We start from the raw sequence: 72,089 nt of genomic DNA, 5'->3' as shown, positions 1-72,089 counted from the left end.
CAGTAGGGCTCAACAGGCGGAATGCGTCCCAAAGGGCACACTATACCCTATAACTGTTCCCTGTATAATGCACTACTTTTGACCAGAGTCCGATGGGCCCTGGTCAGCATTAGTGCACTAAATATACAGAATTGGGTGCCATTTGGGACACATTACATCTGTTGGTGAAGCCACCTGAAATCAATGGCTGAATACCAATTGTCCCTCTCCTCATGGATATGCAAGCAATGGATAGGTGGAAGCAATGGCTTGAGCTACTTTACACCATTGTTAAATCCCTGAGATGAGAAGAATTGTGTAGGTCCACACTTTGGGAGAAAGACAATGGTTATGCAGCCAATGTTAACGGCCACACATCTTTGAGTCATTAGTAAAAAAGGGTATGTAGTAGTACTGTAGGCAAGACAATTGATCCAGAGCTGTATAGGTTAATTATAGACTAAAGTAACAGGCAGGTAGATGGGGGCCAGGTGGGATTGGGCCAGGCATGTACAGGGGTCAGGCCAGGGTGTCACGGTCCAAGAGCCTCAGGCCCTCTGGGAAAAGGGAGACAGAGAGAAGATGAGGGCTAGTGAGAGCATGGCTAAGACCATAGTACACCACATGCACTGGGGGTAGAGAGTTATCAAGTGTTGCTGTGGACGATGGATAATCTGACTAACACACACACACCTGCTTGACCTCACTGTGATACTGTAGGCCTACTTATGTTACTTTTCTGAGTCAATTCAGGTAGCATTCAATGTGTTAACCATGGTGGCCAGCATTGTAAATAAAGAGATGAGCAGCAAGATAATCAGCCTGTCTGTGGAACATTTCCCCTTAATGTATTTAAGTCAGCCAGGTCCATCTTTTCAAAGAAACAACATTTAATTAAATCTGTATTTGAGTAAAATAAGGAGTCTAAACAAGGACTGAAGCAATAGTTTTCACTTCTTTACCTGGGAAATAACCAACAACCATGGATAACCACAATGAGAATAAGGTGAGGAAAAAGTCCGTCAGCCAGGCCCATCTTTTTAAATCTCTAGTGGAGTTCTGGTCACAAGATATTCAAAAAAATTGTTCTATTCTCAGCCAGGTCCATTTTTTTCTAAGAAAGCACAATATAATCTCCATTTGACCAAAATAAGTAGTTTTGGTGTGATCACAAAAAAAAGCATAAAATTCAAGTAAAGAGATCCACAGTCAGGCAGACAAATCTGAATGTTCTATCATAAAGTGAGAATAATTAGTTTCCCTGGTAGATATGGCTGCTTATTACAAATACTATAAAACAGTAAATTAATAGATTATATTCACTGCTATAAATCTGTCTCCAACATCAATCATATAGTTTAAACTGCGGACCTTTGAAAAATAAAATCTCCATGTGAAAAGGCGTCAAATGTTTAATGCTTTTTGGCCTGTCCCCAAATTAATATAGTTGCTTCAGAGTTCGTTTTAATATTTCAACCTACGTGTCCTGATCCCCTCTGGTGTGGGTGGATGAAATCACGTACGCACCTGGTCTAGTCAACATGTCCTGTCACAAATTTCATGACTTGACTAAACTTGATAGAAAATAAAATAACTTAACACACGACTTGGAGCTTCAAAACTCGGGACTCGACTTTGACTTCAAATTATCTGGCCAGGTTTGAAATGTTTTGTCACTCATTTTGTGGCACAGAGTCTACTAGGATTATCACTTTACAAGCATCCAGAGACAGTAGCTGCAGCATCGCCCTTGCAAAAAAAGAAACCTGCAACAGATTGTTTAGTGAAACGCACACTCGGCACTCTGATTGGACCAACAAACTGTCAGTCAACATAGGTCGGGTGAGCTATCGAACAGATTGCTGATTTTCAGCCATAGGATCGGGTGCAGCACAAACATCAAATTGTAGGCAGAGAGGATTACCATAATAAATAAATATGCAGCTCCAAAAATTGTTTGGTGATCAAGAATTTTAACGGTTTACTTTTCAAGCTCACCAGCAATAGGGCAACAATTACTATCGTAGGCCTACTGGTCTTTTGGTATGTAACAATGGATTGAAATAGATCATTTAACTTATAAAGCTTGCATTTGGAATTTGTTCAAATGAATTATTACTGTGGCGAAGACGGACCTTAAGAGTGGAGTGCTTTTTTTCTCTTATTGAAATGTTTGCGGCTGCTTTCACACGTAAATCTATATTCCATCTAATACTACAATAATTTCTATCATTTCATCCTGTACCGTTTATTGCAACATGTAGACATTTCGGTTTCATGTTTGATAGGCCTAAGATACAGTTTCATGTTATAGTGTAAAACTATTGGTCGCTAAATCCGGAGAAATGGTAGACCATGTAAAAAAAACTATTGGTCACTAAATCCGGCTAGAAGGACCATGTAAAAACGGTTGGCTGTGAATGCCCTCACTCATTATATACTTGTAACTGATTGGTTTGGTTTGGTTCTGCCCACTACAGTGCTGTCCGGTTAGAACATGATGTTGAGGCCCACCACGGTACTCTTGATAGTCACCACACACACACACACACACACACACACACACACACACACACACACACACACACACACACACACACACGATATATTAGGTAGACTGAGCTGCCAAAGTAACAGGATTTAAGGGATACTGAAGGGACTGTGAGGGGAAAATTAGGTAGAGAGGAGAGGTGCAGGTCGGCCTTTATTACATATAGCCTATCATTTCTTACCCTGCTCTGTGTGGGCGTGATGTTTAGTGAAATCAAAATCCTATTTTGTCACATACAACAGGTGTGGACCTTACAGTGAAATGCTTACTTACAAGCCCTTAACCAACAATGCAGTTAAGAAAGTATTTACTGAAATAAACTGAAGTAAAAAAGAAAACCGAAAACAAATTAAAGAGCAACAATAAAATAAGAGTAACAAGGCTATATACAGGGGATATATTGGCCATATACCATAACCCCCCGGGGTGCCTTACTGCTATTATATACTGGTTAACATAATTAGAACATTAAAACATGTTTTTTTTTTGTCATACCGTGGTACAAGGTCTGATATACCACGGCTTTCAGCCAATCAGTATTCAGGGCTCAAACTCGGTTTATAAACTGTAAATACACTGAACAAAAATATAAACACTGAACAAAAATATAAACAACATGTAAAGTGCTGGTCCCATGTTTCATGAGCTGAAATAAAAGATCCCAGAAATTTTCCATATGCACAAAAAAGCTGATTTCTCTCAAATTCTGTGCACGAATTTGTTTACATCCCTGTTAGTGAGCATTTCTTCTTTGCCAAGATAATCCATCCCCCTGACAGGTGTGGTATATCAAGAAGCTGATTTAACAGCATGATCATTACACAGGAGCACCTAAAAGGCCACCCATGAATGTACATTTGTCACACAACACAATGCCACAGATGCATCAAGTTGAGGGAGTGTGCAATTGGCATGCTGACTGCAGAAATGTCCATCAGAGTTGTTGCTAGAGAATTAAATGTTAATTTCTCTACGATATGCAGTCTCCAACGTCATTTTAGAACATTTGGCAGTACTTCCAACCAGCCTCACAACCGCAGACCATGTGTATGGCGTTGTGTGGGTGAGCAGTTTGCTGATGTCAACGTTGTAAACAGAGTGCTCCATGATGGCGGTGGGGTTATGGTATGGGCAGACATAAGCTACGACCAATGAACACAATTGCATTTTATCGATTGGCAATTTGAATGCACAAAAATATTGTGACGAGATCCTGAGGCCCATTTTTAAAAAAAAGTATCTGTGACCAACGGATGCATATCTGTATTCCCAATCATGTGAAATCCATAGATTAGGGCCTAATAATTTATTTAAATTGACCGATTTCCTCATATGAACTGTCACTTAGTAAAATCTTTGAAATTGTGGCATGTTGCGTTTATATTTTGCGTTTATAGATTTCTCTCTTTGCTTATTTGAGCTGTTCTTGCCATAATATGGACTTGGTATTTTACCAAATAGGGCCATCTTCTGGATTCCACCCGTACCTTGTCACAACACAACTGATTGGCTCAAACACATTAAGGTAAGAAATTCCACAAATTGACTTTTAACAAAGCACACCTGTTAATTGAAATGCATTCCATGTGACTACCTCATGAAGCTGGTTGAGAGAATGCCAAGAGTGTGCAAAGCTGTCAAGGCAAAGGGTGGCTAATTTGATGAATCTAAAATATATTTAACACTTTTTTTGGTTACTACATCACTCCATATGTGTTACTTCATAGTTTGTCTTCACTATTATTCTACAATGTAGAAAATAGTAAAAAAAAGAGAAAGACCCTCGAATGAGTAGGTGTCCAAACGTTTGACTAGTACTGTATATAAATCATTTTTTAAGAGAAACGCCATGGCGGCCACAGTGCAACTTAGAAGTATCCCAAAAACGTGACCAATTTTTCACCCGCTACATCATTTTCAAAGTAGCTCAATTTGTACCTCAATCCAGGGATGGAAGATGTGGCTGTACTCCTAATTATTCCATTATCCGAACTGACAAATTGGGATAATTTAAAAAAGAGCAGTATTTCAATTATTTTTATAAAACTGCCTTTCTCGTTATGCTAAGTAGCAGAAGTCACAGCAGCCACTGTGAAATTACATTACATTACATTTAAGTCATTTAGCAGACGCTCTTATCCAGAGCGACTTACAAATTGGTGCATTCACCTTATGATATCCAGTGGAACAACCACTTTACAATAGTGCATCTAAATCTTTTAAGGGGGGGTTAGAAGGATTACTTTATCCTATCCTAGGTATTCCTTAAAGAGGTGGGGTTTCAGGTGTCTCCGGAAGGTGGTGATTGACTCTGCTGTCCTGGCGTCGTGAGGGAGCTTGTTCCACCATTGGGGTGCCAGAGCAGCGAACAGTTTTGACTGGGCTGAGCGGGAACTGTGCTTCCTCAGAGGTAGGGGGGCCAGCAGGCCAGAGGTGGATGAACGCAGTGCCCTTGTTTGGGTGTAGGGCCTGATCAGAGCCTGAAGGTATGGAGGTGCCGTTCCATTCACAGCTCCGTAGGCAATCACCATGGTCTTGTAGCGGATGCGAGCTTCAACTGGAAGCCAGTGGAGAGAGCGGAGGAGCGGGGTGACGTGAGAGAACTTGGGAAGGTTGAACACCAGACGGGCTGCGGCGTTCTGGATGAGTTGTAGGGGTTTAATGGCACAGACAGGGAGCAAAGCCAACAGCGAGTTGCAGTAATCCAGACGGGAGATGACAAGTGCCTGGATTAGGACCTGCGCCGCTTCCTGTGTGAGGCAGGGTCGTACTCTGCGAATGTTGTAGAGCATGAACCTACAGGATCGGGTCACCGCCTTGATGTTAGTGGAGAACGACAGGGTGTTGTCCAGGATCACGCCAAGGTTCTTAGCACTCTGGGAGGAGGACACAAGGGAGTTGTCAACCGTGATGGCGAGATCATGGAACGGGCAGTCCTTCCCCGGGAGGAAGAGCAGCTCCGTCTTGCCGAGGTTCAGCTTGAGCTGGTGATCCGTCATCCACACTGATATGTCTGACAGACATGCAGAGATGCGATTCGCCGCCTGGTTATCAGAAGGGGGAAAGGAGAAGATTAATTGTGTGTCGTCTGCATAGCAATGATAGGAGAGACCATGTGAGGATATGACAGAGCCAAGTGACTTGGTGTATAGCGAGAATAGGAGAGGGCCTAGAACAGAGCCCTGGGGGACACCAGTGGTGAGAGCGCATGGTGCGGAGACAGATTCTCGCCACGCCACCTTGTAGGAGCGACCTGTCAGGTAGGACGCAATCCAAGCGTGGGCCGCGCCGGAGATGCCCAACTCGGAGAGGGTGGAGAGGAGGATCTGATGGTTCACAGTATCAAAGGCAGCAGATAGGTCTAGAAGGATGAGAGCAGAGGAGAGAGAGTTAGCTTTAGCAGTGCGGAGAGCCTCCGTGACACAGAGAAGAGCAGTCTCAGTTGAATGCCCAGTCTTGAAACCTGACTGATTAGGATCAAGAAGGTCATTCTGAGAGAGATAGCAGGAGAGCTGGCCAAGGACCGCACGTTCAAGAGTTTTGGAGAGAAAAGAAAGAAGGGATACTGGTCTGTAGTTGTTGACATCGGAGGGATCGAGTGTAGGTTTTTTCAGAAGGGGTGCAACTCTCGCTCTCTTGAAGACGGAAGGGACGTAGCCAGCGGTCAAGGATGAGTTGATGAGCGAGGTGAGGAAGGGGAGAAGATCTCCAGAAATGGTCTGGAGAAGAGAGGAGGGGATAGGGTCAAGTGGGCAGGTTGTTGGGCGGCCGGCCGTCACAAGACGCGAGATTTCATCTGGAGAAAGAGGGGAGAAAGAAGTCAAAGCACAGGGTAGGGCAGTGTGAGCAGGACCAGCGGTGTCGTTTGACTTAGCAAACGAGGATCGGATATCGTCAACCTTCTTTTCAAAATGGTTGACGAAGTCATCCGCAGAGAGGGAGGAAATTAAATGACATGTAGAATATCACGCTGAACAACAAAAGGATATTTCAGCCTAGCATGAGGATGAAAAAGGCAGCTTAATAAAAACTAGCAGTATTTCAAATCATCTCGATTTGTCATTTCAGATAATGGGATCGTTAGGACCCCTCAATCCCTGGATTGAGGTACGTTTAACTATATCCCGCTCCGGCTCCGCGGTGCAAACATTATGGCTTAGCATCATTTCGATTTGGAATAAGAATGAGCCTCTAGTCGAAACATTTAGGCTAGGGGTATTGAGTGTTGAGATAGCGTGCTTTTGATGAGTGAGAGGATGATCAAAGTTTTGAAGTATGGGATGAATCTTACAGTGACCTCCAGGCAATGTTCCCTCAAATCTTTTGGGGTCACTGAGCAAATTTCAGATCTGCTGAGCACAAACTTGAAAAGTTGTGAAAATTCTGTGCAACTTCTGGCACTCGTTTACTGTGAACACTGAGGCTTTACCCACTTTAAGTTAGTTTTAACAGTGGCTATTTGATCATAATGTAGACCTACCAGAGTGGCCTACCATCAAAACAATGGATAAAATGCATTCCATAACATTTTAACATGGAAAAATATGTTATTGTTCAGCCTACAGTAGCAGCCAATGTGTGGTGTTCAATGTAGGTCTACATTTCAAATCAAATCAAATGTTATTGGTCACATACACATATTTGGCAGATGTTATTGGAGTGTAGGAAAATGCTTATGTTCCTAATTCCAACAGTGCAGTAGTATCTAACAATTCACAACAAATATAAAAGTAAAATAATGGAATTAAGAAATATATAAATAGCATGCACCACCCTCTGGAGAGCCATGCAGTTGCGGCGGTGCAGTTGCTGTACCAGCCCGACAGCCTAACAGGATGCTCTCAATTGTGCATCTGCAAAAGTTTGTGAGGGTCTTAGGGGCCAAGACGAATTTCTTTAGCCTCCTAAGGTTGAAGAGGCGCTGTTGCGCCTTCTTCACCACACTGTCTGTGTGGTTGGACCATTTCAGATTGTCAGTGATGTGTACACCGAGGAACTTGAAGCTTTCTACCTTCTCCACTGCAGTCCAGTTGATGTGGATAGAGATGTGCTCCCTCTGCTGTTATCCTGAAGTCCATGATCAGCTCCTTCGTTGTGTTGATGTTGAGGGAGAGGTTATTTTCCTGGCACCACTCCGCCAGGGCCCTCACCTCCTCCCTATAGGCTGTCTTGCCATTGTTGTTAATCAAGCCTACTACTGTTGTGTCGTCCACAAACTGGAGGCGTGCATGGCCACGCAGTCATGGGTGAACAGGGAGTACAGGAGGGGGCTGAGCACACCCTTGTGGAGCCCCTGTGTTGAGGATCAGTGAAGTGGAGGAGTTGCTTCCTACCTTCACCACCTGGCAGCAGCCCGTCAGGAAGTCCAGGACCCAGTTGCACAGGGTGGGGCTCAATTTGGTATGCAAATTGAAGTGGGTCTAAGGTGTCAGGTTAAGGTAGAGGTGATATGATCCTTAACAAGCCTATCAAAGCACTTCATGATGACAGAAGTGAGTGCTACGGGGCAAAAGTAATTTAGTTGAGTTACCTTTGCTTTCTTGGGTACAGGAACAATGGTGGACATCTTGAAGCAAGTGGAGACAGCAGACTGGGATAGGGAGAGATTGAATATGTCCATAAACACTCCAGCCAGGACGCGGCTAGGGATGTCATCTGGGCCGGCAGCCCTGCGAGGGTTAACACGCTTAAATGTCTTAGTCGGCCACGGAGAACAAGAGCCCACAGTCCTTGTGAGCGCACTGCATTGGTGGCACTGTGTTAACCTCAAAGCGGGCGAAGGTGGTGTTCAGCTTGGCCGGGAGCAAGACGTTGGTGTCCGCGACTTGGCTGGTTTTCCCTTTGTAATCCGTGATTGTCTGTAGACCCTGCCACATACGTCTCATGTCTGAGCCGTTGAATTGCGACTCCACTTTGTCGCTTTACTGACGTTTTTGTCTGTTTGATTGCCTTACGGAGGGAATAACTACGCTGTTTGTATTCAACCATATTCCCAGTCACCTTGCCATGGTTAAATGTGGTGGTTTGCGCTTTCAGTTTTGCGGGAATGCTGCCATCTAGCTACAGTTTCTGGTTTGGGTAGGTTTTAATAGTCACAATGGGAACAACATCCCCTATACACTTCCTGATTAATTCAGTCACAGTGTCCGTGCACATGTCAATGTTATTCTTAGATGCTACCCAGAACATATCCCAGTCCGGGTGATCAAAACAATCTTGAAGCATGGATTCCAATTGATCAGACCAGCGTTGAATAGACCTTAGCATGGGTACTTCCTGTTTGAGTTTCTGCCTATAGAAAGGGAGAGATTAAATGGAGTCGTGATCCGATTTGCCGAAGGGAGGGCGGGGGAGGGCCTTGTAGGCATCCCGGAAGGGGACGTAGCAGTGGTTGAACGTTTTCCAGCGGGGGTACTACAGTCAATGTGTTGATAGAACTTGGTAGTGTTTTCCTCAAATTTGCTTTGTTAAAATCCCCAGCTACAATAAATGCGGCCTCAGGACACAGTTGAAGTTGGAAGTTTAAATGTATTTGGCTAAGGTGTATGTAAACTCAGTTTCACAATTCCTAACATTTAATCCTAGTAAAAATTCCCTGTCTTGTTAACCTGTTGGGGCTAGGGGGCAGTATTTGCACGGCCGGATAAAAAACGTACCCGATTTAAACTGGTTACTACTCTTTCCCAGAAATGAGAATATGCATATAATTAGTAGATTTGGATAGAAAACACTCAAAAGTTTTTAAAACTGTTTGAATGGTGTCTGAGTATAACAGAACTCATATGGCAGGCCAAAACCTGATAAGATTCCATACAGGAAGTGCCCTGTCTGTCAATTTATTGTCCTTCTGTAGCCTCTCTATCGAAAATACAGCATCTGGGCTGTAACGTGACATTTTCTAAGGCTTCCATTGGCTCTCAGTAGGCGCCAGAAAGTGTAATGAGATGTCTGCAGTCTCTGGGCTAAGTACAGCAGCTCTGTTTGTTACTGGCCTGCCTGGGGACAGTGACACTGGAGATGTGCGTTCATATGAATTCTCCATTTTGTTCTTTAAGTCTTTGAATGAATACAACGTCGCCCGGTTGGAATATTATCGCTATTTTACGAGAAAAATCACATAAAAATTGATTTTAAACAGCGTTTGACATGCTTCGAAGTACGGTAATGGAATATTTTGAATTTTTTTGTCACGAAATGCGCTCGCGCATCACCCTTCGGATTGTGACCTGAACGCACGAACAAAACGGAGCCATTTCAATATAACTATGGATTATTTCTAACCAAAACAACATTTGTTGTTGAAGTAGAAGTCCTGGGAGTCCATTCTGACGAGGAACAGCAAAGGTAATCCAATTTTTCTTATAGTAAATCTGAGTTTGGTGAGGGCCGAATTTGGTGGATGTCAAATTAGCTAGCCGTGATATCTACTCAGAATATTGCAAAATGTGCTTTTGCCGAAAAGCTATTTTAAAATCTGACACCGAGATTGCATAAAGGAGTTCTGTATCTATAATTCTTAAAATAATTGTTATGTTTTTTGTGAACGTTTTATGCTGAGTAATTAAGTAAATTCACCGGAAGTTTGCGGTGTGTATGCTAGTTGCTAGTTCTGAACATCACATGCTAATGTAAAAAGCTGGTTTTTGATATAAATATGAACTTTATTGAACAAAACATGCATGTATTGTATAACATAATGTCCTAGGAGTGTCATCTGATGAAGATCAAAGGTTAGTGCTGCATTTAGCTGTGTTTTTGGTTTTTGTGACACATATGCTTGCTTGAAAAATGGCTGTGTGGTTATTTCTGGCTATGTACTCTCCTAACATAATCTAATGTTTTGCTTTCGCTGTAAAGCCTTTTTGAAATCGGACAATGTGGTTAGATTAACGAGAGTCTTGTCTTTCAAATGGTGTAAAATAGTACTATGTTTGAGAACTTTGAATTATGACATTTTGTGGTTTTAAATTTGGCGCTCTGATGTGTCACTGGCTGTTGAATAGTGCGGGATGATTTCGTCCCACCTACGCTAGAGAGGTTAATTAAGGATCACCACTTAATTTTAAGAATGTGAAATGTTGCATTTATCAAAGAGCAGATCAATATTTTTACTTTGACAAACAAACCCTCCGCTCCTGACAGTTTCATTCTTTGGGACACATTGAAAGCCTATCTGAGGGGACAGATCATTTCCTATACTAAAGGGTTGAAGAGAAAATACGGTGTGGAACTGAATGTCCTTGAATCTGAAATCTCTGAGCTGAAGAAAACCTACCAAAGAGGCCCGACTAAAGATCTATATAGGCTTTTGGTAAATAAAAAACTGAAATATAATATTCTGAACACATATCAAGCTGAGAGGGCCATCACTAAATCAAAACAGCGTTATTACGAGCTTGGAGAGAAAGCTCACAAAGTACTGGCATGGCAACTGAAAGCAGAGGAAAGTAAGAGGACAATTAATGCTATAGAAACCCTTACTAATGAGATATCTTTCGACCCTACCGAAATTAATAATACCTTTAAGAAATACTATGAAGACCTCTACACTTCCCAATCAAGCGATGATCTGTCGGAGATCGACTCCTTTCTCTCCTCTCTCAACCTCCCATGCCTGTCAGAGCGCCTGAGTGAAAACTTCTCTGTTCCTGAATTGGTGGAAGCCATTAAATCCTTACCTTCTAATAAATCTCCTGGGGAGGATGGCTTCCCTCCAGAGTTCTATAAAGAATTTAGGGAGCTGTTGGTCCCCTACCTCATGGAGGTACTTAAAAAAGCCGGGGAAGACAACTGCTTTCCAGAGTCTCTCTCTCAAGCAGTGATTACTGTAATCCACGAGAAAGGGAAAAACCCGCTAAAGTGCGCCTCCTATAGACCAATCTCTCTCCTTAACACAGATTGTAAACTGGTCACCAAGATGCTATCTAAGAGACTGGAGTCATGTCTTCCCCTGTTGGTCAACCCAGATCAGACTGGCTTCATAATTAATAGACTGTCCTCCAATAATCTCAGAAGGTTCTTTGATATAATTCACCTTGCTAACAAAAACAAAATACCTAGTGTCGCAGTCTCCCTCGACGCTGAAAAGGCCTTTGATAGGGTTGAATGGCCATACCTCTTTCGCGTCTTGGAAAAGTTTGGTTTAGGTACCGTTTTTGTAAATTTGATAAAATCACTCTACAAATCTCCTAAAGCTAGGATTGCTACCAATGGGATTACTTCCTCCTCTTTCCCTCTCTATAGGGGGAACAGACAAGGTTGCCCAATTAGCCCCCACCTCTTTGCCCTCGCCATCGAACCGTTGGCTGAGGCTATTAGATCGTGCCCTGACATACATGGCTTTGAGGTGGGCCCCCATACCCATAAACTATCACTCTTTGCGGACGACCTTATCTTATTTCTAACAAACCCAGAACACTCCCTCTCTCACTTGCAGATCCTACTACAGTGTTATAGCTCTTTCTCTGGATATAAGGTTAACTTCGATAAAAGCGAAATGTTACCGCTGTCTGTCTTTGACCATCATACCATCAAGCACAAGTTTCCTTTTCGATGGTCGCCTCTGGGCTTCACATATTTGGGCATAATGGTGGATGGTAACCTGAACAACCTCTATAAACTCAATCTGGCCGGCTTGTTGCAGAAGGTGGAGGGTGACCTGTGTAGGTGGATGGACTTGCCTCTCACCCTACTGGGTAGAATCAATGTGATTAAAATGAATATCCTGCCCAGATTTCTATATTTGTTTCAATCTCTCCCTATCCCCGCAGCATTCTTTTCCTCTCTTGACAAGCTGACCAGACGGTTTATCTGGCATGGCAAAACCCCGAGGGTTAGCCTGGACAAACTGACCCTGGATTACGGTCAAGGGGGCTTAAACCTCCCCAATTTTAGAATGTACTACTGGGCTGCTCAGTCTAGGTTTCTGGCTCAGAGGTTTGACAATGGTCCCTCCCCCTCATGGTTGAACATTGAAAAGCTTGAGATGAATGATGACACGGGGGCAGAATTGTTTTACAAATGGGACAGAAAATCTATAAAAACCATCACAGACAACCCTTTAATCATACATTCTGTCCTGGCATGGTGTAAACTGCATGAGCTGTTCGGACGAGGGGGATTTCTCTCCCCTAAAACCCCTTTATGGAAAAATAGATTGATCCCTATGTTTTTCCAGAATAGTAACTTTAGACCATGGTCTGATAAGGGGATCACTCTTCTGGAACACTGTTATGAGGAGGGAGTTCTTATGTCTTTTGAACAGCTGAAACAGAAATACCACTTGTCTAACAGGGACTTCTTTAGCTACCTACAACTACGAGATTTTATTAGGGTGACTCTCAAGGGACAATGGAACCTACCTAAGATGTCACCTATTGAACAATTCTGCCATGCAGACCAACCACTACTCAAGACCATTTCCCGTGTTTACGATGCTCTAATGTCAGTACTAACACTGCCTGAGCTAGATAAACCCCGACTTAGATGGGAAAAAGATCTGGGTATTGATCTTGATGAGGGCCTATGGAGTGACCTATGCAGGGATGGTGTTACATCCACATTGAACTCCAGATACAGATTGATCCAGTTTAATTTCCTCCATCGGCTCTATATCACCCCATCTAGACTGCACAAGTTCAATCCTGATATCTCCTCCCTATGTTTTAGATGTGGCTCAGATGAAGGAACATTCCTCCATTCCACTTGGCAGTGTTCAAAACTACATGGTTTCTGGCAGGGGGTATGCGATACCATATCCTCAATCCACGGGGTTGCATTCCCTTTAGACCCCGAGGTCTGCCTACTGGGTAACTATACTAACACCAATCTTAGGCAAAGTCATACTATAAAGCTAACAGAAATATTGCTAGCGATTGCCAAGAAATGTATTGCCTTGAAATGGAAATCGGATTCCCCCCTACCAGTGGCAATGTGGCTATCGGAAGTTAATAGTTGTATCCCACTGGAGAAAATCACTTACTGCTTGAGGAATAAGTTAAAGACATTTTACAGAATTTGGCAACCTTTTATTGACTATATGGAGAATCTCCCCCCACACCACATTGATTGAATCTCTATATAATTCTTATATAATGTTTCACACGTAATGTATAATATGTAGCTTACAGCAGGTGACCATATGATCCTCGCCCTGAGCTCATCTACTTTAATTGTCCAGAGATTGAACATTAGCGAGTAATATACTCCGAAGTGGTGGATGGTGTGCCCACCTCCTCAGTCGGACTAGAAGTCCAGTCCGAATACCTTTTCTCCGCCGGCGGCGTCTTGGAGCAGCCTCTGGGATAAGTTCAATTGCCCTGGGGGTTCAAACAAAGTATCCAATTCGGGAAAGTCGTATTCTTGGTCGTAATGCTGGTGAGTTACCGCCGCTCTGATATCCAAAAGTTATTTCTGGCTGTATGTAATAACACAAAAAACGTTCTGTGCTAATAATGTAAGAAATAACACAAAAAAAACTCAATATTGCAAAGTTGCTTAGGAGCTAGAAGCAGAGCTGCCTTGTGTCGGCGCCATCTTACCATTTCATGAGACTTTTGAAAGAACAACAACATGTAGGGCTTGACATTAACTTATTTATCCACTTGTCCTTCAGACAAGGTGACTGAAAATGTTTGATTCAAGAAACCACTTTACAAAATAAAATGCTAATTATTCCCATACCATTATTACAGAGAATCAGACAAATTATGCTACCCTCTGCCTATTGGCTACTTAGCTTATTCAAGCCTCATAACACAAGTCTCATAACGCAATGCTGCCCCTTTAAGACAAAAAAAAACTTAATCTAACTGTCTTTTCAAAGATGTCTAGAAATGCACCTGTTTTGTGTTCTTGCAGGAAGCAATGAATCCACCATTGCTGACTACAAATGATATGTAACTAGGTTAATAAGTAACTAATTAGCAAAGGATATGTACAAATGTGCACGTCGCTACGGCTTTGATCTCAAAACAAGCACATCTATTCACAACTGCTCATGCTGTAAACAGTCCAGTTCAAAATAAATGTCTCTGATCCATGTATGGCAATGGTCTATTTGCATATAGGCATATTTTTAGGCATTGGTTATGGCGCAGTGGTCTGTGTAGAGTACGGGGCCTGAGTCGTGCGTGCCTGTCAATGCACTATAATCATACTACGATGCGTAATGCTTACAACACAACCTATTGCATAGTTAGTTTTGCCTACTAAATCTTGCATAGTTCGTTTTGTTTCTGTATGTTGCATTGAAAGCGGCTAATATCGTGTTGATTCGATTACAATTCCAACAGTAAAGGGAAACGTTGATAGTTAGTATTCTAGAAAATTGAGTGAAGTTCAATCTCGTGCTTCTCTACGTGGGATTGATATTTCTTCTGCACGGCAGTCCCGGGGAAGATAGTTTAGAGGGAACATTGCCTCCTGGGGGTTTACCGCCACTGGTAATGTACCGATCCTTTAATATATGCACTTAGTATAGGAGGCCAGACGGTGCATCCTTGTGGCCAATGCAAGACCCATTTTTCAATTGCACAGATTCCACAGGTACTTAATAGTAGTCAATCAACATGATAGTAATGGCTTTGCCACACATGACATATGGTTGCAGCTTTAAAAGAAAAATAGGTTAATACAATTAAGAACATTAATTCCAACACAGAACTATTCTAGTTCTATTGGTCTACTGACAGCAAAAAACATACATTTGTCACACAGGTCTCCATAGTAGCCCACAGCACATTTGAAGCTGCGTTTGTCTGGGGATATCAACAGTGGTGGATAAAGTACACAATTGTCACACTTGAGTAAAAGTAAAGATACCTTAATAGAAAATGATTCAAGTGAAAGTCACCCAGTAAAATACAATTGAGTTAAAGTATAAAAGTATTTGGTTTTAAATATACTTGGGTATCAAAAGTAAACGTAATTGCTACAATATAAGTATCAAAAGTATAAATTATTTAAAATTCCTTATATTAAGCTAACCAGACACCATTTTCTTGTTATTTTATGGATACCCAGGTGCACATTCCAACAGACATCATTTACAAACAAATCGTTTGTGATCAGGGATCACGATCAGCCAGATCAGAGGCAGTAGAGATGACCAGGGATGTTCTCTTGATAAGTGTGTGAATTGGACCATTTTCCTGTCCTACTAAGCATTTAAAATGTAATGACTACTTTAGGGTGTCAGGGAAAGTATTTTTATTTAAGTACTTTACACCACTGGATATCAAACACTTGCACTGTGTGACATCAATCGAGTAAATACTGTCAACCATCCCATCTATAACAATCCCATGTTAAAATTCAGGCAAATAATAATCTTCCCAAGGACACCATCGTACACTCAGCAGAAAATGACCATGAGGACCAAAAATATCTAGTAAAATGTAACATCCATTAACCTTCAGAACATTTACAATGTTCATTAAACATTTAATTCACAAGTGTTGTATGTTGTAAAAGTTAGTCATTTTGTTAATACAAGCATAACATTGTCAACACAACAAGTTGAATTTGAGAGCCATTGGTTATTGCAATCTCGTTTTAATTAACTATAAAAAAAAAGGTCAAAGTAACATTTTCCTGTCTGAAGAAGACCAAAGAAAACGTAGCATCGTCAACAATCACATGCTCAACTAAAGGAAAGGACTAGACCGGTGATTACCAGACCTATAGCTGATCACCTGGATGAAAAAACACCTGTTTAAATGTCACCTGAGCGAATAGGCCTACCTCCTAGCACCCCCTAGTGGCTCTTTCCCAGACATATGCCTTCCTCCATTTTGATGAACATTTAAGGTGTTAGCCAACCTCCTGCAGAACTCATTATTTTTGTATTGAAACGCTGTTGTCCATCGTAAATTGCGCTTCAAACTGTAAGTGCCTTATTACCATTTTCTCTGCAGTTTGTGTGTGTTTTAAAAAAAAAAAGCGAGCATCAACGTTATGCACATTAGGGTTGTATCGTTTTGTCCGTAGGTTTCCTTATGCAGGGGGCAAATTGAGAACGTCAATTACACTTTTCTCTCGGCATACCTCATGTCAAAAAAGTTATGCATGTGGGCCGTACCGGCACAAAAAAGCAAGAACTTGTGGGGGACTTATTTTAACATGAGGTAAGCAGAAAGGAACTGACTTTTTTCTCATTTTCAGTTGATTTTAGTAAATACTTTTTCTTACCTGCATTGTTGGTTAAGGGCTTGTCAGTAAGCAGTTCACTGTAAGGGTTACACCTGTTGTATTCGGCGCATGTAATACTAGCATTGCTAAAAGTAGCTAGCCTACGCATTTCTGCAACAGTGATAATTTATTTCCCACAAGTGATGTCCCATTTCAAATATAAAAATTGACATTTTTTTATTACCGTGTGCGTTATGTAGACGTCATTCTGGCGATCCATTCATTGCGGTTGAACGTTTGCTACGTTCCCGAAAGGTTTGTACTGAACCACACATTTCCCCCACAACGCTTCTGTACGTTCTTGACAGACATTGTGCGTTTTGTTCCGTTTGGGTGTAGCTTGAAGCAACTAATGACATTTTTAAATGGCAGCGGTGCACTTTTAAATCAAACCCAACCCTTCCCCGTTTTTCAGCTGATCTTTAGCACGTTTCCGTTTTATTGAACGTTCCACTACGGTTTTTTCGTGCTGAGCCCAGCCCTGATGTAATAGCTCCCCACCTCTCGCGTTCATTTGCACGTGACGTTCAAAACAGATCTTCAGATCGGTGCTTGACTAACCGCCCTTCAAGGAAGTCATGTGAGCCAGGAAATTTGGCTACATTGAACAAGTCTATTAGGATCGATCGCTGCATATTGTCAATAGGTATCTTTGCGACGATCATCTTGTCACGCTCCGTCGTGCCAGGTTATCCCAGGCTTCGAAGCCTGCTATTCCCAGGTTTGGTATCGGGGGTTGTTTTTTTCAATTGATTTGCGTCGTTATTGGAATAGTTTAGGGCGAGTTTATGAAACAACGTTCCCCTTATCATTAACCGAACTGTCAAGTTCCCCGCTAAAGCCTCTGAAAATGAACACCGAGAAAGACTTCTCGCCTTTGACCCCAAATATTGTCAGAGCACTCAACGACAAACTGTACGAGAAGAGGAAGGTTGCTGCTCTAGAGATTGAAAAGTGAGTCGTTCTTCTTGCACATAATTCGGGTGAAAGTATTTTGTTTTGTATTTGTAGGAGTTAATATATTGCCTTCCAAAATGACTACTCGTCTGTCTCAAGACTGGCAGAGTTTGTACGAGTCAGCTAGTGGGAAGGGTTTGTACGGTATTGTGACCATCACTTCACACACGCCATATAATTTCAAGTAAGCTGGGTTTGCACATGGTAAGTAACCTCCTGAGAAACCATGTGAAATGTGACCCACTGCCATCAAATTATCATTTCAAATACTCTGGATTTTGAAAGTTGAGGCCTTGAAGTGAAATTAAATTAGGAAATCAACTTTCTTTCAGGCACATGATACTGGCTTGTTCTTGTATTTCCATTATTGGGACGTGTAAAATGCATCACGTGACACTAAAGTTAAAATGGGAAAGGATTATGGAGCATTAGGTGGTCCTCCCACAGGCCCCTGATTGGGTTATGTTGCTATATTGTATGATAAGTTGATGGCTGGAGACAGACTGTGGGCAGGCTTTGTTCTAGCCAAGTAATAACACTCTTGATTAAACTCATCAATGTCTTTTTTTATGATTAAGCCTAGTTGGTCAGTGGAGGCTAATGTGTTGGGCCAAAGCCTGCATTGTACACCATGTGTATCCCCAGGATTGACCACTACTCTGATTTTCGTGTGTCCTATCTTGCCAGACATTTGTTTCTGTATGTTCATGAACATAACCTTTCTCTGTTGCCTTAATCCACAGACTGGTGAGGGAGTTTGTGGCTCAGAACAACTCTACCCAGATCAGACATGTTATCCAGATCCTGGCCTCGGAGTTCGCCCTGTCCCAGCACCCTCACAGCCGCAAAGGAGGCCTCATCGGCCTGGCAGCATGCTCCATTGCCCTGGGAAAGGTAAAGCCTCTGGGCACTCATACACAGATCTGTAATACATTGTACATTACGCAGGGTTGTTTTGCCGTTTGCATATCATCCTTATTTTTTTTAATGCTTTTGTTAACCCCATTCCAGCAAGTTACACGTTTGTAAGCGTGCCAACATGTCATGTAAATGCATCTACTTAATATACATGTTTGAGAAGACTGCATTTAAGTAATTTTTTTAAAGTTGAGATTGCATCCCTAATGTGTGTTGTGTCTTGTAGGACTCCGGGCTGTACCTGAAGGAGCTTATCGAGCCCGTACTCACCTGCTTTAATGATTCAGACAGCAGACTGCGGTACTATGCCTGTGAGGCGCTCTACAACATAGTAAAAGTGGCCAGGGGAGCTGTCTTACCCCACTTCAACGTGCTCTTCGATGGCCTCAGCAAGGTAACCAGAGTCTTAATTCTCAGAAGACATGTCTTTAGGCTACCTCTGATGTTGTGTGCTCTCTACTCCAGCTTGCTGCAGATCCTGACCCCAATGTGAAGAGTGGCTCTGAACTCCTTGACAGACTGTTGAAGGTGAGATTCCAGTAAAAAAACATGTTGAGACGTCTCCTGGAAGTTTAATGTCAGTTTAGAATGGGCATTGACTAGATGAGGTGGTTAATGATTGATTGTGCTTTCAGTATAGCTGAAGTGACAAACGGAACAAACAGCTGCCGTTCATGTATAACTAAGGTACGAGACGAGTTCGATCATGAACTCATAAAACAATGACCCCTCTCTGCTTTCACAGGACATTGTGACGGAGAGTAACAAGTTTGACCTGGTGGCGTTTGTCCCCCTGCTGCGTGAGAGAATCTACTCCAATAACCAGTATGCCCGTCAATTCATCATATCCTGGGTGAGTAGGGCTTTTACAACCGATTGCCATGTCACATTAAAACTTACGTTATTGATGAGCAGAATAAGACCTGTTTCTATACTTTTACAGCAATATCATTATTCATCACTCTTTATTAACCTCTCTGGGGTATGTGGGACGGTAGCGTCCCACCTCGCCAACAGCCAGTGAAATAGCAGAGCGCCAAATTAAAAACAACAAATCTCATAATTCAAATTTATCACACATACAAGTATTATACACCATTTCAAAGATAATCTTCTCGTTAATCCAACCACAGTGTCCGATTTCAAAAAGGCTTTACGGCGAAAGCATAGCATTAGATTATGTTAGGACAGCACCTAGACAAGAAAAACCACACTGCCATTTTCCAAGCACGGAGAGGCGTCACAAAAAACAGAAATACAGCTAAAATGAATCACTAACCTTTGATGATCTTCATCAGATGGCACTCATAGGACTTCATGTTACACAATACATGTATGTTTTGCTCGATAAAGTTTGTATTTATATCCAAAAAACCCATTTTACATTGGTGTGTAATGTTCAAAAATGTTTTGCCTCAAACTCCCGGTGAATGAGCACATCAATTTACAGAAATACTCATTATAAACTTTGATAAAAGATACAAGTGTTATGCACAGAATTATAGATACACTTCTCCTTGATGCAACAGCTGTGTCAGATTTCAAAAAAGCTTTACGGCGAAAGCAAACTTTGCAATAATCTGAGTACAGCGCTCAGACATCAAAACAAGCCATACAGATACCTGCCATTTTGGAGTCAACAGAAGTCACAAATAGCATTATAAATATTCACTTACCTTTGATGATCTTCATCGGAATGCACTCCCAGGAATCCCAGTTCCACAATAAATGTTCGTTTTGTTTCGATAAAGTCCATATTTATGTCCAAATACCTCCTTTTTGTTAGCGCGTTCAGTTCACTATTCCAAATGCAGTAAGCGGATGCACTGGGTCCAGACAAAGTCAAAAAAGTTGCATTACAGTTTGTAGAAACATGTCAAGCGATGTATAGAATCAATCTTTAGGATGTTTTTTTTAATCATAAATCTGCATTAATATTCCAACCGGACAATTCCATTGTCTTCATAAATGAAAAGGAACTCGGCTCGCTCGGCCGCGCGTGACTGAGCTCATGCCTTATTTTGGGACACCTGACTCCTAGAGCTCTTATTCTCTCCCCATTCACAGTAGAAGCACGAAACAAGGTTCTAAAGACTTTTGACATCTAGTGGAAGCCTTAGGAAGTACAATATGACCCCACAGACACTGTATAGTGGATAGGCAATCACTTGAAAAACGACAAACCTCAGATTTCCCACTTCCTGGTTGGATTTTTCTCAGGTTTTGCCTGCCATATGAGTTCTGTAATACTCACAGACATCATTCAAACAGTTTTAGAAACTTCAGAGTGTTTTCTATCCAAATCTACTAATAATATGCATATCCTAGCTTCTGGGCCTGAGTAGCAGGCAGTTTACTCTGGGCACGCTTTTCATCCGGACGTGAAAATACTGCCACCAACCCAAGAGAGGTTAATTAATATCCATTCTTTAATAGCCATTTAAAGGTTGTTAAAAATGATTTTTTTTTGGCTATCCTATAGTCCACCTAAAAGTGGGTTATGAAAAATGTTATACACTGGTAGTTGTATTAATAGCAGCTGTGGTTGTTAATCTGGTTCTCCCCTGCTACAGATACTAGTTCTGGAATCTGTTCCGGACATCAACCTCCTGGACTACCTGCCAGAAATCCTTGATGGACTCTTCCAGATCTTAGGGGACAGCAGCAAAGAGATCCGAAGGACGTAAGAACCCTTTATTCCTCTTCCCATGTCCAAACCCTCTGTTCTCCCCTCCTCAGTCTGCTGTACTCTAGGAAGGAAACTGTGACTGTTTCTTGTCTTTCAGGTGTGAGGTTGTCTTGGGAGAGTTCCTGAAGGAGATCAAGAAGACTCCCTCTAGTGTCAAGTTTGCAGAGATGGCCAACATCCTGGTCATCCATTGCCAGGTTTCTGATGAGTCCAAACTCAGTAAGTTTCACATTGGGATCTATCCATTAAATCTTTTAGTTAAACTGGTAAAGTGGAATTTCAGGAATAGGTCATTAGATTGATCTGTAAGCAATTGTTAGGGTTTAACACTATAACTGCTGGGCCTCGAGGGACTTCAAGTTAATGAGCAGTCATTCTGACTACGACATTCTAACAGTATAATAAATAGATTTCATATATGCTATTGCAAAAAAAACAATTTGGGGTTTTTTATGAAGGTCTTAGGTATTATTAAAATACGATTTTTATTTCAGATAACACAATAGCATTTTAATTAGTTTGTTACTGTAGGCTGTATGTCAACCACAAATTCAAGTGTTCAATCACTTATTTGTGGAGTGCCTTTGTTACAACCGTGAAACAGAAAGCATGTGTGTTGGAACACGGTAACAGCTTCTTTTTATAACAGTAAAATAGCCCAGCCACAAAGGCACACTGTCAGCAAGACAGGCGGTCAAGTGATGACAACTTCAGTAGCCTAACTAGGGGTGTGAACTTTTAAACGTTAAAATGAAGTTGGGATCCTTAATGTTAAGAAAAATCCCTAAACTAAAAACTATTTTAGTTCCCCCCCACTTAATTAAAATCACAGTTCAGTTACCACAAAATAATATTTTCTGTGTTATAGGCTATAAAGGCCTGGGGAATTTGTGTAATTCAAATAAAACCAGAGGAAGAGTTGCACTTTGGGCTACTTGGTGAATTTGCAAGGCATGCAAGATGAGACATTGTTTGATGTTTTGGTAATCTGCATATGAGCATGCTTCTGCCCCTCTCCCTAACTGGCCTGCCTGCTCTGCCTGCTCTCTCTTCGCTAATGACTCAAGTGTGTCTTTGGTCTGTTGCGTGTAGAATATCCTAGCCTATTCATTGCACGGATGTCTTCGGGCCAGTCTTGCGAGCATGGCGTAGCCTACTCTTCGTTTTTGCCAAATATTAAATTACAGCAGGCTACCGGTAGCCTGTATCGATAATGCTTTTCAGACATAATGGAATGTGGCCCCTTGAAAGCCCAACCGCATGTTTTTCTGTTAGTGTAGGCTGTACTAGGTTGTTTTTAAAAAAAATGCAGAAACACAACCTTATCTGGTGATGTGAACTGACATTTTACTTGTCTGTAAAGGAATGCTGTTTTCAAAATGGGACTACAATTGATCATTAGGCAACCAGAGCTGTCAATCAAATAATCGGGAGCTATTGCGTGCAGCCTGCTTGCCTGAGCATTGACCACTCTACTAAAAAAAAGTACTTTAATGTTTAAATATCGTGACTTACTAAGACATTTTAGTAAAATAAAACACATCTAGCTACAATACCATAAAACAACACAGCAGCAAATCAATTAGCAATGTTTATTGTTAGGGAAAAAATACAGAACATTTTATGCTGGAGCAGAATTATACTGTCTGAAAAGTTACAGACCTGATATGGCACTTATGTCTGAAAAGTTATCAATTGTCTCTATTGACATGTTACTGTAGCTGTGTTCTATGTCTGTAAAGGGTTGCGGTAGATAACTTAACTTAATTGCCCTCCCCAAGCCGTCATGCATACGTAATAGGACCATTATTCTGCTTTGTAAATTGACATGGAATTTTATAATTGTTTCTTAGCGTTTTTACAGAAAACCGATAAACAGGACCATAGATGGTAGCTGGGCTTAGTGTGTGTAAGAGGAACCCAGCATTGAGCTTTCATCACACTATAACCATCACAGGGATAGTGTGACTCATTCGCCAATGAAGAAATGAGAACTGATCTGCTCTAATGCTGCAATGACATCTGATATCAATGGCAGGGAGAGCTTGCATTGCTTTAACTATCTTCTCTTTTTAAATTGACTGTTAACTTGTTTTCCCTATCCATTAGACAACAATATGACTTAGTCACAGTTATCCCTAACAGAATGAAGGTTGAAAGTTCAGGAATGATTTGAAATCCACCTGAATGTTTAACAAGTTATCACAGAACCATTTCCAAGTTCTCTCTATCTTATCAAAGTCCCCACCTGACCCCAGAATGACTTTCTCTTTCTGTCCTTCTAGCCAATGACCTAATCCAGTTGACAGCCATGACGTGGATGAGGGAGTTTATCCAGCTGGCAGGGAGGGTGGTCCTGCCCTACTCCTCCGGCATCCTGACTGCTGTCCTGCCCTGCCTGTCCTATGACGACCGCAAAAAGAGTATCCTTCATCATAAGCTTAGTATAGAAACACCACGGTGTCAGATGGAATGTGTAACTTGATGCGTTAGCAAAGAATGGTAACTATTAGGCATTTATCACAGATCAACGTGGTTGTGTATTGTACTGTATGCTAGGAGTAGCATGAGCAAGTGCTCGCTTATATCAAATCTGGTCACCAGATGGCACCATAGCTCTGTTTCGGGAGGTTTGTATCCTTCACCGATCCTGTCCAGGCACCAAAGAAGCTGCCAGTGCCTGTAACCACAGCCTGATGAAGCTGGTGACCCCTGAAGATGATGAGGATGAAGAGGAAACTGGAAGCAGTGACAGCCAACCCAGAGAAGACAGCCCGCCAAAGACCGAGGGGGACACTAACGGTAAGTTACCACTTGATGCTTCGTTTTAAGTTGTGTCCAAATTGGCCTGCATGACAAGAATGGTTGTTAAGTCCAAGGTGAACAGGGAGGAGAATTGAATCAAGGCAATTTTATTCCCAAATCCTGTTATTGTTTACAGCAGTTTGCTGTGACTCAATTCGAAAAAGGGGATTTTTTTTTTTGCCTTAGGTCTGGGCCAGTGTCAAAATGTTGACCTTTTTCTCTTCTGATCACCCTGCTCATTGTCAATTTTGTAGTCATTGTTCTAGTATTGAAAAAGTATTGAAGTTTCAAATACCGTGCAACAATATATATTTTTTTAAATGCAGTATTCACTCAGACATTGAGCCGACGCGTTGATTGGTTCTGGGGTTTTTTCCTGCGTGGTTGAGCCGCCCCCTGCTGTTTTAATAGCAGGGGGTGGCGCTCGGGGGTTGTAAGTGAGAAAGACCCGGAGGAGAACTGACTAGGGTTGTGACGGTCCTGTTGTAAAATCTTAGATGCCTTCTGCCGTTTTTCCCTCGAGCAAGGCATTTAACCCTCTACTACAACTGCTCCCCAGACCCCGTAGTATTGTAGTCCCTTGCTCTGACCTCAGAGGGCTGTGGGACATTTAGTGCTTTCAGAAAGTTTTCATACCCCTTATTCCACAATTTGTTACAGCCTGGTTTCAAAATGGATTAAATTGTTTTTCCTCACCCATCTCCACACAATACGCCATAATGATAAAGTTAATGCCATGTTTTTAGAAATTTTTGAAAATTAAATACAGTTCTCATTTACTTAAGTATTCACACCCCTGAGTCCATACATGTTAGAATTAACTTTGGCAGTGATTGCAGTTGATTTATTTTTTCTGGGTAAGTCTCTAAGAGCTTTGCACACCTGGATTGTTCAATATTTGCACATTATTCTTTTTTTGAGATTCTTCAAGCTCTGTCAAGTGGATTGTTGATCATTGCTAGACAGCCATTTAAGTCTTGCCATAGATTTTCAAGACAATTTAAGTAATAACTTTAACTAGGCCTTTCATCAGCATTCAGTGTTGTCTTGGTAAGGATCTCCAGTGTATATTTGGCCTTGTGTTTTAGGTTATTGTCCTGCTGAAGGGTACATTTGTCTCCCAGTATTTGTTAAGTAGACTGAACAAGGTTTTCCAGGATTTTGCCTGTGCTTAGCGCTTCATTTTTATGAAAAATGTTTATCCTAAAAAAACTTCCATAGTCCTTACTGATGACAAGCTTACACACAACATGATGCAGCCACCACACGCTTGAAAATATGAAGAGTGGTACTCGGTGATGTGTTTTGTTGGATTTGTCCCAAACATAACACTTTGTATTCAAAAATATTTGCCACTTTATTTGCAGTTTGACTTTATTGCCTTATTGCAAACAGGATGCATGTTTTGGAATATTATGCACAGGCTTCCTTTCCCCCCTGTCATTTTAGGTTAGTATTGAGGAGTAACTACATTGTTGAGCCATCCTCATTTTTCTCCTATCACAGCCATTAAATTCTGTTTTATAGTCACCATTGGCCTCATAGTGAAATCCCTGTGCGGTTTCCTTCCTCTCTGGCGACTGAATTGGGAAGGATGCCTGTGTCATTGTAGTGACTGCGTGTATTGATACACCATCCAAAATATAATAACTTCACCATGCTCAAAGGGATATTCAGTGTCTGTTTTTATTATATATTTATTTTTTCTCCCATTTACCAGTAGGTGCCCTTTGCAAGTAATTGAAAAACCTCCCTGGTCTTTGGTTGAATCTGTTTTGAAATTCACTGCTCGACTGAAGGGCCTTCAAGATAGTTGTATGTGTGTGGTACAGAGATGAGGTAGTCATGTGCCTTGCCATTACAAAGGGGTTGAGTACTTATTGACTTTTTTTCATTTTGACATGGTTGTGTGTGGGCCAGTGAAAGAAATATCTAGTTTTAAATTGGGAGTGGCTCCTAATCCATGCCCGGATTTCTTTTATTTTTGAGGCTCCGTATCCGTGAGTGTGCAAATTCTCGCGGTATCTCGTGGGAATTTGGGACGTCAGTCAACATGCCGAAACCAGATTAGATGCAGCTAGTTAGATCAGAGTTAAATGCCAAAACGATGATATTCGCAATGTCGCTAAGTTAAAAAAAACCAAAAAAACAAGCAAAACACCAATAGCCACTACAATGTCAAAACATGATTTTGGTACTGAGTTCAGTACCATTTGCATGATTTTGTGGACCCGTGACTGATGTATCGTCATTTGCTAGCTAGCCAGCATTAGCTAGCAAACTCTAGTCCAATACTATCCATGTGCATTTCTATGTATGCCTGACTCTCATACATACTGTCACATATCCTGTCCTATTTATCTGGGTATATTGGTTATTTGGTGTCTTTACATACATACCAATATCTGTCTTTCTGTATTTATTTGCCCAACTGTTAATGGTTGAAAGTGCTTTTTGTATAGATTGGAGCTAATCATATTCAGACATACACCCAATAATATCCACATCTGTGGCTCAAGTGGATCCTTGCTCGTAGCTGTAGTACAGAGCTATGCTATCGAAATTGTGCCTCTGTTTAGCCTGATAAGAATTGTATTTGACAAATCACTGACAGCATTTGGAGAGAATATAGCTTTTATAAATATGTAATATTTCACAACTGTGCCTTTTCAATGTTTGGTTTATACAGTATTATCGGAAGGAGGAAGCTCTTAAAAAAGGTATTATGCATTGGCTGGGAAACGAACCCGGACCGCCCGGCTCCTGCACAGCAGGCAAGAGTTCTACCACTGAACCATCCATGTTTAGATGGGGGTAGGGTGTATCCTGCTCTTTTGAACGAGGCCGAGAGCCACGTCACTAAGGGGTTGGCCGGAGAGGGGAGTACTGCCTCGAGGGGAAACAGTGAGGGAAGGAGGGTGATGAGTCATTCTTCTCCTAATGCGCTCTGAGCTGTACCCTCCCCCGCCTGCACATGTTGGTCTGCCCGCCAGCTATGGTGAGTGGCACATGAAGAATGTGCCATGAGCAGCCATCAGCCGGTTATCACGTTAGGCTACTGGTAACTCACCCCTCTCCCTGACCAATAGCAGCTCAACAGCAGGAGTATTTAAGGTACTCATAAAGTCCGTGAGACTCCAGCGGCCTGTTCTCAATGTACCTTTTGTTATACATGCTCATTCAGTCTGAGTCTCTGTGTTGAGAAAGTCCTCCGTCCTGCTTTGAGACGCGCTCAGTCACTTGTTTGCTGTGCTCCTCCCCTTCACTCTGGTTGGTGGCCACTCTCTGGCTGGATTATTTTGTGGGATGCAGTTCCTTTTTAAGCCATACGCAGGGAAACTCTAGCATGTAAAGCATTGGTGGTTCAGTGGTAGAATTCTCGCCTGCCACGCGGGAGGCCCGGGTTCGATTCCCGGCCAATGCATGCATTTCCTTTTGCGCTGGTAGTGGATTTGTATAAATGGGTTACACATTTGGCATTGCTATGACTTGTACCGTGAACATATTCAATTAAAGTTACAATGCATTTCCACACAGAATTGTCTATTTTTAGCTTGTCCTCTGATGGTTTTCCAGTGCACAGTATTTATAGGCTACAGTAAATACATTGCTCTCGGTCATTCAATGCGATCACTGCCAAGAATCAATGTATAATTTACACGTAGTGGTGCACCCAGTATTCACATTAGCTTGAAAGGGTTTTTTGATGGCTCTGACTCTAAACAACCTCTGATTTCAGATATGCTCAACGCGTCACAGGAGTCTGTGGGTTTCAGCAACATCTGCTTCTTCACTCCCACAAGGTATGTGCTAAGTGATTTTGAATTGTGCAGTTAATAATTAGCAGAGGTGTGGACTCGTCACATGACTTGGACTCAAGGTCACAAATTTGACTTCAGGCTCGACTTGATAAATAAAATGGCTTGACTTGGAGCCTCAAGACTCAACTTGAAATTATCTGGCCAGGTTTTGTCACTCATTTTGGCTCTCACACAGCCAGAGACAGCCGCAGCATCGACTTGCAAAAAAACAATTGTGCAAAATTGTGCAAGCTAGTTTTCAAAGTGAGGTTTAAACTGAATGGGGGAAAAAGTATTTTTTTAATAGTCTACATCTAGCCTACCATTTTGTATTTTATATATTTGCCTATTTATTTACGACCTCCGAGACATCAAACATGCAAAAGGACGCTATACATTTTAGTAATTTAGCAGACACTCTATAACCTGTTGGGGATAGGGGGCAGTATTTGCACGGCCGGATAAAAACGTACCCGATTTAATCTGGTTACTACTCCTGCCCAGTAACTAGAATATGCATATAATTATTGGCTTTGGATAGAAAACACCCTACAGTTTCTAAAACTGTTTGAATGGTGTCTGTGAGTTTAACAGAACTCATATGGCAGGCAAAAACCTGAAGATTCTGTACAGGAAGTGCCCTCTGACCATTCCTTGGGCTTCTTGGCTCTCTTTATTGAAAACTGAGGATCTTTGCTGTAACGTGACACTTCCTACGGCTCCCATAGGCTCTCAGAACCCGGGAAAAAGCTGAATGATGTAATTCCAGCCCCAGGCTGAAACACATTAGCGCCTTTGGTAAGTGGTCGATCAGAGGACCATCAGACTGAGGCTCGTGCACGAGGGGATCCCATGTTTTTATTTTCTCTCTCTTTGAACGTAAACACGCTTTCCCGGTCGGAATATTATTGCTTTTTTACGAGAAAAATTGTATAAAAATGTATTTTAAACAGCGGTTGACATGCTTCGAAGTACGGTAATGGAATATTTAGAATTTTTTTGTCACGAAACGCGTCGTGCGCGTCACCCTTCTTTACACTTCGGATAGTGTCTTGAACGCACGAACAAAACAGAGGATATTTGAACATAACTATGGATTATTTTGAACCAAACCAACATTTGTTATTGAAGTAGAAGTCCTGGGAGTGCATTCTGACGAAGAACAGCAAAGGTAATAACATTTTTCTTATAGTAAATCTGACTTTGGTGAGGGCTAAACTTGGTGGGTGTCTAAATAGCTAGCCCTGTGATGCCGGGCTATCTACTTAGAATATTGCAAAATGTGCTTTCACCGAAAAGCTATTTTAAAATCGGACATAGCGAGTGCATAGAGGAGTTCTGTATCTATAATTCTTAAAATAATTTCTGTTTTTTGTGAACGTTTATCGTGAATAATTTAGTAAATTCACCGGAAGTTTGCGGGGGGTATACTAGTTCTGAATGTCACATGCTAATGTAAAAAGCTGGTTTTTGATATAAATATGAACTTGATTGAACAAAACATGCATGTATTGTATAACATAATGTCTTAGGTGTGTCATCTGATGAAGATCATCAAAGGTTAGTGCTGCATTTAGCTGTGGTTTGGGTTTATGTGACATTATATGCTAGCTTGAAAAATGGGTGTCTGATTATTTCTGGCTGGGTACTCTGCTGACATAATCTAATGTTTTGCTTTCGTTGTAAAGCCTTTTTGAAATCGGACAGTGTGGTTAGATTAACGAGAGTCTTGTCTTTAAAATGCTGTAAAATAGTCATATGTTTGAGAAATTGAAGTAATAGCATTTCTAAGGTATTTGAATAACGCGCCACAGGATTCCACTGGCTGTTACGACGATTTCGTCCCACTGACCCTAGAGAGGTTAACCTTAACCTCTTACATCTAGACGTTCCGCTAGCGGAACACCTGCTCCAATATCCAATGATGGGCGTGGCGCGAAATACAAAGTCCTCGAAAATCCGAAAACTTCAATTTTTCAAACATATGACTATTTTACACCATTTTAAAGACAAGACTCTCCTTTATCTAACCACACTGTCCGATTTCAAAAAGGCTTTACAGCGAAAGCAAAACATTAGATTATGTCAGCAGAGTACCCAGCCAGAAATAATCAGACACCCATTTTTTCAAGCTAGCATATTATGTCACAAAAACAAAACCACAGCTAAATGCAGCACTAACCTTTGATGATCTTCATCAGATGACACTCCTAGGACATTATGTTATACAATACATGCATGTTTTGTTCAATCAAGTTCATATTTATATCAAAAAACAGCTTTTTACATTAGCATGTGACGTTCAGAACTAGCATACCCACCGAACACTTCCGGTGAATTTACTAAATTACTCACGATAAACGTTCACAAAAAACATAATAATTATTTTATGTGTGAAAGCACATTTTGCAATATTCTGAGTAGATAGCTCGCCATCACGGGCTAGCTATTTAGACACCCACCAAGTTTAGCCCTCACCAAAGTCAGATTTACTATAAGAAAAATTGGATTACCGTTTCTGTTCTTCGTCAGCATGCACTCCCGGGACTTCTACTTCAATAACAAATGTTGGTTTGGTTCCAAATAATCCATAGTTATATCCAAATAGCGGCGTTTTGTTGTGCGTTCAAGACACTATCCGAAGGGTGACGAAGGGTTACGCGCCCGACGCGTTTCGTGACAAAAAAATTCAAAATTTTCCATTACCGTACTTCGAAGCATGTCAACCGCTGTTTAAAATCAATTTTTATGCGATTTTTCTCGTAAAAAAGCGATAATATTCCGACCGGGAGTCGTCGTTTCCGTTCAAAGACAGAAAATAAAAACATGGTGTCGGCTCGTGCACGCGCCTCCAGTCTCATTGTTCTCTGATCGACCACTATACAAATGCGCTACTGTTTTTCAGCCAGGGGCTCCAAAGGCATCATTCACCGTTTTGCCGCCTTCTGAGAGCCTATGGGAGCCGTAGGAAGTGTCACGTTACAGCAGAGATCCTCAGTTTTCAATAAAGAGAGTGTAGAAGGCCAAGAAATGGTTACAGAGGGCACTTCCTGTAAGGAATCTTCTCAGGTTTTGGCCTGCTAAATGAGTTATGTTATACTCACAGACACCATTCAAACAGTTTTAGAAACTTTGGAGTGTTTTCTATCCAAAGCTAATAATTATATGCATATTCTAGTTTCTGGGCAGGAGTAATAATCAGATTAAATCGGGTACGTTTTTTATCCGGCCGTGAAAATACTGCCCCCTATCCATAACAGGTTAATTGCTCCTGTAAGTCACTCTGTGTCTTGCTCAATGGCACATCGACAGATTGTTCACCTAGTCTGCTCGGAGATTCAAACCAACGACCTTCCAGTTAGTGGCCCGACTCTCTTAACCGCTAGGCTACCTGCCAAGGTGGAATTCTATTACACCGGGCTCCTACGCTCCTCTGTGTCAGGGCTTGCAGAAGATAATGGATTACAAAGGGATACCCAGCCGTGAGATGCCCAGTGACTCAGAACTCCCAAATGAGCTAAATGCCTTTTTATACTCGCTTCAAGGAAAACAGTCCTGCATGAAAGTCCCTGTTCTGATGACTGTGTGATCTCTCTCCGTTCCCGATGTGAGTAAAGCTTTTAAACAGGTTAACACTCGCAAGGCCGCCGGGCCAGACGGAATACCAGGGCTCGCTCTCAGAGCATGCGTAGACCAGCTGGTAAGTGTCTTCACGGACATTTTCAATCTTATTTCTTTAACTATTCAAGTCAGTTAAGAACAAATTCTTAATTACAATGACGGCCTACCCCGGCCAAATCCGGACGACGCTGGGTCAATTGTGCGCCACCCTATGGGACTACCAATCATGGCCGGATGTGATATACCCTGGATTCGAACCAGGGACTGCAGTGATGCCTCTTGCACTGAGATGCATTGCCTTAGACCGCTGCGCCACTCGGGAGCAAATGACTATTGCCCTGCAGCACTTACATCTATAATTATAAAGTGCTTTGAAAGGCTGGTCATCACACACACACAATCATCATCCCAGACACCCTGGACCCGCTCTAATTTGCATACCACCTCAACAATCCACAGATGATGCAATCTCAATTGCGTTTCACACTGCCGTCGCCCACCTGGACAAGAAGGGAAATAGTTGTGAGTGCTGTTCATTCGAGCTGGGACAATACCAGTATCGCAATATTTTTTTCCTCAAAAAATGTGAACACAAAGCAACCACACTCTTGGCTCCTTTAAAAACCTACTGTATGTAAAATATTGTGTGCTATAGCATGGAAAATAAATAACTGACTCTGGATGGCAACATAATGTTTGTCCAACATTCAGGCTTTTTCCCTAAAGGTAAAACCGCTTCGTGTTTTGTTTCCTTGCCATGATACTAATGAGTATCACGATACTGGTCCCGGTCCTAATGTTCATAGACTATAGCTCAGCGTTCAACTCTATACTTCCCTCCAAGTTCTAATGCCTAGTCACTTTACCTTGCCTTTATGTACATATCTACCTCAAATACCTTGTACCCCTGCGCGTGTGTGTGTGTGTAAACTCAGCAAAAAAAGAAACGTCCCTTTTTCAGGACCCTGCCTTTCAAAGATGATTCGTAAAAATCCAAATAACTTCACAGATCTTCATTGTAAAGGGTTTAAACACTGTTTCCCATGCTTGTTCAATGAACCATAAACAATTAATGAACATGCACCTGTGGAACAGTCGTTAAGACACTAACAGCTTACAGACGGTAGGCAATTAAGGTCATAGTTATGAAAACTTAGGACACTAAAGAGGCCTTTCTACTGACTCTGAAAAATACCAAAAGAAAGATGCCCTGCTCATCTGCGTGAAAGTGCCTTAGGCATGCTGCAAGGAGGCATGAGGACTGCAGATGTGGCCAGGACAATAAATTGCAATGTCCGTACTGTGAGACGCCTAAGACAGCGCTACAGGGAGACAGGACGGACAGCTGATCGTCCTCACAGTGGCAGACCATGTGTAACAACACCTGCACGGGATTGGTACATCCAAACATCACACCGTGCGGGACAGGTACAGGATGGCAACAACAACTGCCCGAGTTACACCAGGAATGCACAATCCCTCCATCAGTGCTCAGACTGTCCGCAATAGGCTGAGAGAGGCTGGACTGAGGGCTTGTAGGCCTGTTGTAAGGCAGGTCCTCAGACATCACCGGCAACAATGTCGCCTATGGGCACAAACCCACCGTCGCTGGACCAGACAGGACTGGCAAAAAGTGCTCTTCACTGACGAGTTGCGGTTTTGTCTCACCAGGGGTGATCTTCGGATTTGCGTTTATCGTCCAAGGAATGAGTGTTACACTGAGGCCTGTACTCTGGAGCGGGATCGATTTGGAGGTGGAGGGTCCGTCATGGTCTGGGGCGGTGTGTCACAGCATCATCGGACTGAGCTTATTGTCATTGCAGGCAATCGCAATGCTGTGCATTACAGGGAAGACATCATCCTCCCTCATGTGGTACCCTTCCTGCAGGCTCATTCTGACATGACCCTCCAGCATGACAATGCCACCAGCCATACTGCTTGTTCTGTGCGTGATTTCCTGCAAGACAGGAATGTCAGTGTTCTGCCATGGCCAGCGAAGAGCCCGGCTCTCAATCCCATTGAGCGCGTCTGGGACCTGTTGGATCGGAGGGTGAGGGCTAGGGCCATTCCCCCCCCAGAAATTTCCGGGAACTTGCAGGTGCCTTGGTGGAAGAGTGGGGTAACATCTCACAGCAAGAACTAGCAAATCTGGTGCAGTCCATAAGGAGGAGATAAACTGCAGTACTTAATGCAGCTGGTGGCCACCAGATACTGACTGTTACTTTTACTGACTGTTACTTTTACTGACTGTTACTTTTTGCTGAAAATAAACGCAGTTGACCGTGAGAGGACGTTTTCTTTTATTGCTGAGTTTATACACACACACACTACCGTTCAAAAGTTTGGGGTCACTTAGAAATTCCCTTGTTTTTCAAAGAAAAGCACTTAAAATATCAAATTGATCAGAGATACAGTGTATACATTGTTAATGTCGTAAATGACTATTGTAGCTGGAAACAGCTGGTTTTGAATGGGATATCTACATAGCCGTACAGAGGGAAGTTTATCATTTTAAAAGGCAAATTGATCATTAGAAAACCCTTTTGCAATTATGTTAGCACAGCTGAAAACTGTTGTCCTGATTTAAAGAAGCAATACAATTTCTTTAGACTAGTTGAGTATCTGTAACATCAGCATTTGTGGGTTTGATTACAGGCTCAAAATTGCCAGAAACAAAGAACTTTCTTCTGAAACTCGTCAGTCTATTCATGTTCTGAGAAATGAAGGCTATCCCATGTGAGAAATTGCCAAGAAACTGAAGATCTTGTACAACGCTGTGTACTACTCCACAGAACAGTGCAAACTGGCTCTAACCAGACTAGAAAGAGGAGTGGGAGGCCCTGGTGCACAACTGAGCAAGAGGACAAGTACATTAGTGTCTAGTTTGAGAAAGACTCCTCACAAGTCCTCAACTGGCAGCTTCATTAAATAGTACCCGCAGAACACTAGTCTCAACATTGAAGAGGAGACCCCGGTATGCTTGCCTTCTAGGCAGAAGCATGTGACACAACATTTTATTTGATCGGGTTTGTAATATAAGCCTCTCAGTATTGTACTAATTTGTCTCAAGCATGCCTGTGCTTCAGAATCCAAAAATTGTGCATCTTGATTGTTAACCAATGAGAGGTAATCAGCATTGGTGAGCAAAGGTGGGCTTGCATATCCAGAGATTAGTGACCAGAAAGCACTTGCTTCATTTCCTCTGTTTTGCCTGACAAAAACTGAGTAGGCCTACGTTTATATTATACTACTGGGGCATCTTTGCCAGAACAATAATAGGCTACCTGGTGATTTCGTTGATCATTTTCATATTTCTGATGGGACTAGTTTGTGACTACTAGTAATATGTGTAAAGATGGCTGTAACATTGCGCTGCCTTCAATATTATGGGATGAATAACATTCTGGCTAATTACGGAATTAGCTAGGAAGAAAAGGGCTCCCCAGTTTGCAAAACGCATTCTGCAGGGAGGTGGCCCTCCAAAGTGATAGCGCTCAGTCAGACCATGCTTACCATCTGATCCTGCCACCTTCACTGCATACAGGTAGGCCACATGATTCTGCTTGCTCTGGACTCCAGAGAAGTGACATATGGTTGATGTTGGCTGCTAACATGAATGACTTTCAACTGCAAATGCAGGTGTAAAACGCAGTTTATTTCTGCATCTTACGTTTAGAAAATCCCTCACCGTTTATGGCTGTAATGATCAGCTACATTTTGAGAAGTGATTGTGTGCGCATATGGGGGGGGGTCGCAAGCTTTGAACCACTGCTTTTTTTGGGGGTCGCGGGTCAAAGTTTGAGAACCACTGAGCTAGCAAACAGAGTGCTGATTTGCTGTACAGCAATAGGATCAGGTGCAGCGCCAACGTCAAATTGTAGGGATAGTTGATTTCCTATAAATATCCAGCGGCAAAACATTTTGGTAATCAAAAAATGAACTCTTTACTTTGCAAACTTACCAGCAATGGGGCATCAGGCAACAATTACTAGCAGAGGCTTAGCTACTGGTCTTTTGGTATGTCGAAATTGAAAATTCACTTATGAAGCTGACATTTTTGAATTTGTTAAAATGTAATTATTACAATCAATGTGTTATAGACAAAGTCATGAAAAGTTCTGTCTGGTAGCCTCAAATAAAGATTGGTAGTTGAACTTGTCATGGCATGTATCGTTTTTTTTTTTTTTTACTTGACTTGCTGTTAGAATGCACGACTTGCACTTGACTCGAGCCTGTTCTTCTTGGAACTCGACTGGAGACTCGGACCTTGAGACTTGCTTGTGACTGGAATAATAGTGACTTAGTCCCACCTCTGGTAATTAGACATTTGATCAGTTTCATCAATTTATATTTCAAAGTGCTGTTTGATTGTCAGACTGCCCTCCGCAGCTGTATTAGTTGTAAATGGTGAGATTTTAATTAACAATATGTATTTGTATTTCAAATGTACATCTTCCCTGTGGGCATCCCAATATTCACTGGAAGCATGTTCAGAATTAATGCAGATGTCCTAGAAAATAAAATATATCCAGACTGGTCTTAATAGAAATATATGCCATTTAGCAGACACTTTAATCTGAAGTGATTTTGTCATGCATTCATGCATTTTACGTATTGGTGGCCATGGCAACCGTCTGGAATGATTTCCCTTTGCTCGGTGTGCCCTCACTTGGCCTGCATTTAGCATTCATATGTGATTAACCACAAGTTAGCTTTCTCTTCCCTATGAGACCTCGTAAGAAGTTCCAAAGACCCTTGTTCTGCTCCACTGTGTCCACGGTGACACACCGCCTTGGCCTGAAGAGTACCACAGTCCACCTCCAACTATCCAAGTACTTAGACAACCCTTAGGATGTAGTCTATAAAACCGTTAGGATGTATCCCATACAACCCATCACATATTCAGTCAGGTCCATAATTATTGGCACCCTTGATAAAGATGAGAAAAAAAAATGCTGTACAAAATAAATGATAGAAATACTGAGCTATATTGTATGCTTAAAAACATGTGGGACATTAAGTCAGATGACATGAGCTTTTTGATCACACACACCAGTGGTGGCTTTCATTAACTTTTCATGTGCCATGTAGCATGCTTCTGTCTAACATTTAGCTGCTCAGTATGTGTAGGTAAACCTTTCTAATTATGCTTTTTTGAAAGATATCACGAAGAACTGTAAAAGTGTTACAAATCTCCACTTTCTGGAGGACCGAGTTTTGAAATCGGTGAAATGCCCAGTGGAAGCAGAGTATGATATGTAGAGATGGAGAAAATTCTGGCGTTTTGATTGCAAATATGAGGGAGAACACACAGAAGGCTGTTGCATAAAAACACTGGATTACATCTTCAAACTAAGGGCAACCATGGCATCCGTGACAGAGGGAGAAGCGTTCATCATGTATACGGGTAAGAGAGTAGCTAGCGAACATTGGAAGTTAAAGCGTACTGTTAGCTAGCTAATGTTAGCTGGCTGGCTCACTAGCTAACGTTACGTGTATGATCTGTGTAGTAATATTGTTCGTATCTCAGAAAGCCATTTGCATTACTAGATATAGCCCAATGTTAGCTAGCTAACATTGAACCTAATTGGTTAGCTTCACCTACCTGCAGATTAATGCATGGTAGTAACATGAGTTGGGATAATGGGTAATTGTTTAGCTAGCTAGCAAAGACTCCACTACACAACTAACCATTTCACTGTACCGTTTACACCTTCTGTATCCTGTGCATGTGACAAATTTAGATTTTATTTGATATAGTGTGTGTTTACCAGAGACTGTAATGTGAAGAACATGACCTGCACCAAATTCAAATTAGGATATCACGTTATGCCAACGAGACAGTGTCCAAGTTCTGAAATACTCCAGTAGAATGCCCTGCTTTTATTTTGTCACACTCACAGCTGTAAAGCCTTTTTGAAATCGGACAATGTGGTTAGATTAACGAGAGTCTTATCTTTAAAATGGTGTAAAATAGTAATATGTTTGAGAAATATAAGTTATAGCATTTATGGGGTATTTGTATTTCGCGCCACGCAATTCCACTGGCTGTTGACTAGGTGGGACGCAAGCGTCCCACCTTGCCCAGGGAGGTTAAGAAACATGGTGTTTCTTATTCAAAACCTTATAGCTTAACTTTGGCGAGTGCTATAGCCTATGATAGTGGACTGAAACAATAGCAGTTATAGACAACGGGCAGCTTAACTGTCCTGTAATACACTGCCCATCTTTTTAAAATTTTTATATAGCTCTGAGTCGTTGCGTGTGTCCTGTTAAAAGTTGTAAAATGGGCTTGACTGACACTGTCACACAGTTCTCCCCAGATTGGATATCATTGAAGTTGGGCACAGGCTACAGTGCTGTATTGACCGTTTGCAGAACATTGACCTGCCATGACTGATCTAAATGCTTGTGGTCTCGATCGTCAATCAATACCCGTCATATTTTTTATTTTATTTTTATTTCACCTTTTATTTAACATCTTACATCTAGACGTTCCGCTAGCGGAACACCTGCTCCAATATCCAATGATGGGCGTGGCGCGAATTACAAATTCCTCAAAAATACAAAAACTTCAATTTTTCAAACATATGACTATTTCACAGCATTTTAAAGACAAGACTCTCCTTTATCTAACCACACTGTCCGATTTCAAAAAGGCTTTACAGCGAAAGCAAAACATTAGATTATGTCAGCAGAGTACCAAGCCAGAAATAATCAGACACCCATTTTTCAAGCTAGCATATAATGTCACAAAAACCCAGAAGACAGCTAAATGCAGCACTAACTTTTGATGATCTTCATCAGATGACACACCTAGGACATTATGTTATACAATACATGCATGTTTTGTTCAATCAAGTTCATATTTATATCAAAAAACAGCTTTTTACATTAGCATGTGACGTTCAGAACTAGCATACCCCCCGCAAACTTCCGGAGGAATTTGCTAACAATTTACTAAATTACTCACGATAAACGTTCACAAAAAGCATAACAATTATTTTAAGAATTATAGATACAGAACTCCTCTATGCACTCGATATGTCCGATTTTTAAAATAGCTTTTTGGTGAAAGCACATTTTGCAATATTCTAAGTACATAGCCCAGGCATCACGGGCTAGCTATTTAGACACCCGGCAAGTTTAGCACTCACCAATATCAGATTTACTATTATAAAAGTTTGATTACCTTTTGTTGTCTTCGTCAGAATGCACTCCCAGGACTGCCACTTCAATAACAAATGTTGGTTTGGTCCAAAATAATCCATCGTTATATCCGAATAGCGACGTTTTGTTCGTGCGTCCCAGACACTATCCGAATGGTAAAGAAGGGTCGTGCGCATGGCGCTATTCGTGACAAAAAAATTCTAAATATTCCATTACCGTACTTCGAAGCATGTCAACCGCTGTTTAAAATCAATTTTTATGCCATTTTTCTCGTAGAAAAGCGATAATATTCCGACCGGGAATCTCCTTTTCGGCAAACAGAGGAAAAAATCACAAAGACGGGGGCAGCCAGGTCACGCGCCTAAGCCCACAGTCCCTTGATCGGCCACTTGAGAAAGGCGATAATGTGTTTCAGCCTGGGGCTGGGATGACGACATTCTGTTTTTTCCCGGGCTCTGAGCGCCTATGGACGACGTAGGAAGTGTCACGTTAGAGCAAAGATCCTTTGTAAAAGATAGAGATGGCAAAGAAGTTCCAGAAATGGTCAGACAGGCCACTTCCTGTAAAGGAATCTCTCAGGTTTTGACCTGCCATTTGAGTTCTGTTATACTCACAGACACCATTCAAACAGTTTTAGAAACGTTAGGGTGTTTTCTATCCATATATAATAAGTATATGCATATTCTAGTTACTGGGTAGGATTAGAAACCAGATTAAATCGGGTACGTTTTTTATCCAGCCGTGAAAATACTGCCCCCTAGCCATAAGAGGTTAACCAGGTAGGCAAGTTGAGAACAAGTTCTCATTTACAATTGCGACCTGGCCAAGATAAAGCAAGCAGTTTGACACATACAACAACACAGAGTTACACATGGAGTAAAACAAACATACAGTCAATAATATAGAAAAATAAGTCTATATACAAAGTGAGCAAATTAGGTGAGAAGGGAGGTAAAGGCAAAAAAGGCCATGGTGGCGAAGTAAATACAATATAGCAAGTAAAACACTGGAATGGTAGATTTGCAGTGGAAGAAAGTGCAAAATAGAAATAATGGAGTGCAAATGAGCTAAATAAATACAGTAGGGGAAGAGGTGGTTGTTTGGGCTAAATTATAGATGGGCTATGTACAGGTGCAGTAGTCTGTGAGCTGCTCTGACAGCTGGTGCTTAAAGGTAGTGAGGGAGATGAGTGTTTCCAGTTTTAGAGATTTTTGTAGTTCGTTCCAGTCATTGGCAGCAGAGAACTGGAAGGAGAGGCGGCCGAAGGAGGAATTGGCTTTGGGGGTGACCAGAGGGATATACCTGCTGGAGCGCGTGCTACAGGTGGGTGCTGCTATGGTGACCAGCAAGCTGAGATAAGGGGGAACTTTACCTAGCAGGGTTTTGTAGATGACCTGGAGCCAGTGGGTTTGGCGACGAGTATGAAGCGAGGGCCAGCCAACGAGAGCTTACAGGTCGCAGTGGTGGGTAGTATATGGGGCTTTGGTGACAAAACAGATGGCACTGTGATAGACTGCATCCAATTTTTGAGTTGGGTATTGGAGGCTATTTTGTAAATGACATCGTCGAGGATCGGTAGGATGGTCAGTTTTACGAGGGTATGTTTGGCAGCATGAGTAAAAGATGCTTTGTTGCGAAATAGGAAGCCAATTCTAGATTTAACTTTGGATTGGAGATGTTTGAATGTGAGTCTGGAAGGAGAGTTCAGTCTAACCAGACACCTAGGTATTTGTAGTTGTCCACATATTCTAAGTCAGAACCGTCCAGAGTAGTGATGCTGGACAGGCGGGCAGGTGCAGGCAGCGATCGGTTGAAGAGCATGCATTTAGTTTTACTTGTATTTAAGCGCAGTTGGAGGCCACGGAAGGAGAGTTGTATGGCATTGAAGCTCGTCTGGAGGGTAGTTAACACAGTGTCCAAAGAAGGGCCAGGACCTTCTCCATAACTCTTTAGACCATTTGTTGTTTGGTCCCCCAATGTGTTTTACAATCCTGCAGGATTAAAATATTTATTCCCTTGCATTTCATATAATTTGATTTATTCAATTTATTAATCAAGGACCAACATCTTGATAACAAATTGTAGCATGTATTTGATTTAAATAGTCTAAAATTAATTAATAGAATGAAATGTGCACATCATTCAATTAATAGGACTAATTTTATTTGATTTAAATAGCCAAACATTTATGGAATGCAATAGGCATAATTTCATATACAGTACCAGTCGAAAGTTTGGACACACCTACTCATTTCAGGGATTCTTTATTTTTATCATTTTCTACATTGTCGAATGCCCGGGTTGTGTGTTTTTTCTGACTTGCAACACCTTCTGTGACTGCCAGATGCAGTTTGTGTTCAAAGCAGTTAAGCCATGGCCAACCCAACTGCCTCACAGCGGCTACAATGTTTGCGCTGTTGTCAGTTGTGCCACAGGACACTTTCTTCTCATCCAATGCCCATTCTGCCAACACGGACTGGAGAGCTTCACTCAGGTTGTCCGCAGTATGGTTCTCTGGCATATAGGTTGTCTCAAGACAATGGGGCATGAGACCAATCACTGGATATGTAGTGAACAGTCAGGCTCATGTATGGGGTCATGTTTACGCTAGACCAAATATCTGTTGTGAGAGAAATTGGATATGTCTTGAGTTCTTGGGGAATTTCTCCCCTCACTTTCTTATACATATTGGGAACAGCCTTTCGTGAAAAGAATGCTCTCAATGGTAACTCATACTGATTGTCCATTTTGCTGCATTAATTCTTTAAATGATTGCTTTAACTGTATGAAAAGGAACCTACTTTAAAAAAAATGACATCTTATTTTGCTACATAAGACTGAATTGAACCGGGCGTTCGCATGTGCAGAAAGTACCTCATTATAGCGGTAAAATATGATGATGGATCTTTGTTATTGGGCTATTTTACTTTCACTGGTACTGGGGCCCTTGTTAAGGTCAACAACATCATTAACTTTAACAAGTATCAGGACATTTTAGGCAAAAACTTGGTTGCCTCTGCCAGGAGGATGACACTTGTGGATCTTCCAGCAAGACAATAATCCCAAACTCCTAATCAAAATTCAAAGAAATTGTTAATTGACCACAATCAATATTTTGCAATGGCCATCTGTCTCCGGACTTGAACCCCATTGAAAACCTGTGGTTTGAATTGAAGAGGGAAGTCCATAAGAGCTGATGAAGGATATCAAGGATCTGGAAAGATTCTGTATGGAGGAATGGTCTAAGATCCCTCCCAACGTGTTCTCCAATCTCATTAAAGATTTTAGAAGGGGAGGGTGCTAGAGGATTAAATCATGGTGAGAATTTTGCCCCATCTTTTTTAGATGTATTACTACTTGTTAAACCAAATATCTTTGTCTGAGCATTGATGTAATTATAAAATGTCCCAAGTCTTAATTATTTTCTCAAGGGTGCCAATAATTATGGACCTGACTGTATTTATTATTATGAATATTATTGTATTATAACCCTTTAGATTAGTGGTATAACCCATTCAACCTCTAAAAATGTGGTGTCCTACTCCATACAATGCTTAGATTACAGCAAAGCCCTGAGTACAACCTTTAGTGACGTACTGCTCCTTGCAACCCTTATTATGCATGAAACGCATTGAGAATCTCACTGCTGATAGGTACTTATCACAGTGGGAGGCTTTCCTTCTCTTGCTTGAACAAAAGCTGTACCTGCTGCACAATGAACCTGCTGTTTCTACTTGTAGAATCGCAATGCTAGTCAGTAGCCAACAACTTTACTTTGAGCCACTCAACCCTACCTGTTTGTCTAAGCTATTGGATTACTTACATTTACATTTTAGTCATTTAGCAGACGCTCTTATCCAGAGCGACTTACAGTAGTGAATGCATACATTTCATAAAACATTTTTTTTCCCGTACTGGTCCCCCGTGGGAATCGAACCCACAACCCTGACGTTGCAAACACCATGCTCTACCAACTGAGCCACACAGGACTTACAGTGAAGCCTTGTTTTTAATTAGACCTGATGTCTCTGTTTTGCATGGAGACGACATGTCATGCTTGTGCCATGCCTCATGACTGGTGCCATGTATTCGCAAAATCTTCAAGCTTTTGTGATTCGTCTGCGGTTGTGAGGCTGGTTGGACGTGCTGCCAAATTGTCTAAAAATGACAGACGGCTTATGGTAGAGAAATAAACATAACATTTTTCTGGTAACAGCTCTGTTGGACATTCCAGCAGTCACCATGCCAACTGCACGCTCCTTCAACTTGAGACATCTGTGGCATTGTATTGTTTGACAAAACTGTACATTTTAGAGTGGCCTTTTATTTTCCCCAGCACAGGGTACACCTGGATGGATTATCTTGGCAACAGAGAAAAGCTCACTAACAGGGATGTAAACGAATTTCTGCATATGGAACATTTCTTGGATGTTTTATTTCAGTGCATGAAAAATGGCACCAACACTACATGTTGCGTTTTATATTTTTGTTCAGTATAGAAGCTCCAAAAAGGTTGTGCATGCATTGGCTGGGAATCGAACCCGGGCCTGGCAGCGTGAGAATTCTACCACTCAACCACCAATGCTTAGCAGTGAAGAAAAGGGTCCCTCTGTTTCTGAAGGAGAGAAGAATGCCACGGCACAGCAGGGTTGGAAGGGGGGGAGGGATTGTGGAAAAGCTGCAGTCGTAAGTTTGGTGGAATGAACGAATAGACCTGCAAAGAAGCTAGAAGATGTTTGTCTGTGCTCAGATAAATGTTGGGAACTGAGGAGGATCTGTCACGATAAATGTTTGCTCATTCATTTACATGGAGCCAGTTCGAACACACATACAGTGCATTCGGAAAGTGTTCAGACCCCTTCCCTTTCTCCACATTTTGTTACATTAGCCTTATTTTAAGTATTTTTCCCTTTTCCCTTCTACACGCATAATGACAAAGTGCAAACAGATTTAGCCAAATGCATTTAAACTCAGTTTTTCACAATTCTTGACATTTAATCCTAGTAACAATTCCCTGTCTTTGGTCAGTTAGGATCACCACTTTATTTTAAGAATGTGAAATGTCAGAATAGAATGTAGAAGTAGAGTGATTTATTTCAGCTTTTATTTATTTAATCTTATTCCCAGTGGGTCAGAAGTTTACATACACTCAATTAGTATTTGGTAGCATTGCCTTTAAATTGTTTAACTTGGGTCAAACGTTTCGGGTAGCCTTCCACAAGCTTCCCACAATAAGTTGTGTGAATTTTGACCCATTCCTCCTGACAGAGCTGTTGTAACTGAGTCAGGTTTGTAGGCCTCCTTGCTCGCACACACTTTTTCAGTTCTGCCCACAAATTTTCTATAGGATTGAGGTCAGGGCTTTGTGATGGCCACTCCAATACCTTGACTTTGTTGCCATTTTGCCACAACTTTGGAAGTATGCTTGGGGTCATTGTCCATTTGGAAGACCAATTTGCGACCAAGCTTTAACTTCCTGACTGATGTCTTGAGATGTTGCTTCAATATATCCACATCATTTTCTTCCCTCATGATGCCATCTATTTTGTGAAGTGCACCAGTCCCTCCTGCAGCAAAGCACCCCCACAACATGATGCTGCCTCCCCTGTGCTTCACGTTTGGGATGGTGTTCTTCAGCTTGCAAGCATCCTCCTTTTTCCTCCAAACATAGGAACGGTCATTATGGCCAAACAGTTCTATTTTTGTTTCATCAGACCAGAAGACATTTCTGCAAAAAGTATGATCTTTGTCCCCATGTGCAATTGCAAACCGTAGTCTGGCTTTTTTATGGCGGTTTTGGAGCAGTGGCTTCTTCCTTGCTGAGCGGCCTTTCAGGTTATGTCGATATAGGACTCGTTTTACTGTGGACATAGATACTTTTGTACCTGTTTCCTCCAGCATCTTCACAAGGTCCTTTGCTGTTGTTCTGGGATTGATTTGCACTTTTTGCACCAAATTACGTTCATCTCTAGGAGACAGAACGCATCTCTTTCCTGAGCGGTATGACGGCTGTGTGGTCCCATGGTGTTTATACTTGCGCACTATTGTTTGTACAGATAAAGTGGTATCTTCAGGCGTTTGGAAATTGCGCCCAAGGATGAACCAGACTTGTGGAGGTCTACAACTTTTTTTCTGAGATCTTGGCTGATTTCTTTTGATTTTCCCATGATGTCAAGCAAAGAGACACCGAGTTTGAAGGTAGGCCTTGAAATACATCCACAGGTACACCTCCAATTGACTCAGGCTAATTGACATCATTTATCAGAAGCTTCTAAAGCCATGACATCATTTTCTGGAATTTTCCAAGCTGTTTAAAGGCACAGTCAACTTAGTGTATGTAAACTTCTGACCCACTGGAATTGTGATACAGTGAAATAATCTGTCTGTAAACAATTGTTGGAAAGATTACTTGTGTTATGCGCAAAGTAGATGTCCTAACTGACTTGCCAACACTATAGTTTGTTAACAAGAAATTTGTGGAGTGGTTGAAACACTTAGGTTGGAGTCATTAAAACTAGTTTATGTAAACTTCCTACTTCAACTATATGTGTGTGTGTGTGTGTGTATATATATATATATATCTAATTTAAATCTCTTATTTAAATACGTTTTCAGACCCTTTGCTATGAGACCTGAAATTGAGCTCAGGTGCATTCTGTTAACATTGATCATCCTTGAGATGTTTCTACAACTTGATTGGAGTCCACCTGTGGTAAATTCAATTGATTCAACATGCGTTTCAAAAGGCACACACCTGTCTATATAAGGTCCCACAGTTGACAGTGAATGTCAGAGCAAAAACCAAGCCATGAGGTTGAAGGAATTGTCCGTAGAGCTCCGAGACAGGATTGTGTCAAGGCATAGATCTGGGGAAGGGTACCAAAATATTTCTGCAGCATTGAAGGTACCCAATTACACAGTGGCCTCCATCATTCTTAAATGGAAGAAGTTTGGAACCACCAAGACACTTCATAGGGCGTTCCATCTGGCAAAACTGGGCAATCGGGGGAGAAGGGTCTTGGTCAGGGAGGAGACCACGAACCCGATGGTCAATGACAGAGCTCCAGAGTTCCTCTGTGGAGATGGGAGAACCTTCCAGAAGGACAACCATCTCTGCAGCACTCTAGATATCAGGCCTTCGTGGTAGAGTGGCCAGACAGAAGCCACTCTTTAGTAAAAGGCACATGACAGTCCACTTGGAGTTTGTCAAAAGGCACCTAAAGGACTCTGACCATGAGAAACAAGATTCTCTGCTCTGATGAAACCAAGATTGAACTCTTTGACCTGAATGCCAACCATCACATCTGGAGGAAACCTCACACCATCCCTACGGTGAAGCATGGTGGTGGCAGCATCATGCTGTGGGGTTTGTTATTCAGTGGCAGGGACAGGGAGACTAGTCAGGATCAAGGGAAAGATGAACGGAGCAAAGTACAGAGATTCTTGATGAAAACCTGTTCCAGAGTACTCAGGACCTCAGACTGGGGCGAAGGTTCACCTTCCAACAGGACAATGACCCTACGCACACAGACAAGACAACGCAGGAGTGGCTTCTGGACAAGTCTCTGAATGTCCATGAGTGGCCCAGCCCAGCCAGAGCCCAGACAGAACCCGATCGAATATCTTTGGAGAGACCTGAAAATGGTTGTGAAGCAACGCTCCCCATCCAACCTGACAGAGCTTGAGAGGATCTGCAGAGAAGAATGGGAGAAACTCTCCAAATACAGGTGTGCCAAGCTTGTAGCGTCATACCCAAGAAGACTTGAGGCTGTAATCGCTGCCAAAGGTGCTTCAACAAAGTACTGAGTGCAGGGTCTGAATACACTTGAAAAATTTTTTTTTATATATATATGTGCAAACATTTTTAAACCCGCTTTGTCATTATGGGGTATTGTGTATAGATTGATGGGGGGAAATAACTATTTCATAAATTTTAGAATAAGGCTGTAATGTAGCAAAATGTGGAAAAAGTAAAGTGGTCTGAATACTTTCTCAATGCACTGTAGATAAACTCCAGATTTCCCATAGTTCCTGCTGGCCTAGCTGTGCAGTAGATCTGAAAGCTTGTGCATTGTGTCCTCTAGAGTCTAGAGCAGTGTTAACTTGCTAAGCTGCTGAATTGCCCAGATCTGTCGTGCAGTCCGACACATATGTCTCATTTATGTGGGTCTACTGTTTTCTGTTATACTCGACCATGCCTCAAAGGCCTCTACAGTGTTTGATCTTCCTCTGTATTGTTTCTGTTTCCCCCTGTGGCTTTTTAGTATCTGCTGTTACATATTTTGGAGTATGTGTTTCCATATCTTTGTCTTGCGTACTTCCATTCTTACCTGTTTTCTCTCTCCTGGATAGTGCTGACCGGTCACAGGTGACCCTTGACCTTGATGGGATAGTTCAGGTGCTGGACCGCCACCTGCATGACTCCTCCACCGGCATGATGACCCGCATCGCCGTGCTCAAGTGGCTGTACCACCTCTACATCAAGACACCTCGCAAAGTGGGTCGTATTACCAATGCTGCTCTTTTCTTTAGAGTGTTTTACAGTATGTATATCAGCACACTGATCTGTTGTGTCTATTTGTGTGCCTATGTGACGTGTAGATGTTCCGGCACACAGACAGTCTGTTCCCCATGCTGCTGAAGACGCTCTCAGATGAGTCTGATGAGGTGAGTACTACATGCACCCCCAGTTCAGTATCTCACTAATGTTAAAGGTATACTTAATCCAAGCAGTCTATGGACAAGGTTGAACAGCAATCCATGCTTTTGGTTTTGTTTACTTGGCCACTGTTTCAACTGCTTACTTTTGAGCATTTGTGGCAAATCCAATTGGCCATGTTAACAACCAAAGCATTGATTGCCGACTTGCCTTGTCCATAGACTGGTTTCCTTACGATGTAAGCAATTTGTAATTTGGCTGAACTATCTTTTTAATACAAGTTTTTACAAAAGTAACCAACCTCACCCCATCTATTATCCAGGTCATTCTTAAGGACCTGGAGGTTCTGGCTGAGATTGCGTCTTCCCCAGCAGGACAGACCGATTCCTCAGGCTCCTGTGATAATTCTGACAGTAAACTGGAGCTTCAGGTTCCTGATGGGGCCAAGGCAGGCCCACAGACAGTCGTGGGTGAGTAGAAAATGGCTCCGGAACAGTAGTATAATGCATAAAAGTAAATGATGCATTGAGCATTAATTCTCACCCACCTAATGTCCTGTAACCCTGGTTCCAAAATAGGCGACGCGTCGCCCTCCACCCCCAGCATGAACTCTTACTTCTACAAGTTCATGATCAACCTGCTGAAGCGCTTCTGCCTGGAGAGAAAGCTGCTGGAGAACAGAGGAGCCTTCATTATCAGGTAGTGACATATGTGCATCAACGAGCTGCGACATTGAGTTAGACTCACAGGTTCCTGTGAATTTTTTTTGCTGAAACTCCCAAGTTTCTCAAGAGACCATGGATTTGTTTATTTTTCAACCTACTCCGCCCCTCTGGGATTGTTTGTAGTTTCAGTTACCCATCACCTCACTCTCCTTACACTCATCCCACCCAGGCAGCTGTGTCTGCTTCTGCACGCGGAGAACATATTCCACTCCATGGCAGACATCCTGTTGAAGGAAGAGGACCTGAAGTTTGCATCCACCATGGTGCAGACGCTCAACACCATCCTGCTCACCTCCGCAGAGCTCTTTCAGCTGCGCAACCAGCTCAAGGACCTGCGCACACAGGTAATGCCTGAGAAATGGGATTCCTCTGTATGGCTGACCACCAATTCCATTTGAATATATGAAATTTCCAATAAAAAAAATGAAAGAATTTTGAAAAATGTGCTAAACATGAATTTTAATTCACTTCTTGAACGGGCAGAATTGTAATGGAATTGAACCTAACCCTGTTGACCCAATGAGGTATAGTTTTCCCTGCTGTGTGTATCCTCACGTTAATTGTGTTTGGTGCCCCCTGCAGGAGAGCTGTGCCCTGTTCTGCTGCCTGTATCGTTCCTGGTGTCACAACCCTGTGGCCACTGTGTCTCTCTGCTTCCTGACCCAGAACTACCGCCATGCCTATGACCTCATCCAGAAGTTGTATCCTTTCTGGTTGTCTTTGATATACATTTTGCATATCAGCATTGTTGCACCTCGTAGTGTATGCCTATTGGTATATTATGGCATACCATATTTCCTTAATGTTAGCCATTTAGCGGTGATTTGGAGGTGACTGTAGACTTCCTCATGGAAGTTGACAAGCTGGTACAGTTGATCGAGAGCCCCATCTTTACCTGTGAGTCCCACAGCTCAATATTGGATCAGAACACACACAGTGGATCCCAAACCACCCACTCGCCCCTACCAACTCAAACGGATGGCCCTCCGTTTTCACGTGTTTCTGATGGAACTTTTGAGGGCAACTTAGAGTTGCGAGGGGGATCAACCCTTCAACTTTGGGACACACTTGTGACTTGAATGATGCAATTCATGTTCCACATTTCAATAATAAAACAAGCATGAAGTTCAAATTAACAAATTCCCTCTGTCGTTTTACAAGATAAACCTCAGTAACAGTTAACATTTAATTTGGCCATTATTTGTTGTTACGTGTCAAGCCTCAGACGTAACGCGCCTCTCCAAACATATCGCTGTGTGTATCGGTAAAGCACTTCGCCCTGGAGCCTGCAGCCTTGTTGGCTTGGCCGAGTGGCTATCGGAAGGTGTAATTAGCCCCTACAACCTCAATTTTCACTCCCTCAGCTTTGGGACACTGGTGCATATGGCAGATGTACGCATGAATGTGCAAATGGAGGGGGAAGGGGAAGGTAGTGATTTGGGATTCAGCCACACATTGCACCGCACTACAAACATACACACTAGCCAACCTACCGGTCTCTCAACTGTTTGTTTTTATAGACTTGCGTCTCCAACTGCTGGATGTGGAGAACAATCCATACCTGATCAAGGCCCTGTACGGCCTGCTGATGCTGCTGCCCCAGAGCCAGGCCTTCCAGCTTCTCTCCCACCGCCTGCGCTGTGTGCCTAACCCAGAGCTTATGAGGACAGTGTGAGTAGAACTAAACACTGTGTTCTTGTGGTGTGCCCACAGTGCAGAATTCTATTCCCATGGCCATTATAATATTCATCCTAACACTTCTCATCGGATGTGCCCCATGCATATGTATTGTTATAATTTATCTGGAAGCATGTTTTTATGTTGCAGGGATGAGTCAAAGTACATTGAGTCTAAGCCTGTTGGCACCAAGCGTCCGGCCTACACCCACATGGACTACAATGACCTGCTGCAGCACTTTGACCGGGTCCAGAGCAAACACCTGGAGGTGCGCCACCAGCGCTCAGGCCGCGCTGACCACCCAGACCGGAAGCTGGTGCTGTGACGCATTGGGACCATCTTTGACCCCTGAGGCAGGGCACTGCGTCAAGCCTTCACCCACGCATGCCCACACACGGCGACGCTAAACACCCCAACCTGTAACTTAAAGGAACCAAACTGAATGAAGACTGCTCATCTCTTGTTTAGGAGCACCCTTGTACTAATACATTTTTTAGCCATTGAAGGAATAAAGGACATCAATTCAGATTTTTCTTTTTTTAAACAGTATTTTTTTTGTTCAGGTGCTGGAAGTGTTGAGTTGCATACACACACACACACACACACACAGACCATACATTTGTATTTCACCCTGCTTTCTCCAGATGCATGGACAATTTGTTTAGGCCCACCTAATCCTATTGTAAGAAGTGACACTACCTTATTTTGACTGGAGGACAATCAAAGCTTGAAATTAGGTCAGGGGAAACCGCTTGCATGTTATGTTTAGTTTTTAAAATAATGAACACCATCTTTGTTCTCACTATTTAAACTGCTTGATGTTACTTGGCAGGCCGATATTCCACAGTTGTCCCAAAAGACCTGTACAATATACATGTTCTTCCGACTCTAGTTTTAGGCTCTTGTTCCCCAAAGCTAAACAACTGGACACTCCCTCACCTGAATTCAAGTCATGCTTGTGTCATGCTTGTTGAACAGTGTTAAATATCTCTCTCTTGACCACTGAACTCTTCTCCATCCTTCCCTTCTCATTTCTCTACAACGAGTTTTTTCCCCTAACTGACTGCTCTGCACCCCTTTTCTCTTTTGAACTGTTGTCATTTACTTTATTTTCTTATTGCTACCATACCTGCTTCCTGGCCAGGCCTTCTGTAGACAGACTGACCTTGTGTTATCAAGTGAAACGTATAAAATAAAGTGGACCATGTATTATAATAATAATAATGACTTTCTTTTCATCAGCTCATATAGTCTATGCATGCGTATGTAAACAGCAGGTGATGTCAGTCATGCTTTTATGGCTGGTGATTGATCTGTGGGTCCTGTGTTGGATTCACAATATCAAATCAAATCAAATTTATTTTTATATAGCCCTTCGTACATCAGCTGATATCTCAAAGTGCTGTACAGAAACCCAGCCTAAAACCCCAAACAGCAAGCAAAGCATGTGAAAGAAGCACGGTGGCTAGGAAAAACTCCCTAGGAAAAACTCCCTAGAAAGGCCAAAAACCTAGGAAGAAACCTAGAGAGGAACCAGGCTATGAGGGGTGGCCAGTCCTCTTCTGGCTGTGCAGGGTGGATATTATAACAGAACATGATCAAGATGTTAAAATGTTCATAAATGACCAGCATGGTCAAATAATAATAATCATAGTAGTTGTCGAGGGTGCAACAAGCACGTCCGGTGAACAGGTCAGGGTTCCATAGCCGCAGGCAGAACAGTTGAAACTGGAGCAGCAGCACGGCCAGGTGGACTGGGGACAGCAAGGAGTCATCATACCAGGTAGTCCTGAGGCATGGTCCTAGGGCTCAGGTCCTCTGAGAGAAAGACAGAAAGAGAGAATTAGAGAGAGCATATTTAAATTCACACAGGACACCGGATAAGACAAGAGAAATACTCCAGATGTAACAGACTGACCCTAGCCCCCGACACATAAACTACTGCAGCATAAATACTGGAGGCTGAGACAGGAGGGATCAGAAGACACTGTGGCCCCATCCGATGATACCCCGGACAGGGCCAAACAGGCAGGATATAACCCCACCCACTTTGCCAAAGCACAGCCCCCACACCACTAGAGGGATGTCTCCAACCACCAACTTACCGTCCTAAGACAAGGCCGAGTATAGCCCACAACGATCTCCGCCATGGCACAACCCAAGGGGGGGGGTGCCAACCCAGACAGGAAGACCACGTCAGTGACTCAACCCACTCAAGTGACGCACCCCTCCCATGGACGGCATGGAAGAACACCAGTAAGCCAGTGACTCAGCCCCTGTAAATGGGTTAGAGGCAGAGAATCCCAGTGGAAAGAGGGGAACCGGCAAGGCAGAGACAGCAAGGGCGGTTCGTTGCTCCAGCCTTTCCGTTCACCTTCACACTCCTGGGCCAGACTATACTTAATCATAGGACCTACTGAAGAGATAAGTCTTCAGTAAAGACTTAAAGGTTGAGACTGAGTCTGAGTCTCACATTGGTAGGAGGTAGGGCTTTCTCTATAGGAGAAAGCCCTACCTCCAGCCGTTTGCTTAGAAATTCTAGGGACAATTAGGAGGCCTGCGTCTTGTGACCGTAGCGTACGTGTAGGTATGTACGGCAGGACCAAATCGGAAAGATAGGTAAGAGCAAGCCCATGTAATGCTTTGTAGGTTAGCAGTAAAACCTTGAAATCAGCCCTTGCCTTAACAGGAAGCCAGTGTAGGGAGGCTAGCACTGGAGTAATATGATCACATTTTTGGGTTCTAGTCAGGATTCTAGCAGCCGTATTTAGCACTAACTGAAGTTTATTTAGTGCTTTATCCGGGTAGCCGGAAAGTAGAGCATTGCAGTAGTCCAGCCTAGAAGTAACAAAAGCATGGATTAATTTTTCTGCGTCATTTTTGGACAGAAAGTTTCTGATTTTTGCAATGTTACGTAGATGGAAAAAAGCGGTCCTTGAAACAGTCTTGATATGTTCTTCAAAAGAGAGATCAGGGTCCAGAGTAACGCCGAGGTCCTTCACAGTTTTATTTGAGACGACTGTACAACCATCCAGATTAATTGTCAGATTCAACAGAAGATCTCTTTGTTTCTTGGGACCTAGAACAAGCATCTCTGTTTTGTCCGAGTTTAAAAGTAGAAAGTTTGCAGCCATCCACTTCTTTATGTCTGAAACACAGGCTTCTAGCGAGGGCAATTTTGGGGCTTCACCATGTTTCATTGAAATGTACAGCTGTGTGTCGTCCGTATAGCAGTGAAATTTAACATTATGTTTTCGAATGACATCCCCAAGAGGTAAAATATATAGTGAAAACAATAGTGGTCCTAAAACGGAACCTTGAGGAACACCGAAATTTACAATTGATTTGTCAGAGGACAAACCATTCACAGAGACAAACTGATATCTTTCCGACAGATAAGATCTAAACCAGGCCAGAACTTGTCCATGTAGACCAATTTGGGTTTCCAATCTCTCCAAAAGAATGTGGTGATCGATGGTATCAAAAGTGGCACTAAGATCTAGGAGCACGAGGACAGATGCAGAGCCTCGGTCTGACGTCATTAAAAGGTCATTTACCACCTTCACAAGTGCAGTCTCAGTGCTATGATAGGGTCTAAAACCAGACTGAAGCGTTTCGTATACATTGTTTGTCTTCAGGAAGGCAGTGAGTTGCTGTGCAACAGCTTTTTCTAAAATTTTTGAGAGGAATGGAAGATTCGATATAGGCCGATAGTTTTTTATAATTTCTGGATCAAGATTCGGCTTTTTCAAGAGAGGCTTTATTACTGCCACTTTTAGTGAGCTTGGTACACATCCGGTGGATAGAGAGCCGTTTATTATGTTCAACATAGGAGGGCCAAGCACAGGAAGCAGCTCTTTCAGTAGTTTAGTTGGAATAGGGTCCAGTATGCAGCTTGAGGGTTTGGAGGCCATGATTATTTTCATCATTGTGTCAAGAGATATAGTACTAAAACACTTTAGTATCTTCCTTGATCCTAGGTCCTGGCAGAGTTGTGTAGACTCAGGACAATGGAGCTTTGGAGGAATACCCAGATTTAAAGAGGAGTCTGTAATTTGCTTTCTAATGATCATGATCTTTTCCTCAAAGTAGTTCATAAATGTATTACTGCTGAAGTGAAAGCCATCCTCCATTTGCGAAGGCTGCTTTTTTTTCTTTCAGAAATCATTTCAGATTTCATTTTTAAAGCTATATGAGATTTCATGCCACAAATTGTTAGTACTTCATCTTGATCAAGGTAATACTCTCAGCAGATGTAGCTAGCGGAGTAATGTTTTGGCATACAGTAGCTACTGTAGCAGCTGGGCAGTAACAGTGGGGCAGGTGTGGACTCATTTTAGACAAGGCTGGTGGTATGGTACTTGTCAGTTACCATGAATATGCAATGTTTCAGTTTTGTTTACAGCTGATGCGCTTCGGTGATGCTGCTCAGACCCATTGTAAACACGAAAAGAGTGATCTAACTTGTTATTAGTAGGGATGCACCGATATGACACTTTTTTTTGGCGATACCGATATCAGATATTGTAGCGGCCTTTTTTAAGGGTTCTAGTAGAGTAAAATAGTTGAGACACACACCAAAAAGTTATTTTGTTTGCATTTACATATGTCCCCATTACCAGTAAAACATAATCAAAACATTTTTCACTTACTTGCTGTTTCGTTGATAATTTGTTCAGTCTCAACCAGGATTTCCTCCGTGCGTCCTGTAACGGTTTCCATCTTGTCCAGCTGTGTCTAACATTTCACGTAAACCCTGTTTCTTGTCTGCATTGAAGTAGCGGTCCTTGTCACTAGCATCGAGCATGGTGGCAACACAGTAAAGAGGCTCCGAATGCCGGGGGGCTTTGGATGACTACTGGCTGTATGCGAACGAGTGATGAGCATTTGGCGCAGTGCTGGCTGTTTCCAAGGCTCAGCCAACCGTTCACATAACAGAATGCAACACGTGACTGAAGAGAAAAGACAGTCAACTTGCTAGTTACAGCATCAGCGCACGCTCTGGAAAGACTGGAAAGGCAGTTTACTGGGGTGTCTCAAAGACTAATAACTAGTTTACCAGGTCATTTACAGCAGCGTGTCCCCTGAACGATAACGAAGAGGTAGGTGAGAAGCCTGACCACGGAGACCAGGTGAGGTGATGAAGTGTACTTAATGACATGAATCCGAAAAACTGGCATTTTGAAAAGTTTGAGGTGAGGGAGAAAGTGTGGTGGAACGAGTATTGTTAAGTATCTTGCTAGCTGGGTCGAATTATCCGCGTTAGCTAGCCAGAGAAATGTTGAGCAACATTAGCCTAGTTAACTGATCAAATAATTTAGTTTATGGTGTGAAAATTAGCTGGCTAATGAAGTCAGACAGCTAACGTTAAAACATCAGATGAGCTAACTTAACGTTAGTAACCTAACCAATTCGCTATAGTATTAACTGGTAACGTTATACGACTCCTTGCCGTTCCTTAAGTTATAACGCTTTAGTTGCTTACTGGACCCTGGCAATCTTAATGAAATGTTAACTAGTTAACTATCTAACGAACTAACAACTATATGTGAACTAATGTTTTCCCTCCACAGTATGTGGTTAATTTTCAGAATGAGAGAATTAGGTGAAAATGAGGCGTTGCTTGTTAAACCGTTAAGTGGAGCTGGAGCTGGGCCTGGCTTAAACTATATGCCACTATAGAGGTGAAAGGAACACCACACTTTCCCTCTCTCACTTTTTGTTTATACAGTGGATAAAAAGGTGTATGCCAGGTGTACTCTCTGCCTGAAAGAGTTCAGTTATGCCAACAAAAGCTATCATGCTCTGCTGGCACATTGTAGAACAGATGTCCACAGGAATAATGTGCAGTGTAGCCCAAAAGATATTGCTTTTGTTGTGTTGACACGTGTGAGGGGGGGTTATTACATTTTTTTTACTCAGTGAATTATTTTTGCGCACATTCTTGTGCACTTGATCGATGTCTGCTATAGTGGCCACTATAATAGAGCAAAAATAGAATGCCTGTTTCATTCTATTTAAGATGTTTTTTCTCCCCCAAGTGCATTATTTAGGGGTGTGTGTGGTCACAGGCATTCTATTATAAAGGCTGCCATGGCTAACTGCAATATTAGTGTGTTTTTTTCTCAAGACTTGAGTGTCATTTGCAGTAAAGTCTAGGCAACAAATAACATTGGGTTACTTTATTTTTTTAGCTGCGAGTTAGGTTCACATTAACCACTTCATTTTACACACAGAGACTGATCATGTAGATCATATTCTTTTGTTGTTTAATTAGTTAACCTGCATTTCCCCCTAGCAGGGATTTTCTGCATGTTTCAGTGTAAAAAAAAAAAGTCACCTTTTTGGGCCCTCACCAGTTTGCATCCCTGTGTACTACACAAGATATAGCATACACTGGAGTGGGTGTACCTTTTAGAACAAACACCAGGGTTCATATTCATAAAGTATATCTGAGTAGGAGTGCTGATCCAGGATGAGGTCCCCCTTGTCCATTCATTTTAATCTAAAATCCAAAACGAATTCCAGATCGCACTTCTACGTTTGAGACCCTTTATGAATAGGCCCAGAATTACAGGCGGATAGACCATAGAGGTAGAGTGAGGGCTCTAGATGGATATAACCCATTTTAGCATGGACCTTAAAATGGAGGAAGCTCAATGCTAAGTAGTCAATGTTTTTAATCTGTATCAGAATTATCCGGATCCTGTAATAGTATTTTTTTGCAATCCAGGATTGGATCGATCTGGCTTTTAAAAAAAAAAATCACTCTGATCCTGATTGCCCAATCTCAAGGTCATAGAATCTGGATTTTCAGGGTTTTGAACAGGTCTACACCTTGCCATCTACTGGACAGGTTATGGTACTACTTCTACACTCATGATAACAGAGAGGAGTAAACTATACTGGAAATATAAACATGCAACAATTTCAATGATTTTACTGAGTTACTGTTCATCTAAGGAAATCAATCAATTTAAATTAATTCATTAGGCCCTAATATATGGATTTCACATGGGTGGGCCTGTAAATTCATAGGCCCACCAACTTGTGCGCCAGGCCCAGCCAATCAGTACAAGTTTTTCCCAACAAAAGTGCTTTATTACAGACAGAAATGCTCCTCAGTTTCATCAGCTGCCCAGGTGGCTGTTCGCAGACGATCCCGCAGGTGAAGAAGCCGGATGTGGAGGTCATGGGCTGGCATGGTTACACATGGTCTGCGGTTGTGAGGCCAGTTGGACTGCCAAATACTCTAAAAGGACGGAGGTGGCTTATGGTAGAGAAATAAATGAACATTAAATTCTCTGGCAACAGCTCTGGTGGACATTCCTGCAGTCAGCATGCCAATAGCACACTCCCCCAACTTGAGACATCTGTGGCATTGTGTTGTGACAACTGCACATTTTAGTGGCCTTGTTTTGAGTGTGCAATTGCCATGCTGACTGCAGGAATGTCCACCAGAGCTGTTGCCAGAGAATTTAATGTTCATTTCTCTACCATAAGCCGCCTCCTTCGTTTATAGAGAATTTGGCAGTTTGTCCAACCTGCCTCACAAACGCAGACCATGCTTGTGTATGGAGTCGTGTGGGCGAGCGGTTTGCGGATGTCATTGTTGTGAAGGTTAAATAAATAAAATAAAATCAGTAATGGTGGGGTTATGGTATGGGCAGGCATAAGCTATGGACAACAAACACAATTGCATTTTATCGATGGCAATTTGAATGCACAGAGACACCGTGACGAGATCCTGACGACCATTGTCGTGCCATTCATCTGCCGCCATCACCTCATGTTTCAGCATAATAATGCACGGCCCCATGTCGCAAGGATCTGTACTCAATTCCTGGATGCTGAAAATGTCCCAGTTCTTCCATGGCCTGTATACTCACCACACCAGATACTGACTGGTTTTCTGATCCATGCCCCAACCTTTTTTTAAGATATCTGTATTCCCATTCATGTGAAATCCATAGATTAGGGCCTAATTCATTTCTCAATTGACTGATTTCCTTATATGAACTAACTCAAACCTGAAATTGTTGCGTTTTATTTTTGTTCAATATAAATCCACCCTTCTAGTGGTATCAAGATTATTATGATTTGGAACTATTGTAATCACTACCTTTTGAGTTTTGAAAACGTAAAAACATTTAATCCTGATTTAAAAGTCAAACTGGATTACCAAATCCAAATGCCGAAGGATTTGAATCGTATTTTTTTTATACCAAATTCTAAGATTTATTCCAATCCAATTGTCGAAAGTTTTTGTAAAACTTGGCCCTGGGCACAGTTTTTCAAAAGTTCTGATCAGATTAAATCTCAATTGGGTATTTCAAAACTGAGATGTTTTGTTCTGATCCTCTGGATAGGGATTCGGTAATCTAATCTCACCTTTAAAGATGCACTCCAGCTATTTAAAAAAAAAAAACGTTTCCCTGTTGAAAACATTACACATATAAATACAGTAATGTTTTGAGAAAAATAGTGTATTTTTAGACTGCAAACTTCAAGTAGTAAGCCATTCAAGGAGTTGGTCTGATGGTGCCCTCTGCCTTCGGCGTCCTCCTTTGCTTGCGTGAACAATAGACCGGTTGGTTTAACAACAAAACCAACACATGCGCAACTATGGGGCAAAACGGAAGGGGTTGACATGTAAATTATATTTAATCTCAATGTTTATTGAAAACAAATTAATTTGCACAATGAGCACTTCCCTCAAATACATTGTTAGTAGTTTATCTAGCAAATGACATATTAGCATTGACATGAAATCAAAACAAGATGCATGGATCCAAGAACAAGATAAAACTGAAACGAGCCACCTACGATTCCCCACATGGCAGCTTCTTGTCATTGCTGCTAGCTATCTGACCATTTAGAATCATAACAAAGCATAGCTTCCAGACCCATCAAAGCGTGCACATATTTTTCGTGATGTCAGCCATCCTGTCTATAGAGGAGGAATAGAGAACAAAAGAGGAAAGGCCCACCCCTCATGTCATGAGGATACCTGGACCACCTATTGAGATGTGCCTTAAGTAAATTAGGTGAAAAGGGGACTGGAGTGTGACTTTAAGATGCTCTCCTATTGACTTTAAAACCCAGAAAAATAGGCTTGGGATTTCAAGGGTTGATGTGCTCATTGTTGATTTCCACTGCAAACATCTGAATAGACAGGCAGACTCGTTTGAGCGGTGGTAAATATGAATAATTCAAGTTCCCAACAACTCCACTAGATGGCGGTGAATGCTCATATCTCGTCTTTTAAAAGGTCCAATGCAGCCGTTTTTATCTTAACATCAATTTCTGGGTTAAAATTAAGTACCATACTGTGATTGTTTGAAATTAAAATTGTCAAAAAAAAAAAAAATAGCTTAGCAAAGGACTGTCTGGGAGTGGTCTGAGTGGGGAATGTTATTGGCAGAGGTTTGGAACGCTTACGTTTAACTCAATCCCACCAAAACGGGCTGAAATTTCATGCAGCATTTTCAAACAGCTCTTGCACTAAAAGGGCATTATCATTTTCAAAATTTCACAGTATTATTCCAACTTCATAAAGCACAGGAAAGTCAAGTTTCACTGCACTTGGCCTTAAGTAAATCATGAGAAATTAAGTGAAAAGGAGACGAGTAAGACTTTAAAATCAGGATTAAATGTCTTGCGTTTTTGAAAAGGTGATTTAGGATAGTTTTGACCCTGGTTTTTATGAAAATATGGATAATCTTGAGCAGGCAGGCAGAAGGGTGGATTTACAAAGGTGAAAGGCACTACAAGCAAGGCATTTCAAATGTTCTTATGTCTGAAAACCAAAGGTTCATTATGTTAAATTGATTGCATTGTATGTGGTCAGTTATATTGAGAAGTGTCAAATGTGTGTACTTAGTGATATAAAGGTTCTTTATCCTTGTACCTTTTATGCAGTTTACTCATCTGTTTCCCTATGACAGTGTAGAAGTAGTACCATAACCTGTCCAGTCGTAGATGGCAAGTTGTAGGCCTGTTCAAGCCCTGAAAATCCAGATCATGTGACCATATATCTATCTAGTACCAGTCCAGAGTTTGGACAAACCTACTCATTTTAGGGTTTTTCTTTATTTTTACTATTTTATACATTGTAGAATAGTGAAGACATCAAAACTATGAAATAACACATGGAATCATGTAGTAACCCAAAAAAGTGTTAAACAAATTAAGTTTTATATTTGAGATTCTTCAAAGTAGCCACTTGATGACAGCTTTGCACACTCTTGGCATTCTCTTGAATGAGTAGGTGTCCAAACTTGACTGGTACTGTAAGTGGACACGTATCATTTCAGGAACTTTGGAAAAAAAATGACTTTATATCGGAGTTATGCCTGTTCACACGCGTATCTGCCCACTCATTAGCTAGAATGGTCTCACTTGAGCTCGCCTCCTCGCCTGCCTTCCATATTTGAGGACATGCATTTCCATTGTTAATGGTCAGTTGACCATCTTGTCAATATAAAAAGTATATTTTATATACTTATAGGGCTTGTTAGGGACCATCAGTAAAATTACACAATCTACATGGGGTAATAAAAATGTCCATAGCTCCAAATTTCAATTAATTAACCTCAAACCATCTACAAATGCATATACACATATTGAAAGCATTTAAAAGATGCACTATGCAGAAATCTCTCCAACATTTGCAAAAATTCTAATAATTCACCTAATTTAATTTTTACAAAACAAGTATAGTGTTGAGAATCATTGTGCCATCTAAACCACTGAAATATATTTTCCTTAACAAAACATATTGTATTTTCAGCTGTTTGAATCTGGTGTACAAAAGCGTAAAAGTAGTAAACTGAACTTAAGAAGGGAAGCATAGAAATAGCGCACATAGAAGAGGTCTACTGCTTCTTAGACATATTTTGGATCAGCCAAAAGGTTACATATTGCAGCTTTAATGAGACAATCAATTTACATTGTGTAATGCATTGACGGTCACCACTAGCCCCACAGTCCAAAGTCAAACCAACTTTGCCACGGTCGCACACTGGCTCGCTGAAGCTAATTGCCAAAATAAGTTGTCTAGCTTGCTAGCTAGGCTAGGCTATTTCCAGACACAAGACCGGGTTAGACTATTTCAAGTTATCTAGAAGGGTGAGTGACTGTACTGTAACTGTGTACTGTTTTGGCAGAGTGAAAGTACAAACGCTTCCCACGTTTGAACACACACAAAAGACACCCACATCAAAGCACGCCTCCAAGGCCCAAATCTCGTTCAGTCACATTTCCTAATGAGGAGAATTGAAACCGTGGCTAAATCAGGAAATTAAGCCCCCGTTTAAGGGCACAGACACCTGGGGCTCGACCCCCATTGCCGAGAGGGTATGTGGTCCGGCTCAGAGATTTTTTGACTTGGGCTTCAATTCACATGTCATGTAAGGCAATTTATACTGTATGATCCATTTCCAAGAAAACAAAGCCAGCTTATCAGAGTAAAGGTGCTCTGGAGGTGCTATTCAAAGTCTTACTGAAACATTCAGTGGGGCGGCAGGCAGCCTAGTGGTTAGAGCTTTGGACTTGTAACCGAAAGGTTGTAAGATCGAATCCCTGAGCTGACAAGGTAAAAATCTGTCGTTCTGCCCCTGAACAAGCACTGTTCTTAGGCCATTGTTGAAAATAAGAATTTGTTCTTAACTGACTTGCCTAGTTAAATAACGGTAAAAAAAATTATTCAGTAAAAGTTAAGTTATTGAAAAACCTCAACACTAAGAACAGTTAAGAAAACTTTCAATAATGACCATAACAAAATGTTCACAACATTTAGAGAATGTTCTAAAATGTTTATTTAGTTACATTAAAATAACGTGTAATTTATGTTCTCAGAGCCTTAAAACCTCCCAGGAATTATTGTTGGTTCACTGCCAGTACACGGACATACAACATGTCATTATCTGAACCCCCCTTAGAGATAGAGGATGCAGTTTTTATTCTGTACTTTACCCAAAACTGAATGGGATTTCAATTCTCACCTTTGTCACACATTATTTACCCCCTGCAGCTATTGCACACAGAACACATTACTCAGATAGTTTCTGTACAAGTAAAATTAGACAATAACATCTTGCTTAACTTGGCTTTCCCAACCAGTTCAGAAGTGAATCAACAGATCACAAGTAAAGTATTTGTCCCACTTGACAGCCTGTTATAGATAAACATTTATTTTCCCATAGATATTTTTTTGAATCAATACACTAATATAGAAAGTTATGAGACATCAAATTACAACAAACGGCTGCTGTTTGATCCAGGATATTGCCCTACAACAATACCTCCAAAAATGATATGAAAGTCCTTATGGTTAGGATAATGAATCATTCACTACTAGCCAAATACTAACCAGTCACTGGTCCATTGTAATCTTGAACAGCCTGATATTGTTTTGAACACATGCATTACAAATTCAGTGTTGCAGTACACTAACATCTGCTCAGTGCTCATGTAGTTCAGAGTGATCAATTACTTTCTCAAAATCTAAGTTAACTTTTGTTGGTCTTGGTCTCACCGAGGTGAGCTGATGTAGTTGGGGAGTAATGACCAATCTTCTCAGGATGTTTATCTGTGTACTCCCAGACGGTGGGAGGAAGATGGGTTCTCTAAGGAGGCAACAGTCCAGTGAACAGTGACCCAGCAATCACATTTGGTTCCTTGGAACATATATTTTTGGTTTCATGTTGGTTGTGGGAATGACGCCATAAGTTTCCTAACAGGTAAAAAATGAATGTTTTTTTGTTGTTGGTATTTTACCCCCTTTTTCTCCCCAATTTTGATCTTGTCTCATCGCTGCAGCTCGGAGGCGATGGTCGAGTCGTGCGTCCTCCAAAACATGACTCACCAAACTGCTTCTTCACACCTGCCTGCTTAACCTGGAAGCCAGCCGCACCAATATGTTGAAGGAAACACTGTTCAACTGATGAGCGGTGTCAGCCTGCAGGCGCCCGGCCTGCCACAAGGAGTCGCTAGAGCACGATGAGCCAAGTAAAGCCCCCCCGGCCAAACCCTCCCCTAACCCGGACAACGCTGGGCCAATTGTGCGCCGCCCTATGGGACACAGCCTGGGAACAAACCTGGGTCTGTAGTGATGCCTCTAGCACTACGATGCAGTGCCTTAGACCGCTGCGCCACTCGGGAGGCCCTAAACTGAATGTTTTTTTAAATGTTCTGAACAGAAGTGAAAACTTTGCCTCTTCTGGGAATGTTTATTTTTAGGTTGCAGGGAGTTTCTGAAAATGTTTTACTCTGGTTCCTTGAAAGTCTTCCTGGGAGGTTTTAACAGTCTCCGAGCCTAAATTATAGGTTTTTGAATAACTTCAACTGATTCAATAAGACTTTTAATAACACATCTAGTTTATTTTAGGTTAAACTGTTCAACTCTGACACCCTCTGGTGGCATTTTTTAAACAATGCATAATATTGTATACTGTCCTCAAATTACCTATAAGTCCTACAAACACATGATTAGTACTGTTAGAAAGGTAACTGTGGAATTCTGATAAAGGTCTTTCCATTTTAAAAGTGCAGGGCTTGTGCAACGTAATACTTTGTCTTACAGGAATATTTTTTCCTCTTACAGAAAGGATATACATATGATGAGAAAGCTGAAGTCTACCTATCCATTGATGTAAATATCCCCTGTCTGATTCCCAGTTCGTCCACTAGATGGCAGTAGCAGATCACAAGACCACTTGAAACCAGTTGCGTCTGGATTGGGTAGTGAGTAACTGGGTGAAAATCTTTGACAGTATTTTCAAGCCTGACATCTTAATATAGTACTCAGGCCTTTCAAGTTATCACATTTGTTAATTAAAATAAGACACAGACAGGTGAAGAAACTTCAAACTACTTTTCCTATTGTAAATGAGTGAGTGATGAAATCAAATGCCACATGTATCGAATACAACAGGTGTAGGAAGACCTTACCGTGAAATGCTTACTCGTGAGCCCTTAACCAACAATGCAGAGTACCGATACCCATGTGGTAGCAGTGAGAACAGTCTGATAATTTTCAGGGCCTTTCTGACACAGCCTGGTATAGAAGTCCTGGATGGCAGGAAGCTCGGCCCCAGTGACGTACTGGGCCGTACGCATTACCCTCTGTAGCGCCTTGCGGTCGAATGCCAAGCAGTTGCCATACCATGAGTTAATGTAACAGGTTAAGCCAACCAGTCAGGATGCTCTCGATGGTGCAGCTGCAGAAATTTTAAGATCTGAGGTCCCATGCCAAATCTTTTCAGCCTCCTGAGGCATTGTGGTGCCCTACCACATTGAATCTGGCAGCGCAGAAAATCTGCAAAATTACTTCCATTGATAAATGGGCAGCCCAAATCAGAGCAGTGGTCGTATATCAAATGGAACTCACTCTTAATGATAGAGAGATTCATGGAGCAGAATCCAGCGATCCAAGCAGCAGCGAAAAGCAATGACCAAGGACAACCTGGACCGTCTGAAGGACAAGGACTTTCATTAGGCTGAGGAGTTTGTCCAGCTCATGAGAATCCTCTATACATCCAAACTGTGTGTGTCATGTGAAAAGAATGCCACCTGTGGACAGATCATACCCGTTCTCCAAAAACTGGAAGAGCACTTCACTGTGATGCATGAAGATATGTTTGTGGCAACCATCAAAGAGAAGGTGTGGGAGAACCTCTGAGCGCTATCAGGATGAGGACATTCAAGCCTTCCTGCATGAGGCCACAATGGACCCCAGATTTATAGAGAGGCCAGTGAGTGACGCCACCTGGGACAGGCTGAGGAAGGCAACTGTTGAGGCCAATGTAACAGGAGCAACACCAGGGCTGTCAGAGGAGCTGGAGCAGACAGACACAGCGCACCAGTAACAGGAGGAGGAGTCTGAAGGAGAGGAAATGGAGGAGACAGTCCCTCCATTGTACAAAACAAGGAGTGCCTTGGAAGAGCTGTTCTCAGAGGAGGACAGGGAGTTGAGGTTGACGATACAACAGGACACCTCGTCCCTCACCCTCAGCGAGTGTGTTGGCCCAGAGGTAGAGCTCTACAAAGGCCTGCCTCCCATCCCCATGGCTAAAGATCCTGTGATGTGGTGGTGGGAGAAGAGTGCCCCTTACAAACATTGCAACAAGCTACCTCTGCGCTCAAACCTCCACCCCTAGCGAGAGGGTATTTGACTGCACGGAACACAATAAGCCAGGAGAGGTCCCAACTTCTGGCAGAGAAGTCAAATATGTTGATATTTTTCCAGAAGAACTGCTAGTCCTTTTGCAGCCTACGTGCATGCCCCACTCGTTTTGCTCTACACCACTATTTTCTTTTGCAGGAAATGTTATTTAAATTTGTTTTACATTTCCATCATCACAACATTAGTCTATAGTGATTTGTTCAAAACATTGCTGTTTCTTTTGCTGTAAATTGTATTTATTTTACATTTCATAAAATAAAGCAATGTTAATTCTGTTCTTAATTTTAGTTTTTCTTCTTAAAAAACAAAAAGAACGGATAAGAATGCTGTTAAAGTGCCGGATTGATAAGCAGTATCGGTAAGAGTAGTAATATCCATCCCTAACAGGGACTATGGTGGTCTGCTTGAAACATGTAGGTATTACAGACTGGGTCAGGAGGTTGAAAATGTCAGTGAAGACACTTGCCAGCTGGTCAGCGCATGCTCGGAGTACGTGTCCCGGTAATCCATCTGGCCCTGCGGCTTTGTTAACCTGTTTAAAGGTCTTACTCATATCAGCTACAGAGGGCGTGATCACACTGCCGTCTGGAACAGCTGGTGCTCTCATGTATGGTTCAGTGTTGCCTGCATCGAAGCGAGCATAGAAGGCATTTAGCTCGTCTGGTAGGCTTGCGTCACTGGGCAGCTTGATGTCCACAGGCTCTTTTGAAACAATGTCACTAACATGTAGAAAAAAGAAAGTTACAATTGTGCAAAAAATAAACCACACAAATTAGCACAATTGGTCAGGAGCTGGTCAGGAGCTCCGGTGCCATTCATTGAATGCCATTCAACGGCGTATGTGAAGGATGCATACAAGGTAATGCGGATGGAGAAGGAAATGCATTGCTTTACAATGACCATCAGGTTGTGTATCCTTTCCATGCATACCAAATGTTTGCACTTTTTGTGACTTGACCTACATTGCATACTCGGACTATAATCATAGTGCATGATTTATGGCCTTTATGGGGGGATTCTTATTACATTGCCAGCAGTAAGACCACTCAGTTTAACTTTTTAGAACTCCAAGCACCGAACACATTTATATTAATTTACTTAGGCATTAATCATAGAAACACTAATCGTTCGTTCTCTATCTAGGGAATTAGTCCACTGTTCCGGGATGGAGCTTGCATGCCATGTTTTTTATGCATAAAAATCTGTTCATTTTATTCTATTCAAACAGACCCCATTTCAAAGGAAACAAGCACTCATTAAGATGAGGTGTGGCCAACACACCTGAACCCACTTAACAAGATAGAGGATAGAGAGTTTTGTTGATGCTGAGAATGGAATGTATATGTTTAACTTTCTCTGAAAAAGTGACAAAAGTTCTGTTTATGTTCTCTGAACAATTTCAAAACATGACTTGAAATAGAACCATGAGGAAACCTGTAGGAAACGTTATGTTGAGGTACTGAAATTCCCACTGGTACTTGACTGGTACTGTATATTTTTCAGTCCGTTTTCGCAAGACTGAGACTTGTGCAGTTGGCTGACACACATATGAGCGAATAAACACCTTAAAGAGACATGCCGATAAAAAATTGCATATAAAACCAACAGGAAAGGAAAGCAAAGAGAAAAAAAAGAGGGGGACAGAAGAAAAGAAAACATAATTGAATTTGACCACAGACCAACCCTGAAGTAGGAATGCAGTGAGATACACACACACATCATTCTCATAAACACACACATTATTCTCATAAACCTGTACACAGAGGGGGCATTTAAGTGCAGGCGTGAGAGAGCAAACAAAATCAGTTGTCTCTGAGGTCCAGGGAAAGGTGTGGGGTAAAGCCTCTAGGAGGGGACCAGTGATGGGCAGTCCATCTGACTGCAAACAGATGGCCTAGACAGTACTACTAATCATCAATTACCAGAGCAATAAGGGAGGGGAGATAATGATATTTTTTTTTTTGGTAGTGCGGCTGCAGTACAAATTCAGGCAACTTAATTTTGTTTTCCCTCACACACAATCTCTCAGACTTTCCCCCCTCTGTTAGGTTTCTGTTAGGCTAGGTAGGTGGGGCATGGTGGAGGGGGCTGACAGGCCAGTAGGGGGTGCTTGAGGTGGGGCTAGAGGTGTTGGTGGGGTTCTCTCTCAGCTGCAGCCCTGGATCTTGAGTACGTGGCCCATCCTCTTCTTGATCTCAGCAGCCATGGTCATGAAGGCCTGCTCCACATTGGTGGCGCTCTTGGCACTCGTTTCCAAGAACGGGATGCCCAGGGAATCTGCAAACTCCTTTGCTGTTGTGTAATCCACCACTTTCTTTGTGGTTAAGTCACTTGTTCCCCACCTTGTTGACATTTTCACTGGCATAGCGGTCGATTTCCTGTAGCCACTGCTTGACATTGTTGAAGGACTCCTGGTCTAGACTACGATGATGCCGTGGCCTCCTCTGTAGTAGCTGGATGTGATAGTACGAAACCTCCTGCCCAGCTGTGTCCCAGATTTGAAGTTGAATGGTGTTTCCGTCTAATTCTGTAGTTCGTATTACTCCGATTGTGCATGTGTCATCTGCGAATCGGAGTAGAAGACATGACTTTCCGATGCCAGAGTCACCGATCAGGAGCAGCTTGAATAAATAGTCAATCAGGATTCATCATGGATTCGTCAAAGTAAATCTCCTCTTGCTCTGAAAAATCGAAGTACTTAGCTAATTCCTTTGATTAAAAAAGTAGCAAGCTAAGTTAACTTGCTGGCAAGGTACTCCTCCAAAACCAGGCTAATTGTCTGAAAATCAAAATGGCTTCTAGTACCAACCAGGAAATAGCAACTGCATGTTGTTTCTTAACATTCTTGGAACAACTGGAGAACATGACTTTATATAGAACCATGAGGAACCTGTAGGAAACGTTATGCTGAAGTACTGACATTTCCACAGAAGAATGTTATTTAACGTTCTCTTAACTATGAGAATATTCCCAATGTCAAAAATGTTCCTAGAAAATTACCAAAATCAAAATATGTTTGAACTTGGCAACAAAAAAAAAATTGTCGTCAAGTTCCTTAAGAGAATGTTCCAAAGCAAAGCAACTATCCTGTACCATTCTCAGAAAGTTGTGGGAAGGTAGCATGCAAAATAACCATAGGACAACCCCGCTGTCACCCAACCTCTATTCCCTGGAGGAGGGAAACAAGGTACATCGTACTATGGGGAGTCACACTCTCGCAACTTTGGTTGAAGGATCTACAACATGCCTGACAAGGCCAATGAAATCCGTGCCTCGCTGGAAGCCCCCCCTTTCACAGGTGATAAGCGTGAGGCTCGGATTCATTCCCTCTATTCAATACTGCTCTTTACAGAGCCCATGAACAGATGACACGTGGCTAAACAGCTGTTGTACTCAGTTTCCCTCCTTCAGGGAACAGTAGTTATAGTCACAACGCCAAGTTCCCTTCAGCACAGTTCCCGCTCAGCCCAGTCAAAACTGTTTGCTGCTCTGGCACCCCAATGGTGGAACAAGCTCCCTCACGATGCCAGGACAGCGGAGTCAATCACCACCTTCTGGAGACACCTGAAACCCCACCTCTTTTAAGGAATACCTGGGATAGGATTAAGTAATCCTTCTAACCCTCCCCCCTACCCTCCCAACAAGTGGTTGTTCCACTGGATATCATAAGGTGAATGCACCAATTTGTAAGTCGCTCTGGATAAGAGCGTCTGCTAAATGACGTAAATGTAAATATAATGGTCCACACACACAAACACCCCCACAGTTATGAAGAAGGCACGACAACACCTCTTCCCCCTCAGGAGGCTGACATTTTTTTTGGCATGGGCCCTCTGATCCTCAAAAGGTTCTACAGCTGAACCATTGAGAGCATCTTGACTGGCTGCATCACCGCTTGGTATTGCAACGGCTTGGCATCCGAATGCAAGGAACTACAGAGGGTAGCGCATACGGCCACGCGCCATGCTATCCAGTACCACTATACCATGCGGTTTCAGAGGAAGGCCCTAAAAATTGTCAGACTCCAGCCACCCAAGTCATAAACTGTTCTCTCTGCTACCGCATGGCAAGTGGTACCGATGCACCGTCTGAAACCAAGGACCCTGAACAGCTTCTACCCTCAAGCCATAAGACTTCTATATAGTTAACTAGATAGCTAACTAGATAGCTACCCAGACTATCTATATTGACCTCCTTTTGCACTAACTATTGACTCATCACATACACTGCTGCTACTGTTTATTATCTATACTGTTGCCTAGTCACTATACCCCTACCTATATGTACATACCTACCTCAATTACCTCTTACCCCTGCACATCGACTTGGTACTTGTACCCCGTGTATATAGCCAAGTTATTGTTACTCATGTATTTATTCTTTGTCTTATTTCTCTGCATTGTTGGGAAGGGCCCGTAAGTAAGCATTTGACTGTTAGTTTAAACCAGTTGTTTATGATGCATGTGACAAATACAATTTGATAGCCATCTAACTAATTGCTATAGCAAGGTCAAGCAATTTAAGAATAGCTAATTGTTTGTGATTAAGAAACTTATGAGTACCATACAAAATTCAGCCCACAACGTCCAGGGGGTGAGCACGCTTTACCACTAAGGGACAGTTTAGTTGGCGCAACGTAACAGTCTCATGTTCCAATGGTGTGTTTTCATAGCGTGAATTGTTCCTCGGAATAATTGAAGGAATTAATCCGAGCCGCACGTTCGTCATTTGCCTTTTCAGGCGTGATTGTAGCTCCTTCTACCGAAGTCAGAGGAGTGCGACTCCCGATAGTATGTTGTACCGAAGTTGACTGAAAGGGAACATATGGTTCTCAGAACGTTACGTGCTAGCTGGGGAGTGTCACTACCCCAGCAGGAGCAGCTCATTGTGACCCTGGTCTAATAACAATTGAGTAGAATACAAGACAACAAACCACAGATGCAGTCTAGTTTGTCCACCGCAGCTTCAACACATCTCATCACTTTCCACTTTGGTGTTGACAAACAAGCAGTCATTTGCTTCGCCAGTGTTCTGTCTGAGATTGATCCCCTTCGTGCAGCCGGTGGAGATCAATGATCGTATAGGCTTTGATGGCAACCATTTTGTTTAATTTTCAGGTGGCTCTGGCTGTGAAGCAGTTCCCTGTGACTCATGGCGCGGTGTTTATCCTCATCAGCTGCACAGTATTTTGCAGAGAACACACCATTTGTTCATTATATTGCACTCTAGGAATACTCCTTAATGGAGAACCACAGGACATCCAATAAAACATACATCATTTAAATCTTGGTTGTGTGTGCGTGGTACTTGCCCAATTATGAATCGGATTGACAGCACATCATAACAGAGTTACAAAATGGGATTTATAATAGATTGTATTGTAATGTATCTATACAAAACTCCATAATGTCAAAGTGAAAAGAAAATTCTACAAATGATATAATTGTTGCATAAGTACTCACCCCCTTTGTGCAAGCCTAAATTAGTTAAGGTGTTAAATTTGGCTTAAGAAATCACAAGTTACATGGTGCTGCTCGTAGCAATGTCATTCTGCTGAGTCGACCTTTAAATCTATGGAAAGACTTGAAAACCGCTGTCTAGCCATGATCCCCAACACCTTGACAGAGCTTGAAGAATTTTTTAAATAATAATGCAAATATTGCACAATCCAGGTGTGCAAAGAGACTTACCCAAGAAGAATAACAGCTGCCAAAGGTGTTTCTCGGGAAAGGGAGCATCTAGTCAGTTGTACAACTGAATGCATTGAACTGAAATGTGTCTAACACATTTAACCCAACCCCTCTGAATCAGAGGTGCGGGGGGGCTGCCTTAAAATTGACATCCACATCTTCGACACGTATTGACTCGGGGGTGAAAACTTATCTAATCAAGGTACAGTTGAAGTCAGAAGTTTGCATACACTTAGGTTGGAGTCATTAAACATCGTTTTTCAACAGCTCCACAAATTTCTTGTTAGCAAACTATAGTTTTGTCAAGTCGGTTAGGACATCTACTTTGTGCATGACACAAGTAATCTTTCCAACAATTGTTTACAGACAGATTATTTCACTGTATCACAATTCCAGTGGGTCAGAAGTTTACATACACTAAGTTGACTGCGCCTTTAAACAGCTTGGAAAATTCCATAAAATTATGCCATGGCTTTAGAAGCTTCTGATAGGCTAATTGACATCATTGCAGTCAATTGGAGGTGTTCCTGTGGATGTATTTCAAGGCCTACCTTCAAACACAGTCCCTCTTTGCTTGACATCATGGGAAAATCAAAATAAAATCTGAAAAAATTACCATCGTTATGTTTGGAGGAAAGGGGGAGGCTTGCAAGCCAAAGAACACCATCCCAACAGTGAAGCACGGGGGTGGCAGCATCATCTTGTGGGCGGTGCTTTGCTGCAGGAGGGACTGGTGCACTTCACAAAATAGATGGCATCATGAGGATGGAAAATTATGTGGATATATTGAAGCAACATCCCAAGACATCAGTCAGGAAGTTAAAGCTTGGTCGCAAATGGGTCTTCCAAATGGACAATGACCCCAAGTATACTTCCAAAGTTGTGGCAAAATGGCTTAAGGACAAAGTCATGGTACTGGAGTGGCCATCACAAAGCCCTGACCTCAATCCTATGGAACATTTGTGGGCAGAACTGAAAAGCGTGTGTGAGCAAGGAGGCCTACAAACCTGACTCAGTTACACCAGCTCTGTCAGGAGGAATGGGCCAAAATTCACCCAACTTATTGTGAGAAGCTTGTGGAAGGCTACCTAAAACATTTGACCCAAGTTAAACAATTTGAAGGCAATGCTACCAAATACTAATTGAGTGCATGTAAACTTCTGACCCACTGGGAATGAGATGAAAGAAATAAAAGCTGAAATAAATCATTCTCTCTACTATTATTCTGAAATTTCACATTCTTAAAATAAAGTGGTGATCCTAACTGACCTAAGACAGGGCATTTTTACTAGGATTAAATGTCAGGAATTGTGAAACTGAGTTTAAATGTATTTGGTGTATGTAACTGTATATTACAGGTTTAGCATTTTTCTTCCACTTTGACATTACAGAGCATTTAAATCCATTTTAGTGCCACTTTAACACAATAAAATGTAAAGAAATCCAAGGGGGAGTGAATACTTATGATACA

At 42.0% G+C, this 72,089-nt stretch overlaps 1 protein-coding gene, 1 non-coding gene and 1 pseudogene across 2 annotated transcripts; 2 read left to right on the top strand and 1 right to left on the bottom strand.

The window, feature by feature from the left end:
- Positions 1–17,255: 17,255 nt before the first annotated feature.
- On the top strand, positions 17,256–50,962 carry vac14 (vac14 homolog (S. cerevisiae)). The gene is made up of 19 exons (XM_014148030.2): positions 17,256–17,674; positions 18,421–18,571; positions 18,822–18,989; positions 19,061–19,123; positions 19,341–19,448; positions 21,169–21,278; positions 21,382–21,503; positions 23,570–23,707; positions 23,943–24,086; positions 27,829–27,892; positions 47,033–47,177; positions 47,282–47,347; positions 47,662–47,809; positions 47,918–48,038; positions 48,234–48,408; positions 48,647–48,765; positions 48,882–48,961; positions 49,585–49,735; positions 49,892–50,962. Exons 1-19 carry the CDS (start codon positions 17,571–17,573, stop codon positions 50,064–50,066), a joined length of 2,352 nt encoding a protein of 783 aa, XP_014003505.1. The 5' UTR covers positions 17,256–17,570; the 3' UTR covers positions 50,067–50,962.
- On the top strand, positions 27,443–27,513 carry trnag-gcc (transfer RNA glycine (anticodon GCC)). Its single transcript has one exon. It is a non-coding gene; the product is annotated as a tRNA-Gly (tRNA).
- Positions 50,963–66,900: 15,938 nt separating the features above from the next.
- On the bottom strand, positions 66,901–67,577 carry LOC106573219 (ras-related protein ORAB-1-like; annotated as a pseudogene).
- Between the last annotated feature and the right edge of the window lie 4,512 nt (positions 67,578–72,089).

The sequence above is a fragment of the Salmo salar genome, chromosome ssa16 (assembly GCF_905237065.1).
Source record: "Salmo salar chromosome ssa16, Ssal_v3.1, whole genome shotgun sequence".
In the NCBI taxonomy this organism is placed as follows: domain Eukaryota; kingdom Metazoa; phylum Chordata; class Actinopteri; order Salmoniformes; family Salmonidae; genus Salmo; species Salmo salar.
Note: the sequence above shows the minus strand (reverse complement) of the source record. Positions and strands in the feature narration are given on the sequence as shown.

Bases quoted from the DNA above. Each gene is read 5' to 3' on its own strand.
- vac14 (XM_014148030.2), top strand. From the start codon at position 17,571: ATGAACACCGAGAAAGACTTCTCGCCTTTGACCCCAAATATTGTCAGA. The intron at 17,675-18,420 runs GTGAGTCGTTCT...CTTAATCCACAG, and splicing joins GCTGCTCTAGAGATTGAAAA to ACTGGTGAGGGAGTTTGTGG. The intron at 49,736-49,891 runs GTGAGTAGAACT...TTTATGTTGCAG, and splicing joins CCAGAGCTTATGAGGACAGT to GGATGAGTCAAAGTACATTG.